This window comes from Oncorhynchus mykiss, chromosome 10 (genome assembly GCF_057628025.1).
Source record: "Oncorhynchus mykiss isolate SJ-2025 chromosome 10, ASM5762802v1, whole genome shotgun sequence".
Lineage (NCBI taxonomy): Eukaryota > Metazoa > Chordata > Actinopteri > Salmoniformes > Salmonidae > Oncorhynchus > Oncorhynchus mykiss.
This window is the reverse complement of record NC_143031.1, coordinates 61044293-61116381: the sequence shown is the minus strand read 5'-3', so window position 1 is coordinate 61116381 and position 72089 is coordinate 61044293. Positions and strand designations below refer to the sequence as shown.

At 42.0% G+C, this 72089-nt stretch overlaps 2 long non-coding RNA genes across 2 annotated transcripts; one reads left to right on the top strand and one right to left on the bottom strand.

The window, feature by feature from the left end:
* Positions 1-39112: 39112 nt before the first annotated feature.
* On the top strand, positions 39113-58556 carry LOC149980126 (uncharacterized). The gene is made up of 2 exons (XR_016483861.1): positions 39113-40770; positions 56269-58556. It is a non-coding gene; the product is annotated as an uncharacterized LOC149980126 (long non-coding RNA).
* A 6576-nt stretch (positions 58557-65132) lies between these two features.
* Positions 65133-66852, bottom strand: LOC149980125 (uncharacterized). The gene is made up of 3 exons (XR_016483860.1): positions 66740-66852; positions 66392-66614; positions 65133-65263 (listed from the first exon to the last, which is right to left on the bottom strand). It is a non-coding gene; the product is annotated as an uncharacterized LOC149980125 (long non-coding RNA).
* Between the last annotated feature and the right edge of the window lie 5237 nt (positions 66853-72089).

The window sequence follows — 72089 nt, the reverse complement described above, 5'->3', positions numbered from 1 at the left end:
TGTTTGACAAGAGAAAACTCTCTAATCCCAGAATGCCATTCACTATAAAATGCAAATAAACAAAGTCAAAGATGGCTGCAGCCATTGCCCGAATAAAATCAACTTACTTTGCAGCATATTACAAATCTTCAATGTGCTTGTTACAGTGTATACAAGAAACGGAGCACATGACTTGTCATTTACAGTTTTTGACAAATCACAAAGCAAATAAAATGTTATCACCTCACAGATGATCACCTCAAATCCAATCCAATGGCAAGAAAAAGTATGTGAACCCTTTGGGGTTATCTGGATTTCTGCATAAATTTGTCATACAATTATCCTGTCTGCTTAAACTAATAACACACAAATGAATGTATTTTTTTTTTGTCTATATTGAATACATCAATTAAACATTCACAGTGTAGGTTGGAAAAAGTGTGTAAACCTCTAGGCTAATGACTTCTCCAAAAGCTAATTGGAGTCAGGAGTCAGCTAACCTGGAGTACAGTCATTGAGACAAGATTGGAGATGTTGGTTAGGGCTGCGCTGCCCTATAAAAAACACTCACAAAATTTGAGTTTGCTATTCACAAGAAGCATTGCCTGATGTGAACCATGCCACTAAAAAAAGAGATCTCAGAAGACCCAAGATTAAGAATTGTTGACTTGCATAAAGCTGGAAAGGGTTACAAAAGTATCTTTAACAACCTGTTAAGGATATGGCAGACATATGCCCCCTTTGGAGAGATTGGGTACCCCTAGTAAACTGGAAAAAAAATCTGTCAAAAATTGCTAATATATGCAAATAAAAATTATTATTGGATAGAAAACACTCTAAAGATTCTAAAACCGTTGGAATTATGTCTGTAAGTATAGCAGAACTCACAGGGCAGGCATTCTTCCAAACTAGTTTTTGTGGCCATGAAAGTTGGAGCAACTTTGACGTCATGGCCCCCACCCTTCCCAACCAGTTATGATTCTGGGGACACTTTCTATCTCTAGATGTCCTCTTTCATTAGAGCTTTGAATCGTTCAAATCCCGCGAGAATTGACCCTATGGGAGTGAAATTAGTGCGTGCCACGAGAGAATAGGCTGTGCGTATGGGCGCGAATTGGTCCCAGCCATTCCTTTGTTCCAGCACTCAAGAGAAGGGCAGACGATGGCCGATTGAATTGAAGTTTGTTTTGCGTGTCTAAAACATCATAAAGCTTGCTTCTGCACTTAGTTTGACCTGTTTAGTCGACATATAATATGTAATTTTGAAGTTTTGATGCGCAACTTTTCCGGACCAGAGGACGTTTTGGGTGCATTTCAGCTGATGTTATTAGCAGTAGCTAATACAAAGACGCAAGACTTGAAACCAAACGATGTATTGGGTAAGTATGAAGCCTTCCAGAACATTCTGAACGAAGACCATCGAAGGTAAGGGAATATTTATGCTTAAATCTGTGTTTCTGTTGACTCCAACATTACGTGGAAATGTAGCTTGGAACTGAGCGCTGTCTCAGCATATGGAATAGTGTGCGATTTCTGTAACGTTAAAAATAAATCTAACACAGCGGTTGCATAAAGAAGCAGTGTATCTTTCTAACTATATGTAGAACATGTATATTTAGTCAAAGTTTATGATGTCTATTTACGTTATCTTGCCGCGCTACATAGATTTCCTGCGGGCATTTTTGAGTAATTTCTGAACGTGAACTCACTGTAAATGGACATTTATGGATATAAATGGCATATTATTGAAAAAAAAAATATGTACTGTGTAACATGTCATATTACTGTCATCTGATGAAGATTTTCAAAAGGTTAGTGAGCGATTTATTTTTTAATCCTGCGTTTGTTGATTGCATGTTTTGGCTATTGAAATGAGCTGTGTCTGGTGGTGGTTTTACATATATATGTGCTATGTTTTCGCCGTAAAACATTTTAGAAATCTGACTTGCTGGCTAGATGAACAAGGTGTTTATCTTTCATTTGAGCTATTGGACTTGTTAATGTGTGGAGGTTAAATATTTTTAAGAATATTTTTGCGTTCCATGCGCCACCGTTTCAGCTGAACGTGGGAGGGTTGATTCCCAATTGGGAACCAGTATCGTAGACAGGTTAAGTTCAGCACTGTTGCTACTCTCCCTAGGAGTGGCCATCCTGCAAAGATGACTGCAAGAGCACAACGCAGAATGCTCAATGAGGTTAAGAAGAATCTTTGTCATCTAAAGACTTACAGGATTCTCTGGAAAATGCTAATATATCTGCTGACAAGTATACGATACGTACAACATGAAACAAGAATGGTGTTCATGGGAGAACACCAAGGAAGAAGACAATGCTGTCCAAAAAAAACCATTGCTGCACGTCTGAAGTTAGCAAAAAGCATCTGGATGTTCCACAGCGCTACTGGCAAAATATTCTGTGGACAGATTAAACTAAAGTTGAGTTGTTTGGAAGGAACACACAACACTATGTGGAGAAATAAAGGCACAGCACAGCACACCAACATCAAAACCTCATCCCAACTGTAAAGTATGGTGGAGGGAGCATCATGGTTTGGAGCTGCTTTGCTGCCTCAGGGCCTGGACAGTTTGCTATCATAGATGGAAAAATGTATTCCCAAGTTTATCAAGACATTTTGCAGGAGAATGTAAGGCTATCAGTCCATCAATTGAAGCTCAACACAAGTTGGGTGTCCAACAGGACAACGACCCAAAACACAGAAGTAAATCAACAACAGAATGGCTTCAACAGAAGAAAATACGCCTTCTGGGGTGGCCCAGTCAGAGTCCTGACCTCAATCCGATAGAGATGCTGTGGCATGACCTCAAGAGAGCGATTCACACCAGGCATCCCAATAATATTGCTGAACTGAAACAGTTTTGTAAAGAGGAATGGTCTAAAATTCCTCCTGACCGTTGTGCAGGTCTGATCCGCAACTACAGAAAACGTTTAGTTGAGGTTATTGCTGCCAAAGTAGGGTCAACCAGTTATTAAAACCAAGGGTTCACGTACTTTTCCCACCCTGCACTACGAATGTTTACAAGGTGTGTTCAATAAAGACATGAGCATGTATAATTGTTTGTGTGTTATTGGTTGAAGCAGACTGTGCTTGTCTATTGTTGTGACTTAGATGAAGATCAGATCCAATTTTGTGAGCAATTTATGCAGAAGTCTGGGTAATTCCAAAGGGTTCACATACTTTTTCTTGCCACTGTATGTACAGTATGAATTAAAGGACCATTCCAACCTCATTTTCATTATGTCCAGGACAATACCACAATATCAGTGTCCACAAAAAAAAATATGAAAATGTGCCGTTTTCATATGTGAAATCCGCACATTTCTACAATTTGTAGAAACAAAAGAAAGTACAAAAAGCTCTAACCGATTCCATCAACAAAAGTCTAAACATTTTCCAACACTATGAGATTCGCGGTGACATTGGGAAGCAAGAAAATACCCTACCTCTGGCTAAAAACCAGTTGCAGATCTAGAAAATCACAGTTTTCCTTCCTTTTAATCCTACCCTTTGATGTCACGGAGAAGCTTTTTTTTTTTTTTACCTTTCTTCTTATCTTTTTAACCACGGATCATAGAAGAGAGACGTTTTCACATATCAAGACATTGGTATGAGGCTGGATATAATGAATATGAGGTTGAAAAGTAGAGGAATTGCCCTTTTAAACCCCTTCAATGGAGTAACCCTTTCCGTTTCACCAAATGGACAGGGCATGTTGATAGACCCTCTCTCCACCTCCGCTATGAAAGTTATTCATTCACCGCTACACTCTAATTCACTTTACTCCCAATTGTTCACTGTGAACAGGTAATGGCTCGGACTGTCCAAACAATTAGTCATGTCTTTTTCTCCATTAATGTGATTTGTAGTGGAGCCGTGACATGGTTGAATGGGGCGTCCTCCAAGTGGACTAATTTTACACACAATAAACCTCTGTCAAAGTGCTGCAACTCGAGGTCCTGTGTGGTTCAGTTGGTACGGCATGGTGCTTGCAACACAAGGGTTGTGGGTTCGATTCCCCCGTGGGGCCAGTATAAAAAGGTATGCACTCACTGCTCTGGATTAGCGCGTCTGCTAAAACGACAAAACTGTGGTGACAAACCGTGGATGTTTGTGGCCTATTAGTAGTTGTACAATACCTTTTTTTTATGCTGTTTTTTAAATTTGTATTGTTATTATTAAATCATTGTTACTATTATTAGACAGTAATTTACATATCATTCCTGTGTCTAAGTATTGTTTGTTTGTTGAGTATTTTTCATTTGGACAGTCTTGAAATGTCCTCCTGGAAAATGTCTAATAGATAGATACTGCATGTATAAGTCCTGCTACAAGTTGCTATAAAGTGGATGCTGGATACTCGAGCATGCTGGTATTTTATTCTTAGGCAGGTTTGTGTATGAAGGAGGGATTAAGGGTGTGAATAAGAAAGGGAATGTATGTGTGAATTTGCACCTGTCTCTCTGTTTCAGTGTGTATACAGCACAGGAGGCTGCTGAGGGGAGGACGGCTCGTAATAATGACCGGAATGTAGCTAATGGAATGGCATCAAACACACGGGAAACCATCTGTGTGATGGATTTGATACCATTCCACTAATTCTGCTCCAGCCATTACCACAAGTCCTTCCTCCACAATGAAGGTGCCACCAACCTCCTGTGGTACACAGTGTGTGTGTGATGTGTTTCCTACTACTGCAGTCTTCTTGGAGTCTGAGGAGCTCTGAGGAGCGGATCTCCATGAGCACGAACTCGGTCTGCTTCCTCCCTCTCTCCCTCACTCCCTCCCACTGCTGGAGGACAAGGGAAGAGTAATCGATCACCAACCAGGCCCCAGACCACAGTGTGAATCCTTGTCTGTCAATACAGGATTCTCAAACGCACACAGAGACAAGACACAGAGCGCCGATCCCTGTTTTACAGTCCAGCAGATGGATCGACCCACAATTTATATTGGGTGACGCAGCAGTACTCAGAAATGTGAGGAGTCACTACAAAATATAATCAAATCAAGTGTATTGATCACATACACATATTTAGCTATTGAGGGTGTAGTGAAGTGCTTGTGTTCCTAGCTCCAACAGTGCTGTAATATCTAACAATACGGTGGAAAATAAGGATTTAGAGAAAAATAATGGAAAAACGTCATAAGAGATTAGGCTGCTCATCTATTTTTACTCTGTGGGGATTTGTGACTGGGGAGATAATCTAATATAGGTAATTATTGTCAGTTGTCTGTTATGAAGATTCATGGAGATTTTTCCGCTGTGCTCTCGGCCCAAACTGCCTGTGAATGCCTTCGCACTCTGTTAAATAAATCAAAGCTATTCTGAAACAGAGGAACAGTAAGAGCTACATTCAATCAAACCAACATTGCATTAGTTTTAGGTAGTGGCATGTTAACATGGTAGTGTACTTATATTGACGATGCTGCAACAGCACCGGGAGATGCAGAGAGAGGGAGAACGTGTGTACGCAATGTGCACCGCTCTCAGTACACATTCATTTACCCATGTTTTATCTATTTCCAATATGTTGTCAACTAAGTTCTTTAGTAGAATGCAGTTAGAGTACTGGGTTTATTTGCAGTATTGACTGGTAAACACCAGTCTCATTTTGTGAGTGAATCCTTTTCAGAGAAGAAGCTGTGAGAAATACTCAAATGGCAAGGTATGTAATTACACCAAACTGACATCTCCAGAGGAGAGGAAGGAGAGCGTGTGTGTGTGTGTGGGGGGGGGGGGGGGGGGGGGGCAGTTATTAAGAGCGGAGGGCCAGTAACCGAGCCCTGAGCCAAATAGGTAAACAAATCTGTCGATGTGCCGTAGAGCTAGGCACTTAACCCCAATTGCTCCTGCAAGTTGATCTGGATAAGAGCGTCTGCTGAATTAAGAAAATGTAAATGTGTGTGTGCATCCGTAGTGCACGTGCATCAATGTCGGTCAATCTGCATAACAAACTTACTTGACTTCCTGGTGAACCTGTATAAACGCATCACGTCAAATATTACTTCCTGTCTCGACAATAGAAAATGAATGTGCTCATAGCCAGCCCTTGCCATTATGTCTGACGAATGTAACAATCATGCTACTTTGTTCGCCTAACAGGTAGGAAGAGAACACACAACAAAACATCACGTTAGCAGCCCCTCAATTAGCATGCATTACTCAAGCCCATTAAGATTACTTAACTAATTAATTATCTAATTGACCTATGCAAGCGACAGCCGTGCGCCAAGTTAAAATACCTCATTAAAATCGGGGAGAGGAATTATTAAATGATTAAATTTGTACCTTTTGGGAGTACAGCTTACGAAGAACCTCAGGAGAGGGAACGGTCGGGTACACGAAATCACATCCCCTCCTGAAATCACAACAAAAACACTGTCATTCATAACCATTCATTATACAGTGGGGAAGGGTATCGGTGGAGTTCAGCATTTTAAATGACGGCGGTGAGAACAAAAATGTCTTGGGTCTGGGTTGACAATGGCCTATTCTGTTGAGGCAGGGTTATGAATATGACATGAGAAAAGTTTACAATCTCAGTTTTTCTTCCACTTCCACTTTTCCGCTACTCCATACGTTAAATTAAAAATGAACCGCTACTGATTTCTGTAATGATGGTTTTGTGGCCTGGAAAAGTAACACACACACACACACACACACACACACAAAATGAAGCGCTTGAGTGAGACACCTTTCGTCTGCATGTTTATTCATGGAGAGAGAGAGAGAGAGAACGAGAGAACGAGAGAGCGCCACAGCATCTATCAGCACAAACACAGAAGAACAGAGGGGACCCAGATGTTAATATTTATTCAGCCATCAGATGAGACTCCCCCAGCCCTGTGGAGTTAGTCACTTCCAGGCCACGGGAGGGATATGTATGTGACTCTGATGTTCTTGAGCCTCCATGCAGGCTTCAGAGAACAGGAGTCAGTGAGGAGCAGCCAGAGTAGAGTAGCAGCAGTAGCAGTATGCAGGGAGAGAGAGCATCCTATGAATTATTCATCTAGTCCTCTCTCTCTGTCTGTCACTCTGACATTACCTGGGTGCCTCTGTTGCAGCCAACACATCCGCAACTGTGAGAAATGTTGTATGTTCTCCAGATGTTTTCCACTAAGTCAGTGTTATAGATTTGCAGAGCGTATTATATATACAGTGCCTTGCGAAAGTATTCGGCCCCCTTGACCTTTTGCCACATTTCAGGCTTCAAACATAAAGGTATAAAACTGTATATTTTGTGAAGAATCAACAACAAGTGGGACACAATCATGAAGTGGAACGACATTTATTGGATATTTCAAACTTTTTTAACAAATCAAAAACTGAAAAATTGGGCGTGCAAAATGATTCAGCCCCCTTAAGTTAATACTTTGTAGTGCCACCTTTTGCTGCGATTACAGCTGTAAGTTGCTTGGGGTATGTCTCTATCAGTTTTGCACATCGAGAGACTGACATTTTTTCCCATTCCTCCTTGCAAAACAGCTCGAGCTCAGTGAGGTTGGATGGAGAGCATTTGTGAACAGCAGTTTTCAGTTCTTTCCACAGATTCTTGATTGGATTCAGGTCTGGACTTTGACTTGGCCATTCTAACACCTGGATATGTTTATTTTTGAACCATTCCATTGTAGATTTTGCTTTATGTTTTGGATCATTGTCTTGTTGGAAGACAAATCTCCGTCCCAGTCTCAGGTCTTTTGCAGACTCCATCAGGTTTTCTTCCAGAATGGTCCTGTATTTGGCTCCATCCATCTTCCCATCAATTTTAACCATCTTCCCTGTCCCTGCTGAAGAAAAACAGGCCCAAACCATGATGCTGCCACCACCATGTTTGACAGTGGGGATGGTGTGAGCTGTGTTGCTTTTACGCCAAACATAACGTTTTGCATTGTTGCCAAAAAGTTCAATTTTGGTTTTATCTGACCAGAGCACCTTCTTCTACATGTTTGGTGTGTCTCCCAGGTGGCTTGTGGCAAACTTTAAACAACACTTTTTATGGATATCTTTAAGCAATGGCTTTCTTTTTGCCACTCTTCCATAAAGGCCAGATTTGTGCAATATACGACTGATTGTTGTCCTATGGACAGAGTCTCCCACCTCAGCTGTAGATCTCTGCAGTTCATCCAGAGTGACCATGGGCCTCTTGGCTGCATCTCTGATCAGTCTTCTCCTTGTATGAGCTGAAAGTTTAGAGGGACGGCCAGGTCTTGGTAGATTTGCAGTGGTCTGATACTCCTTCCATTTCAATATTATCGCTTGCACAGTGCTCCTTGGGATGTTTAAAGCTTGGGAAATCTTTTTGTATCCAAATCCGGCTTTAAACTTCTTCACAACAGTATCTCGGACCTGCCTGGTGTGTTCCTTGTTCTTCATGATGCTCTCTGCACTTTTAACGGACCTCTGAGACTATCACAGTGCAGGTGCATTTATACGGAGACTTGATTACACACAGGTGGATTGTATTTATCATCATTAGTCATTTAGGTAAACATTGGATCATTCAGAGATCCTCACTGAACTTCTGGAGAGAGTTTGCTGCACTGAAAGTAAAGGGGCTGAATAATTTTGCACGCCCAATTTTTCAGTTTTTGATTTGTTAAAAAAGTTTGAAATATCCAATAAATGTCGTTCCACTTCATGATTGTGTCCCACTTGTTGTTGATTCTTCACAAAAAAATACAGTTTTATATCTTTATGTTTGAAGCCTGAAATGTGGCAAAAGGTCGCCAAGTTCAAGGGGGCCGAATACTTTCGCAAGGCACTGTATATATACTGTATATATATATATATATATATATATATATATATATATATATATATATGAATGTATAAGTGAGTTTGTGAGAAGTTATTCAGACTGATGGCAACATGGTGCAAGGATAAAGTATTGGTTCAACTTTACTTTGAATTTTTGAATTATTATTGTACTCACAGTGACAAAAGTATTGGAATGACATGCTGTTACACTATAACACCAATTTTTCCAAATTCGGATCTCAAGGCCAGAAGCACTGCTGCTTTCCATCCTCAGCTTCTATTTTCTGATCAGGACCTGATTCAGACTTAGGACACCATGTGAGATACCTCTCTGGTCAATCAGTGACATTAATCAAGAAAACAGCAGCACCCCGGACCTCGAGGCTCAGATTTGAACACCCCTGCACAAAACTACACTTCCACTGCAAAATAAAGTGTTGCCACTGGCTTTCTTTGACATTGTCACCAAGGAAGTAGTCCAACATACAGGAAGAGGCCCAACATATGTAAGATGTATAGCATTATTAGGACAGCCTCAGTTTTGCTGAGATGAAATGGACTCTTGCTGACTGACATTGGATGTACTACATTAGGGTTATAATAACTTCACTGTTTAAAACCTCAAAATCTGAGAAATACAACACATAAACTGTTTGAAATGCAAACTACAACCTTCCCCTTCGAGGTTAATCTAACGTTTTATACAAGTACACTGTAAAACGCCATGTCAATCACCCACACATTGTTCTTGACAATCACTCACCGGAGAAACCAAGTGAATTTGATGTTGTAGTTCAGGGGCTTTATTGAAAATGGTATGAAGGAGCTCAACAGGCATACAAAGGATGAAAAAGTATCACAGTTTCGATTTCCCAACTCAATTAACATGAACGTATTTACTTTTCTTCTGGTCTCCTTCTGTCATCACGGAACGGTCACTAATCAACAAACATCAAACTCTTGAGATATAAGTGACTCGTTTTTAACAAACTATTTACAGTCAGAGCTGGGGGGGGGGGGGACAATCTCATTAAGTTGTGTTACCTTATTAGGAGCTGAGTAAAGAGAGAGAGAGAGGTAGAGAGAGAGAATGAGAAAGTGAGAGCAATGGGCTGACCTTTATACCAGACTCATTTCAGCTTTTCATCTACACTGAACAAAACTATAAATGCAACATGTAAAGTGTGGGTCCCATGTTTCATGAGCTGAAATAAAATATCCCATACATTTTCCATACACAAAAAGCTTATTTCTCTCAAATGTTGAGCAAAATTTGTTTACATCCCTGTTAGTGAGCATTTCTCCTTTGCCAAGATAATCCATCCACCTGACAGGTGTGTCATATTTCGTGGACATTCATACTGAGAGAGACTTTGTAATTTCTTCAAACAATCATCTTGTCGACCAGCCTCATTAATTATTGCAATAATGAGGCTGGTCGACCCCACACCCTTGAGTGTTGGACCGAGTAACCTAACCTTTACACAAATGCAGAGTACTATATATAGCTGACACTAAAAATGCTTAGTCATGGTTGGTTCAACCCCTCCCATGCAGACCAAGGAGCATCATAAACAACTCTCAAATCAAATTAAATTTTATTTGTCACATACACATGGTTAGCATATGTTAATGCAAGTGTAGCGAAATGCTTGTGCTTCTAGTTCCGACAATGCAGTTATAACCAACGAGTAATCTAACCTAACAATTCCACAACTACTACCTTATACACACAAGTGTAAAGGGATAAAGAATATGTACATAAAGATATATGAATGAGTGATGGGACAGAACGGCATTGGCAAGATGCAGTAGATGGTATCGAGTACAGTATATACATATATGAGTAATATACAGACTTCCGGCGCCGACAGAGATGGCCGCCTTGCTTCGCGTTCCTAGGAAACTATGCAGTATTTAGTTTTTTTACATGTTTTTTCTTACATTGGTACCCCAGGTAATCTTAGGTTTCATTAGATACAGTCGGGAGGAATTACTGAATATAAGAGCAACGTCAACTCACCATCATTACGGCCAGGAATATGACTTTCCCAAAGCGGATCCTGTGTTTTGCCTTCCACCCAGGACAATGGATCGGATCCCAGCCAGCGAACCTAAACAACGTCGACGTAAAAGTGGCAAACGAAGCGGTCTTCCGGTCAGGCTCCGGAGACGGGCACATCGCGCACCGCTCCCTAGCATACTACTCGCCAATGTCCAGTCTCTTGAAAACAAGGTTGAGGAAATCTGAGCAAGGGTAGCATCCCAGAGAGACACCAGAGACTGTAACGTTCTTTGCTTCACGGAAACATGGCTCCTAACTCTGGGTTTACCCTGTTGTTATCTACACAGGGTTGTTGTCTTAACCACCCTGGCTTAGTTTCCCAGTTGCAAGGATGATTTTGAGACAATGAGGGATTGTTCTACTCCTAAGCTATCTATAAACAAATGTCTATGTACTGCAGTCTTTAACTCATTTGTCAGCTCAAGCCATCTCTAGTGGCCATATGCCCAGATTAGCTGCAGGGAACTACAGTGCAGACTATAAAAACACAAACACTAGTAGGACAGAAATGTCTTAATATTTGTTAAATATGAACTGTTAACCATTCATTTCAAATAGATCACAAATATCAAGACGCTGATTAAATTGCATGATTATTACACATGTGTACCTACTGCTGAGGACAACAAAAAAAGGTCACAGAAATGTGCAGTTTTGTCACCCAACACAATGCCACAGATTAGCATGCTGACTGCAGGAATGTCCACCAGAGCTGTTCCCAGAGAATGTAATGTCAATTTATCTACCATAAGCCACCTCCATCATCGTTTTAGAGAATTTGGCAGTACGTCCAACCGGCCTCACAACCACAGACCACGTGTAACCACGCCAGATTGTATGAGACCAGTCAACCAGACAGCTGATGAAACTGTGGGTTTGCACAAACTGTCAGAAACCATCTCAGGGAAGCTCATCTGCGTGCTCGTCGTCCTCACCAGGGTCTTGAGCTAACTGCATTGTGGTGTCGTAACCGACTTTAGTCCGTAGCATAAGCTACGAACAACGAACACAATTGCATTTTATTGATGATAATTTGAATGGACAGAGATACCGTGATAAGATTCGGAGGCCCCTTGGCGTGCCAGTCATCCAAAGCCATCACCTCATGAAGATGCACAATCCCATGTGGGTAAGGATCTGTACACAATTCCTGAAAGCTGAACATTTTACAGTTCTTCCATGGCCTGCATACTCACCAGACATGTCACCCATTGAGCAACTTTGGGATGCTCTCGGTCGACTTGTATGACAGCGTGTTCCAGTTCCCGCCAATATCAAGGCAAATTTGCACAGCTATTGAAGAATGGGACAACATTCCACTGGCCACAAACAACAGCCTGATCCACTCTACGTGAAGGAGATCTGTCAAGCTGAACGGGGCAAATGGTACCTGATACTGACTGGTTTTCTGATCCACGCCCATACCTTTTTTTTCAAGGTATCTGTGACCAACAGCAGCATACCTGTATTCCCAGTCATGTGAAATCCATAGATTAGGGCCTAATTTATTTATTTCAATTGACTGATTTCCTTATATGAACTGTAACTCAGTAAAATCTTTGAAATTGTTGCATGTTCCATTTACATTTTAGTTCAGTATTGTACAATTTGCTGCACACTATTGAGGAAGACGATCATCTTTTAAGACCCACTCAACAACCGCAACAACATATGGTGACATGTTGTAAAAATGAACGAATGTCTGGAATAATTCCAATTGCGCATTTGATGAGGCATTCTGAGTGATCATGTTGATAGTTGTTGCCTACTGAGTTCTTCCTTGCTAAAAACGTATATGTAAGACAATTAGTACACAGTATGTAGTTTTAGTAAGTAGTAGAAAAGACAAATTTCAGAAACGGCCAGGGAGTACTGCTAGTCTGTAACCCCCTACAATCTGCCATGTGGAGCAAAGCCTAGATTCACATGTAGAGGAAGAAGATAATTATAGGCTCTCCAAATAGAAAACCTTTAATTTGAAAAACCACTTACAGAGAAAAGAGCAAGAGAGAGAGCGAGAGAGAGAGAGAGAAAGAGAGAGGGGAAGAGAGAGAGATGAAATAGAGTGAGTGACAAAGGGAGAGAGAACTATAATAGAGAGAATGTAGAAATAGAAAGAAAGAAACTAAAACTAAGAAAGAAAGATTGCTGAAACCATTTACGTAGATGCTACAGAATGTATATCGCTGCACCAAAACAGAACTAGGGAAAGGAATCATGACGTACTGACCATATAGTGTAGTAGCCACACCACAATTTTAATAATTCAGTGATTTTGTCCTCTTGTTTACCAAACAGCCTCTCCTATTGAGCTTAATCTTTGCAAGCATTCGAAATGGCACCCTATTCTCTCTATAGTACACTAGCTCTGACCTACCATTAATGAATCATTACTAGTACAGTACATTCTGTGTTTTACAGTATGATTAGTTTTCTCTTGTCATCAAAAGTTATGGTGAATCTCACTGAATAAAAGTATTTAAATTAAGGTATACATATTGGTATTATTATCTCAGAAAAGGTTATACCCTCCCAAAAAAAGGTGATTGCAATGTAATCGAGATGCAGTTTTGATACAATATATTGTTCCTAAATCCTAATAACAAATTTGTGGCTGATGTTACTGAGCTGCAATGCTTTAAGGCTGTTGGATCTAATAGTAGGCTACAGCTATGGTTGTTTTTCAAATGAGCTTTTCATCCAACTCAGTAACAGCTCCTGCTGACTACCTATACCACAGCTCCTGCTGAATAGTCCAGGAATACACCAATATCATCTTCTCATGACCAAAACAAATACACATATTTTTTTTACTTGTATATAGGAATGTCATTTCTCGAAAGACATTTTAGTTTGGGATAACAAAGTCTCTCTCCGGTTATATTCCTTTTACTGAACTTTGTGCGAAAGATGAAATGAGTTTGAGGCGATGCTCTCGAAGAAGCAGGAAGACACACGAAGCAAGACATTCAATTGATTTGTTTGTTATTTAAAATGCAACCCACGGTCATTGTATCTACTCACACTAGCGTCAAAATAAAGAAGAGCTGATAGCAATTTGCACTCTTGAATTTCAATTCCACTTCACTACCTCCAAAAAAAATCTATATTTTTATTCAGGGAGTGCATTCGCATGGACGACCATTGGAATTTCAAACGCCACTGTAGTTCAAGGAATTACAGTTGTTTAGGCCTATTCACTTACTTTCCCAAAGGGCTGGGTATATCAATGTCAAATGTTAATACTTAACATATACCTCCCAGATAGGTGAAATAAATAAAATTGCTATAATAATCAGGCAACACATGAACATTATTCGTTTTGTCACATTATATCAATACCCTGGAAGAGGCTGATTGGTCGGAGAGATTAACTTGCTCATGGCAACAAGCATGACTTGTAATGGTACAAATGAATTAGTTGAATGTAGCCTCGCGGAGGGAGAGTAAATGTAAACATTTGGAACGTGCCAACTGAAGTTAATGCCAGAGCTCAGCTAGATTTACTCAATTTGCACTGACCCACCGCTCGCCTTGAATCTCCTCCCTCATTTCCGCATTTGACTCAGTAATTCCACCAATCAAACGGAGCGGCTGACCTCTGACATCATGACTTGACAGCCTTAATCATAGGAAACGTTAAGCAATTCTCAGTCCATTCAGTGGGCTAATGTTGCCATTAGAAAGCCATTACTCACCAGTGAGACCCTGAGCTCTGCCACTCCAGACAGAAACTCCTGACTGGATAATTAGCATGCGTAGCTCCCATAGAATGGAACACAATTGGCCGATATTAATCACTGGGTGCAATGTACACAGAGACATAAGGTAACATGGGAACCATTAAGCATGTCATTCTGTATTGACCCTGTGTGTGTACGTGTGTGTGTGTGTGTGTGTGTGTGTGTGTGTGTGTGTGTGTGTGTGTGTGTGTGTGTGTGTGTGTGTGCGTGTGTGTGCGTTTGCGTGCGTGTGTGTGTGTGTGTGTACGAGTGTATGTACAAACATGTGGGCTAGTTGAGGTAATCTGTACATGTAGGTGGGAGCACAGTGACTATGCATAGATAACAAACAAACAAACAGCGAGTAGCAGCAGTGTAAAAAAGGGAGCGGCGATTGTATGAATTGTTCAGCAGTCTTATGTCTTGGGGGTAGAAGCTGTTGAGGAGCCTTTTGGTTCTAGACTTGGCACTCCGGAATCGCTTACCGTGCGGTAGCAGAGAAAACAGTCTATAACTTGGGTGACTGGCGTCTCTGACAATTTTATGGGCTTTCTTCTGACACCGCCTATTATATAGGTCCTGGATGGCAGGAAGCTTGGCCCCAGTGATGCACTGGGCCATTCGCACTACCCTCTGTAGCGCCATACTGTCAGATCCCGAGCAGTTGCCATACCAGGCGGTGATGCAACCAGCTCTCGATGGTGCAGCTGTAGAACCTTTTGAGGATCTGGGAACCCATGCCAAATCTTTTCAGTCTCCTGAGGGGGAAAAGGTTTTGTCGTGCCCTCTTCACGACTGTCTTGGTATGTTTGGATCATGATAGTTCGTTGGTGATGTGGACACCAAGGAACTTCAAACTCTCGACCTACTCTACTACAGCCCCGTCGATGTTAATAGGGGCCTATTCGGCCCACCTTTTCCTGTAGTGCAAAATCAGCTCCTGAATCAGATGCGTTCATAAGGTAATCACTTGCAGAGCTATTATTCTGCATATCCATTCATGTACTGTATTAGTCAACTGTGCTTGAAGCCGTCCTGTGAGTGATATCACTTCCAACAGGCTGTGCAGCTCAGAGATTTGCTGACTTCCTTCCTACACAGCAGGTGTTTCATAGAACCTCATAGAAGTACCTTTAAACATGTTTCACAAGAAATATCATAAAACTGCCCCTCCGAGAGTATGATTGATGTGAGTGTGTTCTGGCTGGCTGGAAGATAGATTATGTTTGTTTGTGAACCTTTTGTTGGTGAATTATGTTTGTTAAATTACGTTTGTGTTTGCTGATTTAAATAGAAGTGTACTGCATCACAGAATAAGTGTAAGGTTTTAGTTTAGGTAAATATATCTACTGAATTACCAAAAATATGAAAACAGAACGAAATATGAACTACTGAAATGGAGACATTTAAAAGAGAAATTTGTCAAATAGACTAATATGTAGATCGGTTCTAATGGTTATTTTGCGGTATAACATATAACTTATGCATGCTCGGCTTAGTCACGGAATGTATTCAACACCATACCCCATATGACAGAGAGGCTATATAAAATTAGAAGCATTAAGCATTATCCATCTTTGTGTCTGTACACTGTTACAGGATGATGCAATGGCACGAAATTTTACTCTGCAAACCAAATGAATACAAATGGAATTCTATTTCCAAAAACCTCTCTGCAGAAAAATATGGCTTCATCCCAAATGGCACCCTATTCCCTATAGTGCTCCAATTTTAACCAGAGACCATACAGTAGGGCTGTGGTCAAAAGTAGTGCACTAAATAGGGAATAGGGTGCCATTTGAAACTGAGGCAATTTAGAGTTTTTTTCTCTCCTTTTGAGTACCATAAAGATTACATGAGCAGTGTTTTGACCTTCCTGGCTGTGCTGTATGGACAACTAGTCAACAAGTCCACTCAGTAAGTCGCTGTTTGATTCCCAAGTGGATCAGTATATAACCTAAGTCGGTTGGAAAAGCAACATACTGTAGGTATTGTGCAGGTTGTACAACACGTATACTGTACTTGCAAGGTGTAGCATCCTTAATCGGGGATCCATTGGAGCCTAGCATGTCATTGTAGCTGAGTAAAGCTCTTGTTCTACGCAATAGCTAGTACTAACCCATGTATACTTGTCATTGAGGTGTCGTTGCTATTATAGAGAAACATCGCAGAAACCTCACGTCTGTGTGTTTATCAGAATCTAAAACAAAACCTTCTCCAAAAACAAACTCGGAGGCCATTTTCAGTCAAATTTCCTTTTCAACCAAAGCTGGAAACTATTATTTTCATATCTGCCTACATTGAATGATATGGAAATGTAGGTCACACGGACATGTCATATTTCATCTCATACAAGAACTCCATTTTACACCCCATTAGTGCAACATATGTCAAGTTTTACAACAAGCACTCTCAACAGAACGGACCTCTGTTCTGATATGGTCTGATGTATGAAGCTAAAAATGTAATGAAGGCTCTTACGGAATGTGGGGATGGTGTTCGCTGCTCTTCGCTGCACCGCAGAGTTGTTTCCCGCACGCACGCACGCATGCACACACGCACACGCACACACGCACACACGCACACACACACACACACACACACCTTGGGCCTAGCATTGTTATCCTGGTTCCATTACCATTCCCATCAGTCCCTACTCTACTCTCCTCTCTCTCACACACACACACACACACACACACACACACACACACACACACACACACACACACACACACACACTGCTCTGACAGGCAGAATAAAAAGATCCAGCACTCAGCCTGTGGCTCTGAGTGGGTCTGCTGGGGAGTGAGGGAAAGTCCACAGCCTGAAGTGCAGTGGGGGAGATGGGTCTGGGAATAAGGGACACAGGGTTAGATTTAGAGCCTGCACACCATCCTGTGTGTGTGGGGGATGATAGTGTGTGTGTGCATGTGCGTGTGAGTGTGCATGTGGATGTGTTTAACTATGCATGTAAGGAACAGAAGTCCCCACAAGAATAGAAAACTTTTTGTTGTTGACCAAATGGGCACAATCTGTTGGTCCCCACAATGTCAACTGCTATATCTAGGGGGTTTAGGTTTAAGAGGGTTTCTGCTAATGCTGGTATCAAATTGTGGGTTGCACGGGCCTATTGCAACTTCCTGCTTCTTTCTTTCTTTCTGTTCCTATATTCTACTGTACATCCGACCGGTCTGTAGAGGGTGGGAGAACATTGAAAGACCGAGAGCTCCCACAACAGTTCAACAACAGGAGAAATAAAATAAAGCGCTGAGGGTAAAAATGTTGAACTTCAAAACAAATTGTTTATAATGAAATCATAGAAAAACACGCAAACTGGATCAATGAAATAATTAAATAAAATCAGTGAATAAGTACATAATTGGAAGTCCCCCACAAGAGAGGAAGGGATTACGTGCTCCAAAGATGTGCTTACATTAAAGCAGTTGATATGTAAAAAAAAAAAAATATATATATATATATATATATATATATATAAAATCTAAAAAAGACAAAACCAGATCGAGCAAATAAATACATTCGTTTCCATTGAATTTCCTCCTTGTGTCGGTGGCCCGTCCAGCTGTCTTGATTAGGCCCTTACTCTCTCTCACTGTCCATGCTTTATACTCCTTTTAAACGTTCATACCAAGTGTCCAACAAGTTGATTGTATGTGGGTAGATGACGTATTTAACTGTCATGGTAGGATGATGGTTATTGAGTATTTCAACAAATGTTGTGAAATATACCAGATCACGTTCCCACACTCCGAAGATATCATCCAGGTATCGTCTATAAAACATGGGACGCAATGGGCATTTAGCCAAGGCTGTCAACTCCCAGTCCGCCGTATAAATATTACCATAAGTCGGGGCGAACTTTTTACCCATAACCGTCCCATGAATCTGTAGGTAGTGTTTATGATTACATGTGAAACCATTGTTTCTCAAGCCAGGTTCTGGAAGCTGTAGGAGGTGTGAGCCTGGTCTATCTGCATCTGGATATATCCGGAGTGCTAATTCCACTGCTGTTCAACCTGACAAGATGTCTATGTTGGTGTAGAGAGAATCTATATCTATGGTGAATAGGTTATGTATGTGCTGGGACTGGAATGGTTTTGAAATGTGTCTATGACATAGTATGTGTTCTTCGGGTAGAAAGGGTGCCTTTGTGAGATGGGACTGTATAAGTCAATGAATTGGGCCGCTGGCAAGGACTCACTCCCACAGTCTGACACAATAGGTCTTCCCTTCGGGACCTCAAAAAGGACTGTCCAGGCATCTGGTGCTTGACGGATCTTCGGGAGGAGATAGAAGAGTCTCTGTCTGGGTAGGTCTGGTCCGTCAAGAGATATGCCTTTTGTCTATCTGTAATGTATTTCTTTCTGATTTGTGTCTGGATCTGTGTAGAAGCAGGGATAGGAGTATAGTGTTGTGTATTAGAGAGTTGGCAGTGGACTGTTGGTTGTCCATAATAATTATCTTTGAGCCTTTGTCTGCTGATTTTATTGTTCTACGTTGGTCTTGCCTTAATTTAGCTATGTCTTTCTTCGAGTGTGATGCTCTGTTGTGAGGTTATGGGGGCAGTATGGAATTCTCTGATGATTTGGGTGTTGGTTTTAATGAGCTTCCTAACGGGTGCTGATATTGTCTGTGATTTGGGTTCCCATCTGGATGGAGCTGTGAATGGTAGGGTTCGGTAAACAGATGAATAGTCAAAGTGGTCCAATAGTTTCAGAGTTCTATACCTGTCAATGTATTTTTAGGGGTGTTAGGGTTAAGGTTAGAATCAGGTTTAGGGTTAAGAGCTAGGGTTAGTTTTAGGGTTAGGGTTAGGAGCTAGAGTTGGGTTTAGGGTTAAAGTTTCCGGGTTAAGGTTAGGGTTAAGGTTTTTGTGTTAGAGAACGGGCTAGGGTTAGGTTTATGGAAATGGGATGTTGAATGGGACTGATTTTGTGTCCCCCCACAAGGTTAGCTGTACACGAGTGCATGTGTGTGTGTTTCTGTATTCTCATCTTCACATCAAACATCAATCATGACCGGACTGGGAGAGGAGGCTCTTAATGCATTCTGACCCTCCTCCGCTTGTCCACTCTAGCACACCCAGTGGGGGAACAATATACAATTACATATGACATTTTGCAGATGCTTTTATCCAAAGTTTACAGTCATGTGTGCATACATTTTCCATGTGGGAGGTCCCAGGAATCAAACCCACTAGCGTGGCGTTGCAAGCGCCTTGCTTAAGGGGGAGGAGCCATCTCTCAAAAAGAGACACAATTTAAGGTGTCAGTGGGCTACTCTGTGCTGCACAGAGGTTTTAATGTAAAATAAGGCCATGAGATAGAAACATACCGTGATTGCATATTGGAGATACATTTAGGCAATGTTGCTAGTAGTTTTACATAATAGTGGTAGTAGCAGCGGGCAGTAGCAGAAGCAAATGTTCTTTATAACAGTGGCAAGCGAAGAGGAGGGGTACTGTAATCGTTGTAAAAGTGTCAGTAATAGCTAAGCTCTTACATAGGACTGTCACACTAAGAGTGGACACCGATGTAGTTACCATGACCAGCCGAGCCTTGTATTCCTCACTCTTCTAACTATGTGACTTAAATGAGGGCAAGTGAGGCGTTCAATGTGAACATTTTTAACTTCCTGGACAAGCATAAGCGACTGAGAAAAAAAGAGAAAAGCACTTATACTAGCTTGAATATACAGTTTTTGGGATCTATGAACTCTCAACCTCTTCTATTTCAATCAATCAAATGTATTTATAAAGCCCTTCTTACAGTGCCTTGCGAAAGTATTCGGCCCCCTTGAACTTTGCGACCTTTTGCCACATTTCAGGCTTCAAACATAAAGATATAAAACTGTATTTTTTTGTGAAGAATCAACAACAAGTGGGACACAATCATGAAGTGGAACGACATTTATTGGATATTTCAAACTTTTTTAACAAATCAAAAACTGAAAAATTGGGCGTGCAAAATTATTCAGCCCCTTTACTTTCAGTGCAGCAAACTCTCTCCAGAAGTTCAGTGAGGATCTCTGAATGTTCCAATGTTGACCTAAATGACTAATGATGATAAATACAATCCACCTGTGTGTAATCAAGTCTCCGTATAAATGCACCTGCACTGTGATAGTCTCAGAGGTCCGTCAAAAGCGCAGAGAGCATCATGAAGAACAAGGAACACACCAGGCAGGTCCGAGATACTGTTGTGAAGAAGTTTAAAGACAGATTTGGATACAAAAAGATTTCCCAAGCTTTAAACATCCCAAGGAGCACTGTGGAAGCGATAATATTGAAATGGAAGGAGTATCAGACCACTGCAAATCTACCAAGACCTGGCCGTCCCTCTAAACTTTCAGCTCATACAAGGAGAAGACTGATCAGAGATGCAGCCAAGAGGCCCATGATCACTCTGGATGAACTGCAGAGAAATACAGCTGAGGTGGGAGACACTGTCCATAGGACAACAATCAGTCGTATATTGCACAAATCTGGCCATTATGGAAGAGTGGCAAGAAGAAAGCCATTTCTTAAAGATATCCATAAAAAGTGTCGTTTAAAGTTTGCCACAAGCCACCTGGGAGACACACCAAACATGTGGAAGAAGGTGCTCTGGTCAGATGAAACCAAAATTGAACTTTTTGGCAACAATGCAAAACGTTATGTTTGGCGTAAAAGCAACACAGCTGAACACACCATCCCCACTGTCAAACATGGTGGTGGCAGCATCATGGTTTGGGCCTGCTTTTCTTCAGCAGGGACAGGGAAGATGGTTAAAATTGATGGGAAGATGGATGGAGCCAAATACAGGACCATTCTGGAAGAAAACCTGATGGAGTCTGCAAAAGACCTGAGACTGGGACGGAGATTTGTCTTCCAACAAGACAATGATCCAAAACATAAAGCAAAATCTACAATGGAATGGTTCAATAATAAACATATCCAGTTGTTAGAATGGCCAAGTCAAAGTCCAGACCTGAATCCAATCGAGAATCTGTGGAAAGAACTGAAAACTGCTGTTCACAAATGCTCTCCATCCAACCTCACTGAGCTCGAGCTGTTTTGCAAGGAGGAATGGGAAAAAATGTCAGTCTCTCGATGTGCAAAACTGATAGAGACATACCCCAAGTGACTTACAGCTGTAATCGCAGCAAAAGGTGGCGCTACAAACTATTAACTTAAGGGGGCTGAATAATTTTGCACGCCCAATTTTTCAGTTTTTGATTTGTTAAAAAAGTTTGAAATATCCAATAAATGTCGTTCCACTTCATGATTGTGTCCCACTTGTTGTTGATTCTTCACAAAAAAATACAGTTTTATATCTTTATGTTTGAAGCCTGAAATGTGGCAAAAGGTCGCAAAGTTCAAGGGGGCCGAATATTTTCGCAAGGCACTGTACATCAGCTGATGTCACAAAGTGCTGTACAGAAACCCAGCCTAAAACCCCAAACAGCAAGCAATGCAGGTGTAGAAGCACGGTGGCTAGGAAAAACTCCCTAGAAAGGCCGAAACCTAGGAAGAAACCTAGAGAGGAACCAGGCCATGTGGGGTGGCCAGTCCTCTTCTGGCTGTGCTGGGTGGAGATTATAACAGAACATGGCCAAGATGTTCAAATGTTCATAGATGACCAGCAGGGTCAAATAATACTGTTTGCCATAGAACCCTTGATGAAAAATAACATTATGGCCCTGAGAGTATGAAATAACAACATAAAAGCTATACCAGTAGAAATCCTTTCAGGCCCAAAAAGAAAGAAAAAATAAATTCATTAGATTTTAAATTATACAGCTATTTAAATGTCCACTTGTAGGTCCATTACACACCAGTTTGAGTTACTTCCCCTGAAAGCGAATATACCGCCGCTTCAGATAGCACAATTATTGTGAAGTGAGCCTATTAATCAATGCTATCCTTTCCAATAAGGGGGAAATTGCTCCTTTTTTTTACCAAGATAGCTAGCTAATTACCTCCTTTGGTTCACCCTACACCGTCTTATTTGCCTGCAAATTTAAAAACAAATAGGGAGGTGTTCATCATGGGAAGCCCCGATATTTGTCATTGAATTCGTGGCAGCCATTTTGAATAGGGAAAAATAGCCCCAGCCTACTATATTAACAGATTTTTTGTAGGTATAACCATGCTATTGCTAAGTGTAATTAGCAACAGAGAGTGGATGGAATCTATTTGGGATGTTGCTTGCAAAGAAGTGTTGGGTATGTGTACGTGGCTAGCCATAACCTCATCTGTTAGCCAAAGGTTATCTGTCTACTTGTCGACAGGGGAAGAGTGAAGGACGAGACTGTATGTGTGTGAGCCAATACTCAAGGGAGGTAGGAGAAAGACTCTGCCGTGTGGTCCAGTCAACATGTCTGCGTCAACTGGATAATCAATGTTGTCAGTGTCTTCTCCCTGTCTTCTTCACCGGTATCTGGAGGGATTGTTTGTCGTCGTGGGACACCCTGTCTCCCCTGACAACCATGTAATTTATGACCCGAGGAGGAGGCTGGTTGCTGGCGGGGACAACCTGGCCATCATCAGTCACCCACGGCAACAGCCACGACAACACAGCAAAGGTCATTGGTGTCATGTCTGTGTGGCAACGTCTAGCCACTCATTCCTAACAATATTAGCAGTGCCGAGGTCAATGACACACCCATAGGGCCAAATTGATGTAATGCTAAATCTTCTGGGTAATGGGGCTGGTGGTCAGTGAAAACTAAAATGTGTGTTTAGGGGACCAACTTTGCCTCTCTACTATACTGTATGTAGCCACATGCAGGCTGTTTGTTGACAGTCTTGACCATATTGACAGTATTCTTTTTTTTAAATTAAATATGATATTGTCAATTTCCAGTAGGCAGTGCTTTGCAGATATTGACATTGTCATATTATTCTCAGGAGAATTTGTTGAGAATTTGTTAAACACATTGATGGCCTAATCTTGAATCTAACATCTCACTTAACATTAGTGTGTCAATGACAAAAATTCCTATATTTTATGACATTTACCAAATTACATTTTTAATTTAACTAGACAAGTTAGTTGAGAACAAATTCTTACTTATAATGACGGCCTACAACGGCCAAACCGGATGACGCTGGGCCAGTTGTGTGCCGCCCTATGGGACTCCCAGTAACAGCCGGTTGTGGTACAGCCTGGATTCGAACCAGGGTGTCTGTAGTGGCACCTCAAGTACTGAGATGCAATGCATTAGACCGCTACACCACTCAAATAAAATAAAATAAAATGTTATTAGTCACATGCGCCGAATACAACAGGTGTTGTGGATCTTACAGTGAAATGCTTACTTAAGAGCCCCTAACCAACAATGCAGTTTAAAAAAATACAGATAAGAATACGAGATAAAAGTAACAAGTAATTAAAGAGGAGCAGTGAAATAACAATAGTGAGACTACATACAGGGGGTACCGATACAGAGTCAATGTGCGGGGGCACCGGTTATTTGAGGTACATGTAGGTAGTTATTAAAGTGACTATGCATAGATGACAAAAGATAGTAGCAGTGGTGTAAAGAGGGGGTGGGGGTTGGGGAGGCACTGTGAATAGTCTGGGTAGCCATTTGACTAGATGTTCAGAAGTCTTATGGCTTGGGGGTAGGAGCTGTTTAGAAGCCTCTTGGACCTAGACTTGGCACTCTGTTACCGATTGCCGTGCAGTAGCAGAGAGAACAATCTATGACTAGGGTGGCTGGAGTCTTTGACAATTTTTAGGGCCTTCCTCTGACACTGCCTGAACTAGAGGTCCTGGATGGCAGCAAGCTTGGCCCCAGTGATGTTTTGGGCCGTTTGCATTACCCTCTGTATTGCCTTGCGGTCGGAGGCCAAGCGGTTACCATACCAGGCAGTGATGCTCTCGATGGTGCAGCTGTAGAACCTTTTGATGATCTGAGGACCCATGCCATATCTTTTCAGTCTCCTAAGGGGGAATAGGTGTTGTTGTGCCCTCTTCACAATTGTCTTGGTGTGCTTGGACCATGTTAGTCTGCTGGAGAAGTGCACACCAAGGAACTTGAAGCACTCAACCTGCTCCACCACAGCCCTGTCGATGAGAATGGGGGAGTGCTCGGTCCTCTTTTTCCTGTAGTCCACAATTACAGTGCCTTGCGAAAGTATTCGGCCCCCTTGAACTTTGCGACCTTTTGCCACATTTCAGGCTTCAAACATAAAGATATAAAACTGTATTTTTTTGTGAAGAATGAACAACAAGTGGGACACAATCATGAAGTGGAACGACATTTATTGGATATTTAAAACTTTTTTAACAAATCAAAAACTGAAAAATTGGGCGTGCAAAATTATTCAGCCCCCTTAAGTTAATACTTTGTAGCGCCAACTTTTGCTGCGATTACAGCTGTAAGTCGCTTGGGGTATGTCTCTATCAGTTTTGCACATCGAGAGACTGACATTTTTTCCCATTCCTCCTTGCAAAACAGCTCGAGCTCAGTGAGGTTGGATGGAGAGCATTTGTGAACAGCAGTTTTCAGTTCTTTCCACAGATTCTCGATTGGATTCAGGTCTGGACTTTGACTTGGCCATTCTAACACCTGGATATGTTTGTTTTTGAACCATTCCATTGTAGATTTTGCTTTATGTTTTGGATCATTGTCTTGTTGGAAGACAAATCTCCGTCCCAGTCTCAGGTCTTTTGCAGACTCCATCAGGTTTTCTTCCAGAATGGTCCTGTATTTGGCTCCATCCATCTTCCCATCAATTTTAACCATCTTCCCTGTCCCTGCTGAAGAAAAGCAGGCCCAAACCATGATGCTGCCACCACCATGTTTGACAGTGGGGATGGTGTGTTCAGCTGTGTTGCTTTTACGCCAAACATAACGTTTTGCATTGTTGCCAAAAAGTTCAATTTTGGTTTCATCTGACCAGAGCACCTTCTTCCACATGTTTGGTGTGTCTCCCAGGTGGCTTGTGGCAAACTTTAACCAACACTTTTTATGGATATCTTTAAGAAATGGCTTTCTTCTTGCCACTTCCATAAAGGCCAGATTTGTGCAATATACGACTGATTGTTGTCCTATGGACAGTGTCTCCCACTTCATCTGTAGATCTCTGCAGTTCATCCAGAGTGATCATGGGCCTCTTGGCTGCATCTCTGATCAGTCTTCTCCTTGTATGAGCTGAAAGTTTAGAGGGACGGCCAGGTCTTGGTAGATTTGCAGTGGTCTGATACTCCTTCCATTTCAATATTATCGCTTGCACAGTGCTCCTTGGGATGTTTAAAGCTTGGGAAATATTTTTGTATCCAAATCCGTCTTTAAACTTCTTCACAACAGTATCTCGGACCTGCCTGGTGTGTTCCTTGTTCTTCATGATGCTCTCTGCGCTTTTGACGGACCTCTGAGACTATCACAGTGCAGGTGCATTTATGCGGAGACTTGATTACACACAGGTGGATTGTATTTATCATCATTAGTCATTTAGGTCAACATTGGATCATTCAGAGATCCTCACTGAACTTCTGGAGAGAGTTTGCTGCACTGAAAGTAAAGGGGCTGAATAATTTTGCACGCCCAATTTTTCAGTTTTTGATTTGTTAAAAAAGTTTGAAATATCCAATAAATGTCGAATACTTTCGCAAGGCACTGTATCTCCTTTGTCTTGATCACGTTGAGATAGAGGTTGTTGTCCTGACACCAAACGGCTAGGTCTCTGCCTTCCTCCATATAGGCTGATTTGCCGATTACACTGTTTAATTTAATGATGGTGTTGAAGTCGCGCCTGGCCGTGCAGTCATGAGTGAACAGGGAGTACAGGACTGGACAGAGCACGCACCCCTGAGGGGCCCCTGTGTTGAGGATCAGCGTGGCGGATATGTTGTTAACTCAGGGTTGGTAAGGGGGTGGCCCGACAGGAAGTCCAGGATCCAGTTGCGGAGGGAGGTGTTCAGTCCCAGGGTCCTTAGCTTATTGATGAGCTTTGAGGGCACTATGGTGTTGAACGCTGAGCTGTAGTCAATGAAAACCATTCTCACATACAGATGAAGTCAGAAGTTTACATACACCTTAGCCAAATACATTTAAACGCAGTTTCTCACAATTCCTGACATTTAATCCAAGTACAAATTCCCTGTCTTAGGTCAGTTAGGATCACCACTTTATTTCAAGAATGTGAAATGTCAGAATAATAATCGAGATAATTATTTATTTCAGATGTGTTTCTTTCATCACATTCCCAGTGGGTCAGAAGTTTACATACACTCAACTATTTGGTAGCATTGCCTTTAAATTGTTTAACTTGGGTCAAACGTTTTGGGTAGCCTTCCACAAGCTTCACACAATAAGTTGGGTGAGTTTTGGCCCATTCCTCCTGACAGAGCTGGTGTAACTGAGTCAGGTTTGTAGGCCTCATTGCTCACACACAATTTTTCAGTTCTGCCCACAATCTATGGGATTGAGGTCAAGGCATTGTGATGCCCACTCTAATAAATTACTTTGTTGTCCTTAGGCCATTTTGCCACAGCGTTGGAATTATGCTTGGGGTCATTGTTAATTTAAAGGACACATTTGCGACCAAGCTTGACTGATGTCTTGAGATGTTGCTTCAATATATCCACATAATTGTTCTACCTCATGATGCCATATATTTTGTGAAGGGCACCAGTCCCTCCTGCAGCAAAGCACCCCTGCGACATAATGCTGCCACCCCTGTGCTTCACTTTTGGGATGGTGTTCTTTGGCTTGCAAGCCTCCCCCTTAATCCTCCAAACATAACGATGGCCATTATGGCCAAACTATTCTATTTTTGTTTCATCAGACCAGAGGACATTTCTCCAAAAAGTATGCTCTTTGCCCCCATGTGCAGTTGCAAACCATAGTCAGGCTTTTTTTTGCGGTTTTGGAGCAGTGGCTTCTTCCTTGCTGAGCGACCTTTCAGGTTATGTTGACATAGGACTTGTTTTACTGTGGATATAGATACTTTTGTACCTGTTTCCTCCAGCGTCTTCACAAGGTCCTTTGCTGTTGTTCTGGGATTGATTAGCACTTTTTGCACCAAAGTACGTTCGTCTCTAGGAGACAGAACGCGTCTTCTTCCTGAGCGGTATGACAGCTGCGTGGTCTCATGGTGTTTATACTTGCGTGCTATTGTTTGTACAGATGAACGTGGTTCCTTCAGGCATTTGGAAATTGCCCCCAAGGATGAACCAGACTTGTGGAGGTCTACCATTTTTTTCTGGGGTCTTGGCTGATTTCTTTTGATGTTCCTATGATGTCAAGCAAAGAAGCACAGAGTTTGAAGGTAGGCCTTGAAATACATCCAGAGGTACACTTCCAATTGACTCAAATGATGTCATTTAGCCTATCAGAAGCTTCTAAAGCATGACATCATTTTTTGGAATTTTCCAAGCTGTTTAAAGGCACAGTCAATTTAGTCTATGTAAACTTTTGACCCACTAGAATTGTGATACAGTGAATTATAAGTGAAATAATCTGTCTGTAAACAATTGTTGGAAAAATGACTTGTGTCATGCACAAAGTAGATGTCCTAACCGACTTGCCAAAACTCTAGTTTGTTAACACGAAATGTGTGGAGTGGTTGAAAAACGAGTTTCAATGACTCCAATCTAAGTGTATGTAAACTTCCGACTTCAACTGTAGGTGTTCATTTTTTCCTGGTGGGAAAGGGCTGTGTGGATTGCAATGGAGATTGCATCATCTGTGGATCTGTTGGGGCGGTATGCATATTGGAGTGGGTCTAGGGTTTCTGGATGATGGTGTTGAGGCACTTCATGGCTACACACGTGAGTGCTATGGGTCGTTAGTCGTTTAGGCAGGATACCTTAGTGTTCTTGGGCACAGGGACTATGGTGGTCTGCTTAAAACATGTTGGTATTACAGACTCGGACAGGGAGAGGTTGAAAATGTCAGTGAAGACACTTGCCAGTTGGTCAGCGCATGCTCATAGTACACGTCCTGGTAATCTGTCTGGCCCTGTGCCCTTGTGAATGTTGACCTGTTTAAAGGTCTTACTCACATCGACTGCGGAGAGTGTGATTACACAGTCTTCCGGAACAGCTGGTGCTCTCATGCATGTTTCAGTGTTATTTGCCTTGAAGCGAGCATAGTAGTTTAGCTCGTCTGGTAGGCTCGTGTCACTGGGCAGCTCTCGGCTGTGCTTACACTTGTGGTTTTCAAGCCCTGCCACATCCAACGAGCGTCAGAGCCGATGTAGTAGGATTCGATATTAGTCCTGTATTGAAGCTTTGCCTGTTTGATGGTTCGTCGGAGGGCATAGTGGGGTTTCTTATAAGCTTCCGGGTTAGAGTGAAAGTGGCAGCTCTAGCCTTTAGCTGACTGCGGATGCTGCGTGTAATCAATGGCTTCTGATTGCGGTATGTACTGTACGCATGTTCACTGTGGGGACAACGTCATTGATTTACTTATTGATGTACTCCTCAATGCCATCGGAGGAATCCCGGAACATATTCCAGTCTGTGCTAGCAAAACAGTCCTGTAGCTTAGCATCTGCTTTATCTGACCCCTTTTTTATTGATCTCGTCACTGGTGCTTCCTGCTTTAACTTCTTATGGGCAGATGAGATGGTAGCGTAACACCTCGACAACATCCGGTGAATTGCAGAGCGCAAAATTCAAAATACAGTTTAAAGACTAACTTCTTGTTAATCCAGCCGCTGTATCAGATTTCGAAAAGGCTTTGCGGTGAAAGCATACCATGCAATTATCTGGGGACAGGGCCCCGCTTACAAAAGCATACAAACATTTTCCAGTAGATTAGTCACGAAAGTCAGAAATAGCTATAAAATGAGTCCCTTACCTTTGATGATCTTCATATTGCACTCACAAGACATGTTACACAATAAATGTTTGTTTTGTTCGATAAAGTCCCTCTTTATATCTAAAAAAACTCTGTTTTGTTGGCGCGTTTTGTTCAGTAATCCACTGGCTCAAAGGCGGTCACAACAGGGAGACGAATAGATTCAAATAGTGCCGGTAAAGTTTGTCGAAACATGCCAAACAATGTTTTTTATTAATCCTCAGGTTGTATACTGTCTTTATAATCAATCATATTTCAACCGGACAATAGCGTATTCAATACAAAGGAAAAAGAACGGAGGGTGCGCTCCTGGTCGTGCGCGCAAAAAGCTCTGGTTCATTCGACCGACCACTCAGCAAATGTTGTCATTCTTACTAATTTTTCAGAATAAAAGCCTGAAACAATGTCTAAAGACTATTGACATCTAGTGGAAACCATAGGAACTGCAATCTAGGTCCTGTCTATTTATATGGTTTCAATGGAAAAACACTAAATTCAAAAGAAAGACACTTCCTGGATGGATTTTCCTCAGGGTTTCGCCTGCCTTATCAGTTCTGTTATACTCACAGACATTATTGTAACAGTTTTGGAAACTTTAGAGTGTTTTCTATCCAATACTACCATGTATATGCATATTCTAGCTTCTGGGCCAGAGTAACAGGCAGTGTACATTTGGGCACCTCATTCATCCAAAATTCTAAATACTGCCCCCTATACAAAGTCCCCGGCTACTAGGAGCTTATGTTTGCTTATGGAATAATACAGCTTATTCAATGCTGTTTTTTTTGCCAGCATTTGACTGTGGTAGTATGTAAACAGCTACAAGATTACAGATGAAAACTCTCTCGGTAGGTAGTGTGGTCTACAGCTGATCATGAGGAACTCTACCTCAGGAGAGCAATAGCTCAAGACGTCTTTAGACATCGTGCACCAGCTGTTGTTTACAAAAAATATATAGACCGCAGACCTTTGTCTTACCAGACGCCGCTGTTCTATCCTGCCGGTACATCATAGAACCAGCCAGCTGTAAGTTGATGTTCTCATCGTTCAGCCAGGACTCTGTTAAGCACAAGATGTTGCAGTTTTTAATGTCCCATTGGCAGGTTAATCTTCCAAGTAACACTTCGATTTTATTGTCCAAAGATTCCACGTTTGCTTGCAGAATGGAGGGAAGTGGGGGTTTATTCAATCGTCTGCAAATTCTCAGAAGGCAGCCAGAACTTCGGCCCCTCTTTCTCTGCCTCCTCTTGATGCAGATCACGGGGATCGGGGCCTGTTCCCGAGGAATCAGCATATGGAATTAGAATACGTGGATAACTACAAATACCTAGGTGTCTGGCTAGACTGTAAACTCTCCTTCCAGACTCACATTAAGCATCTCCAATTAAAAATTAAATCTAGAATCGGCTTCCTATTTAGCAACAAAACTTCCTTCACTCATGCTGCCAAACATACCCTCGTAAAACTGACCATCCTACCGATCCTTGACTTCGGCGATGTCATCTATAAAATAGCCTCCAACACTCTACTCAGCAAACTGGATGTAGTCTATCACAGTGCCATCCGTTTTGTCACCAAAGCCCCATATACTACCCACCACTGCGACCTGTGCGCTCTCGTTGGCTGGCCCTCGGTTCAAATTCATCGCCAAACCCACTGGCTACAGGTTATCTACAAGTCTCTGCTAGGAAAAGCCCCGCCCTCTCTCAGCTCACTGGTCACCATAGCAGCACCAACTCGTAGCACACGCTCCAGCAGATATATCTCACTGGTCACCCCCAAAGCCAATTCCTCGTTTGGTCGCCTTTCCTTCCAGTTCTCTGCTGCCATTGACTGGAACGAACTGCAAAAATCACTGAAGCTGGAGATTCCCATCTTCCTCACTAGCTTTAAGAACCAGCTGTCAGAGCAGCTCACAGATCACTGCACCTGTTCATAGCCCATCTGTATACAGCCCATCTATCTACCTCATTCCCATACTGTATTTATTTATTTTGCTCCTTTTTCACCACAGTATCTCTACTTGCACATCCGTCTTTTGCACATCTACCATTCCAGTGTTTAATTGCCATATTGTAATTACTACGCCACCATGTCCTATTTATTGCCTTAACTCCCTTATTTGACCTTATTTGCACTCACTGTATGTAGACTTTTTTTTCTAATGTATTATTGACTGTATGTTTTGTTCATTCTATGTGTAACTCTGTGTTGTTGTATGTGTCGAACTGCTATGCTTTATCTTGGCCAGGTCGCAGTTGCAAATGAGAACTTATTCTCAACTAGCTTACCTGGTTAAATAAAGGTGAAATTATTCTATATTTTTTTTTAATTCAAAAAATATCCTTCCGCCGTCGTGAAAGGAAAAAGAGGATTCTGCTAGTCCGTGGTGAGTAATCGCAGTGCTGATGTCTAGAAGTTATTTTTGGCCATAAGAGACTGTAGCGGAAAAATCATGTACAAAATAAGTTAAATAAGTTACAAACAACGCAAATAAGCGAACAAAAAAACACAATCGGCTGGGGGCACGTTCTCCGGCGGCATTTTACTCCCTACTCCGGAGCCCAAATGGATACATGGATAGAATTTATTCAGTTATGGAAAATTCATCAGGATTGTCCAAGTATCTTAGTAGTAGTGACAGATTGCTGGGTTCCCTGGTTAATATGCTAATTATCATGTTAATGCCATCTGGAGAGAAAGGCAAGGTTAACTGAATACAACACCATGATAATGACTATTTCCAGGACAAGCCAAATGCAAACGCTTTCCATGAGCACAGTTTCACCTGTCATCTGTCAACACATAAACACTCTTTAAAACAAGAAAACATGTCTGCCTGTGTGCACTGGAGGGAGAGAAAATGGACGGTTTATAGGTTTAATTAGAAGTCGACATAGGAGAACACCATATGTTCCTAGGGTGCATCCCAAATGGTACCCTATTCCTAATGGGGTTCTGGTCAAAAGTAGTGCACTATAGGGAATAGGGTTCTACTTGAAGTGGGTGATATGTCATTAAAGAGAGTCTCACTACGAAAATGTACGGAGTACTGAGGATGTCCTAATATGGACACCGTATAAAAAGCGTTGGTTTCACACTTTGAAATATTGTCGTATAGAAAATGCATTAGGTTGTTATAACGATTACAGGTCTCAAGGTTTATTGAACTGGCAGACGCCTGGCTGTGTGGTGTTGTTGTTTCCAGCCCCATTCCGCGCCATGATTCATCCATCTTGCTGCTCCTCACGCCTGTACTGTATTCGATAAAGCTATAATTTCCCCTTAAACAGAGTGGATATTACAGGGTATTCCTGCAACAGCCACCAGTTCAAATTGGACCAACTTAGAAAGGCTGCTCCTAATAGCACAGGGTGAATGGATTCTGTACACAAATAGAAGCTAGCAGCAGGCTTGAAATTGATAAATCAGTTTGACAAGAACGAATCAGGCCGGTGACCTTGGGGAGCCAAATCTAGAAAGGAGAAATCGACAAAACAGAGTAATTTTACTCATTTTGTCTCTTTTTATTGGGCGGATCTGGTATATTGATGTCTCAGGGGTGATATGTGTTTTTCTTTGCATATGAAAATGTACTATATTAAATACATGGAACATATCTATCAAACATTCCTCTTAGGGCTAGCTTTGTTGGCTTTTGGTAATGGTCTTCATGGATATAGCTGCTCTAAGCCTGTTTGATTTATGTATGTTTTGTATGAACATTCTTACTGATTTGTTTTTACACAAATAAGAACACGCACCATACCGGTTTGATTAGTTTTGAGGGAATATATTAAGAAGAGGACAGAGTGTAGAAATCATATCAGACAACATAGTGTAGCACCTGCGCTCATGAATCACCCTGCAAGAGAAGTCTAATAAAATGAGATGCTTGGTCCTGTATCGTATTATTGGACACAGCAGAACTTTGGATACTGGCAATAACCAAAATCTATTTGCAATCTGAGTCCTGCAGCATTGGTATTAACTAGGATTCACTGTCTGTTTAAATGTCCCTTCTGTCTCTTGCAAATACACTATTATTTCTAACATTACTCATATAACATGGTCTCAGCTACAAGAAAATGTGTGCCCTTTGCACTGCATTAGTACCACTAGCATCACATCAAATATCCCTTGTGCCTACTGCCTTGGCTTTGCAAAGATGCTGCATTGGACGTAACTTTTATAATGCACTTGTTTTTGAAGGTCTGACCTTCTGACCTTCCCCATATGGTCAGGGAGTGTTAAATGTTGGCCATGTAAATATATGATGCCGCGCACTTCCTCATCAAGGGCAGCTGTGTTTAATCCCACCACACTGTTCTATCATACTGATTGATTTACAGTAGCAGCCCGCCTCCAAGTGATGTCTTCATGTTATCTAACGCAGGACAAGCTGATGGCTGATGGGAAAGAAGGTCCTTGGTGAAACCGCAGAGCGCTATGTCCAATGACACCTCTGTCATGCATGGCCATTTTTATACAATTTTCACACAACAGTGCCAAGCTGAGCTATACTAGGCTGGCATGGTAACAAATCCTGGAAAGGACAATGTGAAAATAAATATCTGAGCTAGCACAGTACGGTTTGGGTCAGCAATATAGTGTGAAACAGGCATGAGAAGGTAAAACAATGCCATTCCTCTGACAGACACTTATCAATGCGATAATGCTAGTTACCCGCGCTTAATTTAAGCCGAGGTAGGACACACATGTATTCCATTGTTCGTGGTTGATATTATCATTTTTTTAAACTTGTTTTGTTGATTACATTCCCAGAATTCATAAGTGCCTGATGAGGATTATGGTTGAGCATAATTGGACAGCCCACTCAAGCTCTTGAACCTGATAGGTTGGTTTTCCAGTGCCAAGTTCCATCATAAACACAACACTCAGATGTGTCCATCATTAGAAGTTTATTCAAAAGAGTTATGCCTATATATTTTCTCATGCATTTTCATATTTTCCAAGATCACAAAACGCAATTAAAACATCCTGTTGGACAATAAACACAGTTTCTCAACTAAATAATCTCTGAGTTGTAAAAGTCTCTAAGTCTCTATTCCTGCCGTTGTATTTGTCACTGAAGAACACACATTTTCCGTTGTGTTTCTGGACTTGGATTTGGTTCCACTCTGTATTCTCTTCACAAATGTGGAGATGAAGGTGTTACTGTGCTTTATCAATATTTCTCATGATGCGTGTTGAGAGAATTCAGAGATAAGGATTAAGTTAATATTTTCAGGAAGTGTTTAACCGGAGAGAATGGAGACAGAAAGCCACAACAAATGCAGAATACTTTATTACACTGTTATTAATGAGTTAATTACTCAACCTGATGACTGTCATTAATCTCCTGTCGTCTAGGTGATTTAGAGTAAGCATGGACACAGCTGTGGTAAGGCATCACTGTCTCCTTATTTTTGGAGGGAATGTCACTTCTTATAAACAGGAAGTAGAAGAACTCTGAGGGGAGAATCCAACACATCAGCAAGTCTGAATGAATGAACCAGTACACCAGGTCAGAAAGGTTATACAGAAACAGCTAACAAAATCATATGAAATACCACATTTTGTCTTCCAATTCAAAAATAAGGTATGTTGTGTCACACCCTGATGTGTTTCACCTGTCTTTGTGATTGTCTCCACCCCTCTCCAGGTGTCGCCCATCTTCCCCATTATTCCATGTGTATTTTACCTGTGTTCCTCTGTTTGTCTGTTGCCAGTTAGTTTTGTTTCATCAAGCCTACCAGCGGTTTTCCCTCTGTTCCTGTCTCTCATTTGTTCCTGTTTTAAAATGTTCCCGGTTTTTACCTTTTCTGTACTGTCAATTCGACATTGTCTGCATCTGGGTCTTACCTTGAAACCTGATATGTTGGGAGGTTGAGAATGCTGGCTTGGCAATGACCGTCTGGTAGCAGATGGTTTCGAAACACTTCATGTCTGTTTGGTCTGGACATTGTCAGGATTGATGACTGGACTGATGACTGTTATGACTGTTGACTTGTCAGGTTCCTAAAATTTCTCAGCAGCTGCTGTCTGCTCTGCAGAGGGAGGATTTGTCAAGGGTAATTAGATCAGTGGCAGTATTAGCAGGCACTAGCATTAGCATTGCCCCTCATCAAGACTTCCTCTGATCCAAATATTTTCCACGCAGCGGATCTCTAGATTCTCTAACACTTATGCATCTCTCTACCTTTCAGCCTGAGGGATTTCCTCTTCCCTAGAGAGACTTAATCCAGTTGGGAGAGTGGAGGGTTTTATAAGTGAGTATAGCCACATGGAGACAGGGAGTGAGGCTTCTTCTCCACAGCCCAGATAATGTGCAGTCTGTCGACATGGATCAAGGTAACAACACTGGTTACTTCTATTTCAGATATTCAGGCTCCTTTTTCATTTTTCATTTCAGAAAGTGGATTGAATTGAATCCATGGACTGAAAATTGCCCATCGATTTTCTTTGAATTGACTCCCTGAATTGAAAACTAAATTGACCCCTACCCTGAACCTTGTATATTAAATTGTTGAAGAATATATACAGTACACACAGTACCTTCTACTAATCCCTTCAAGGTCCATTTTAATTGGTGACTGCCTAGCACAATACATTGACCCTACCTTCCCAAAGTGTCTCATGTCCTGAAGAACTGTTCGCATAATCCAGCATTAACAAACAGATTCAGAATGTTCCTAAAGAGTGTTTATAGCCCTGGTCTAATTAGTGAAGTGTTGAGCGGCGTATTAAAAGTTAATTGAGTTGATGTCTCTCTGCATGAGGAACTTTGATCTGCTCTGACTCCTGGGGTTCTCTTTTCGGATGGCGTGAATGCAGCGCTAGTGTCAAACACATGTTAGTTTGCAATTTAGTCACGTAAAAACTGGCATACTGCCATTTTAGAGCCCAAATGCCAGGTTAGGCAATTTACCTGTTTTGTATCAGCTAGCTTGCGCTCAGATGGGCGGGATGGACATTTTTGAGGTGTGTCCTTAAAAAGAGTTTCCAAAGTGCTAATTTCAGGCAGCACTGATAGGGATATTTAAGACCAAACAAAAGCTTGTGTTAGAGGTACTGTAAATCAGTTGGTTATGGCATGAATTTTGCCTCAGCCAATCCAGCTGTGATGCACACTGCCCATATGCGCATGGAACAAAAGTAGCAGTAGTAGTAGCGTATTTGATTAAAAACCAAGCATAGCCTCCCCTCCTCTCAATTAAAGCTTATTTTTGTCTGCCCAATGCAATCGCGAAGTAGTCAAGACTGTCGATAAGGGTTTGGCTCCGGAGACCGCTTGGAAATAAATCTTAATCACCAAATCTTTATTAAAATATCAGGTTTGAGAGGAGTAAAACAGTGTGCTGACATTCCCTTTTCATCTATGCATCGTAGGCAGGCTGACATTATTTTAGCCATGCAGGATACGTACTCATGCCGATCATGCAATGAGAGATACCGTTTCACCTCTCCAACCTGTAAAAATTGCCTGTTTTCCATTTTATATTTTCAAAACCCTAGCCCTCTCTTAAGCTTATTATAAGGACAGCTGGTTCAACAGCCTCATCCTGCCGATTTTATGATATCCTTCATTGTATTTTGCATTTATTTTATGTTGTTGTTTGAAAAAAAAACAGATTGCTTGTTTTTCGTTTCATTATATTACAACCAAAGGTTAGCATGATCCACCTTCCTGGTTTTTATAGTGACAGCGTCTGTGGCGCGCTTGAAATGCAACTTCTGGAGATGTGTGAATGCCGTCTGTAAGGTGGTGCCGATTATGTTCATAAAACATAGGCCTATTTGGGAGCAGTATAATGGTGAGTGGACATTCTCCCTTTCTATTTCTATTGGATCTTTGTCCAGCTACTGTGAAATGTTTGTATGTGCGTAAAACCCTACATAGACTGCGTTGTTTTAATATATACCAACGGCCACGGAGAGAAATGATGGTGCGTGTAAGTGTGACATAGCCTATTTTAAACAAGATGTTGTTACATTTTGTTCATACTTTGATAACAATTATTTGTTATATTTTTAGGCCTTATCAATAGTTAATTTAATATTGCTTATTGGCAATGTTTGGCATTTCCATGCTCAGCCATCATGCAATTTACAGTAGACGTATCCCCTATAGCAGTGTGAATGCTTTTGAAGCCATGCAATTACTTGGAACAATGTGGGCTGCAAATGGGTTCAAGTTAAGCTATTTAGCAGGTCTACATTTTGTTATTTCGTCTTCCATTGATTAGATATCTCTCTGTACGTGCCCTTCAGGGACAAGTCAGTTAAAATTATACATATCCGAGGCCAGTGACAATCAGATCCAACCCAGACCCGTGACATTATTTAGAATTCTGGATCCAGACTGACTCAGGTCCCGGATCAGGTCTCGGGTATTTGGCTACGAGTGAATCCATGAAGACCTCTAGTGTGGATACCTTCTGAAGGCATTGTATGTGTCACACCCTGATCTGTTTCACCTGTCTTGAGCTTGTATCCACTCTCACCAGGTGTCTCCCAATTTTTCCCATTATCCCCTGTGTATTTATACCAGTGGTTTCTCAGTGGTTTGTCTGTTGCCATTTCGTCTTGTCTCGTCAAGCCTACCATCGTGGTTTTCCATATTCCTGTTTTTCTAGTCCTCCCGGTTATGACCTTTTCAGCATGCCCTGACCCTGAGCCTGCTTGCTGTCCTGTACCCATCTGACTCTGACCTGGTTTACGAACTTCTGCCTGTCCTCGACCTGCCTCTTGCCTGCCCCTTGTCTATTAATGAATATCAGAGACTCGAACAATCCACCTCCTGTGTCGACATTTGGTTCTCGTCCAGTACGAACTGGCCATGACTGACCCAGCAGACTCGGACCAGCTCCACAACACTGTCTCCCTGCATGGAGACACCATTGGAAGACATGAGGAGATACTCCAGAACCTTATGGAAGGACTCTATACTTTGGTGGAACGCCATGACCAGGGTTTCAAAGCATTACTGGAGCAATTCCGTGGACTATCTATCAGGCAGCATGCCTTGACGGATACCTCCAGAACACTCAGTAATTCTCCTCACCAGTGGTGATTTTGTCCAGTCTACCACGGCTTCCTGAGAACCCCACTTACCTCCTTAGGAGTGCCTGGAACCCAGAGTCCCTGTTCGACACCTCCCCTCATGGATTATCAGAAGAGATTAAAGACGAGCTCGTAGCTCGGGAGTTACCCTTGGACCTAGACTCCCTCATAGCTTTATCCATGAGGATCAATGGGCCCTACGGGAACACAGTAGGGAGAAGTCTGTTCTTGGCCACACTCGTTCTTCCATGGTCGCTTTCTCACCTCCGAAGAACCCTTTAACTTTTTATGGCTGCAGGGGCAGTATTGACAAGCTTGGATGAAAGGTGCCCATATCAAATGGCCTGCTCCTCAGTCATAGTTGCTAATATTTGCATAGTATTATTAGTATTGGATGGAAAACACTTTGAAGTTTCTAAAACTGTTTGAATTATGTCTATGAGTATAACAGAACTCATATAGCAGGCAAAAACCTGAGAAATTCCACTTCTTGTTTTTTTCTGGAGGTGGCAGATTTTCAACCAAGGTCTCATTGAAATTACAGCGAGATATGAATGAGTTTTCACTTCCTACGCCTTCCACTAGATGTCAGCAGTCAATAGAACTTTGTCTGATGACTAATGTGAAGGGGGGTTGATTTACACAGGAAATAGTCACCACAGCCATAAGTGGACCATGCTTTTACCAGGCGCGTTCACAGGGGAAGGACTTGCGTTCCACCGCTCATCTGAAGTCATTCTAATTCTCCGGTTGGAACATTATTCAAGATATATGCAAACAACATTCTAAAGATTGCTTCAGTACATCGTTTGACATGTTTCTACTGACTGTTACGGAACTTTTGGACATTTCGTCACGTTGTATTGGATGCGCTTTGTGACTTTGGAATTGTTTACCAACGCGCTAACCAAAGTAGCTTATTGGACATAAATAACGGACATTTTCGAACAAATCAAGCATTTATTGTGGACCTGGGATTTCTATGTGATGAAGTTCATCAAAGGTACGGAAACATTTATCATGTATTTTCTGGTTTCTGTTGAGTCCAACATGGAGGCTAATTTGGCTACTGTTCTGAGCTCCGTCTCAGATTATTTTCCGTACACTTTTTTTGAAATCTGACACAGCGGTTGCATTAAGGAGAGGTATATCTATAATTCCATGTGTATAACTTGTATTATCATCTACATTTATGATGTGTATTCTGTTGAAACGATGTGGCTATGCAAAATCACTTGATGTTTTTGGAACTAGTGAATCTAAATAGCCAATGTAAACTCAGATTATTTTATATAAATATGAACTTTATCAAACAAAACATGCATGTATTGTGTAACAGGAAGTCCTATGAGAGTCATCTGATGAAGATAATTCAAGGTTAGTGATTCATTTTATCTTTATTTATGCTTTTTATGAATGCTATATTTTGCTGGAAAATGGCTGTGCTTATTGTGGTTTGGTGGAGAATCGTTTGTAGTGCTTTCGCTGAAAAGCCTATTTGAAATCGAACACTTTGGTGGGATTAACAATGAGAATAGCTTTAAAATTATATAAGACACATGTCTGTTTTAGGAATTGTAATTATGAGATTTCTGTGGTTTGAATTTGGCGCCCTCTATTTTCACTGGTAGTTGTCATATCAATCCCGATATCGGATTGCAGCCATAACAGGTTCATTTCCTGATGCCTACATTCCCGAGAGTATCTGAAGTCACCCGAGCCCCCTAGGGAATCATTGGGGACGGGCGACCCATTTACTTCAGAGCCTATGCAACTGGGCAGGGCTAGAATGATTATGCAGGCTGAGCTCCAACTGTTGGCTGTATTGTGGCGCTACAGGGAATTACACATCCACCTGTCCTGTTCAGTAGGTACGAGTATGCCTGGTGTCTTCTAATTCCTATTACTCATAGCCCTTTTCATGTTATCCTGCTATGGGGTGATTGGTCTAAATCTCTCCGGATGATCATTGACTCTGGGGCTGACAAGAGCTTTGTGGAAGCAACTCTAGTTTCTGAGCTGGGTAGCTCCACACATTATCTCTAAAATCCTTAGTCCCACTGCTGTGTGTCTTCTGTTTCCCGCAGCCTCCGTATCCATCCCACGTTTCATGTGTATAAGATTAAACCTTTGTCTCACAGCCCTTTGTCTCCTGTTTCAAGGCCCACCCTCCCCGTCTCATCGATGACCATCCGGCATACAAAGTGAGACGCCTCCTGAGTGTTCGACCTCGGGGCAGGGATTTCCAGTACCTGGTTACTGGGAGGGTTATGGTAGGAGGAGAGGTGCTGGGTCCCTGCTAAGGACATTCTGGACCCGGTCAACTGCCAGCATCCCGGTCAACCAGGTAGGATGCCAGGTGGTACCCCTAGAGGGGGGGTAATGTTTCACCTGTCTTGTGCTTGTCTCCACCCCCCACCATGTGTCTCCCATTTGTTCCCATTATCCCCTGTGTATTTATACCCGTGGTTTATGTTTGTCTGTTGCGAATTCGTCTTGTCTCGTCAAGCCTACCAGCATGATTTGTTGTACTCCTGTTTCTCTAGTTCTCCCAGTTCCGACCGTTTCTGCCTGCCTGCCGTCCTGTATCCATTTGACTCTGACCTGGTTACGAACTTCTGCCTGTCCTCAACCTGTGTCTTGCCTGCCCCTTGTCTATTAATAAATATCAGAGACTCAAATCATCTGCCTCCTGTGACTGTATTTGGGTCTCGTCCTGTGTCGCTATAGTAGGTGTCATGTCATGGTAACCAATTACACAAATATAGTTTAATAGATTTTTTGGTTTCCACCAGTCACCAGGCAAACTAATGCTATTTGTTTCATGAACTCCATTGTGCACAGTAATATTTAGAACTGGATCAGAGCCCAGTAATACAATATATCAGACTTATGCTTTTGAGCATATTAGTCGCCAATGTCCAGTCTCTAGACAACAAGATGGATGAAATTAGGACATGAGTTGTCTTCCAGAGAGACATCAGAGATTGTAAGAGTCTAGGAGTTAGGAAAGTTGTTTGAAATGTTTGGACAAAGACTACAGGTAACTTATTAGATATTTTGTGGTCATGTTGTGCGAGTTGGAACCGGTGTTTTTCTGGATCAAACGTGCCAAATAAATGGACATTTTGGATATATAACGACGGAATTAATTGAACAAAAGGACCATTTGTGATGTTTATGGGACATACTGGAGTGCCAACAGAAGAAGCTCGTCAAAGGTAAGGCATGAATTATATAGTTATATCTGAGTTTCATGTCGTGCCTGGCAGGTTTTTTTTACATTTATTTTTATTTAACTAGGTAAGTCAGTTAAGAACAAATTCTTATTTTCAATGACGGCCTAGGAACAGTGGGTTAACTGCCTGTTCAGGGTCAGAACAGCTCGGGGGTTTGAACTTGCAACCTTCCGGTTACTAGTCCAACACTCTACCCACTAGGCTACCCTGCCGCCCCGGGTTGAATTATGAGGGTTGAATTATGATTGTCCGTGTTTGTTTGATGGGGTGCTGTCCTCAGACTGTTTGCTTTTGCCGTAAAGCCTTTTTGAAATCTGACACGTTGGCTGGATTAACAACAAGCGTACCTTTAATTTGGTGTATTGCATGTGTGATTTCATGAAAGTTTAATATTTATAGTAATTTAATTTGAATTTGGCCCAAACAAAGGTCACTAAATCAAGGTCAGACTCAAAAGTCAATGTGTATGTGACAAATAAAAATGGATTGGATTTGATATACCTCTTCAAAATGTTTATTGCCATCTACAAAATTGTATTACTTGCTGATTCACTTTGAGAGACTAAGTGAATCTGGCCCATTGACAGGTAGATGGTTATGTAGAAATGTGACCCTTTTCACTGAGCTGTGGTGCTTCCCTGGTGTGCTCCTCCTCTCCAGGGGCAGTCTCTGTGTCTGCTGCTCTGTGGGTGAACAGGCGGCCAGGCTCCAGCCCTATCAATCAGTCCAGCCTCTCTCTCATTGGTGGAGGTCAGACATCTCCATGGCTGGCATATGCTATGTCATAACAGTTAGCTTCTTTGTCAACTGAAGTGATTGCAATTGAACTGTTTGCCCACGAGTGTTGCTGTCATGGTAGAATGAACTAGAATGAACTGGAACTGTACATGAAGCAAGGTCAGTCTAATGTTTCTCATTTCCACTTCATAAGTGACCTAAAAAGTATTCTTCAACCCCCTTACCTTCACCATTAATAATGTTGTCTTTGGCTATGCCGGATTAATGATATGACATGCTATTCTATAAAATAATTTCTCCGTAATTTATATTACCTGATTGAGGTAATCATGTAAATGTAATTAACTAGAGAGTCGGGCACCACAAAATAATATTTATAGAGCTGTTATATTCCGAATAAACTCTTAAAGACCTAGTAATATTTTGCAGCAATAGCAGTCAATATTAATCGTCATCTTAATTCAGTCTCATCTGAAAGTTGTAAATTCTTGGTTATCTGCACGAACCCTGGCTCACAAGTTGAATCAGCAATGCAAAATTGGGTTTAATTATTTATATACTAAATACCTAACTAATCACACAGAATTACACATACACATAACTAAATCATAACTTGATTACAAATTACGCCATAAAGGAAAATGTCCCTAGCGGGCGGAACAGATATGACCGCTGGTTACACAAAAGAAAAGGGGATGGGTTTGAGTGAAAGAGCGGGAAGAGGAACAAAGGGCGAAGCTGTGCTATCATAAATACAGTATCTTATGCATTCTAAATTACCGCCCATTTGGAAAAGGAAAATGCAATAAATATTTACTCTGAGCTGCGCTTCGGTAGGTTGGTGGTAGATGGAAGTCCGTGTTGCCCAAACGAGTCCTATGTCCCTTGAAGAATGTCTCTGCTGGTAAATTGAATACGTTGTAGTAACGTCATTGTGTGGTAGACGGGATACTCTGTCTGTTCCTTCCTAACCCTCGTTTGCTTCTGCTGTTGCTAACTCAACGGCCAGGAGGTATCACTTCTGTAGTGAATAAGAGTTCAAAGTTCATACCATTCGCAACAAAAGCTCACGCTGATGTTGGCTTCCTTCTGTAGTTAATATCTGAACCATTCTGACATCGGACAGTTGTCCTCACGTCCTCGGAACAGGAGGTTATATTGTCGTCAAGGGCTTATATAGGAAGGGAGAGGAGGGCGTGTTTGAAAAGTTTTATAGCCCATGTCCATTCACAGGGGCGGGCCACTGATTGAGCAGAGCCCTATCTTATGAAAACCCAAATCTCACATTTTAGAAGCTAAAATCACATTTCATCCCATCACAAATAATTTCATATTCAAACATTTAAATTGAACAACAATTCCATGTGAATCTGATAACTCTGATGTGTAGACTTTCCACTGTAGAGTTTGTCATCTTATCATTGATGAGAATGTCTCAGATGACAACCGAACTGACGTCATATTCATTAAGTACCATCGCATATGTTCAGTTGTTCGGATTACCAGAATATAGTTAATTTCCCCCCACCTTCTGATGTTCCCAGAATCTCTATGTTAACCAAGGGTTTTGCAAATGTAACATCAGTAGGGTAGAGAGAGGAAAAAGGGGGGAAGAGGTATTTATGACTGTCATAAACCTATCCCCCAGGCCAACATCATGACAATACTTTGGACTGCTACATTGGTTTCGAGTACATTGGGAATCACCCAAATTTGAGTTTGTTCATGTGATAACACATACTCTGACACCATTTTGATTTAGGTCCCATGTTCAGTTTCAGAGCACTTCTTTCTGCTCCGGGGAGGTAAAGTCACCTTCCTCCAGGGTTTTGCTGAATAAGCACCTTGTGTGTGTGTTGGTGAGTAACAACTCTGAAATGTAATTAGGGTCTACCCTAAATGCCAAATTGCCTGTAAATACTCGGCTGTCATGGTCTAGTGGGGTGCACCCAGACTACTTAAATACTGTGAGTATATTCACTTTGAATCCTTGGTTTTTCATCAAAATATCATCAACCGCAACAAATATGTTGAATTAAGCTTAGAAGGCTTGCATGCCGACCACACCGGTCGCGTTGCGTGCACGAGCGTTACAAAATAAATGTACACATACATGTTATTGCACCCCCACTTCTCCATGCGCCAACGAGCGTCTGTGTTGCCAGGCGCTAAAATAGAAGTTTATTCTATTTGTGGTGTTGCAAGTCCTGCCTCTCCCATCTCCTCATTGGCTTTTAGAAGCATATACCCATTTGCCATCTCCTCATTGGTTATACCCACGTGGGTGATTGAAAGACGAACTGAGGTCAGTTATGGTAATACACCTTATTATGCAAGTTAGTTGCCAATCACCATATAAAGTCTAAAGAAGAAAAAGCCTGGAGGAGAGATGACTAGAAACAATTCAGTTGACCGTTTTATGTATGGATTAATACTCGGAGTAGATGACCTTGTGTATTTCAGGTAAAATAATAAGTCAATGTGTATGTCCCAGAACAAATTAGCTAGTAGCAGCAAGCTAGCTATCTAAATAGGACAAATTAGCTAGCAACTGCAAGCTAGCTAAATTGCCATACAAGTTTAATGTTTTTCGACCTGTCCCTAAATTAATGTAATTGGTTCAGTTTGTTTTGATATTTTAACATGCATGTCGTGATCGCATTTGGTATGGGGGGGACAAACTCAATTTGCGCAGGATGGCACACGCGGACAGCATGGTGTTAGTGGGTTTTTCACCATGCTAACAATAAATGTTAGTGGGGCATTTTCTAAATGTCTGCCAAGTTTGGGCAACAGCTTATCTTTCTCTTCAGTCAATTGGACCCAAACAAAGGTCACTAAATCAAGGTCAGACTCAAAAGTCAATCTGTTTTTCTGGAGGGTTTTCAGTTTAGTCGAGCTCAAGTGGAAACGGTGAGTCTCCACCCCCCCCCCCCCCCCCCCCCACACACACACACACACACACACACACACAGCCATAGCCAGACAGCTCATGCTCAGCAGAACTTTGAATGGAGGAAAGTTCACTTGAGGAGCTGAGTTTAAGACTTTCAGACTCTGTAAGAACACCCCTAAAGACAGAAAATTGTATAATCTAAAATTCATTGAGCATTACATTCATTGAACGTAAAGAGTGGCCAGAAAAAGTTATGACTACTACAAGAAATGTCATATGAGTCATTTATCCTTATATTGCGAACAAAAACTTTGCAAGCAATCCAACCGATGCACTTTGTTAATCTACCATGAAACTGTGACTGGCTCAGACATAACACAAAAAAGCAAACAAAGATGATCATTATTATTTCATGACACACGGCTGGAGCATCTCTATCTCTCCAGGTGCAGTCGTAATGACACGCTCAGATGACAAGCGCTTTGTAGGCTTAGTTGGAGCCGCAGCAAAAACAAGACGCCATTAAAAGGCAATCGAGCTGAGGCATCTCTTCGCCGAGGCGGACATTTTAGAAAACAGGTTGTTAGGGAACACTCTGTGGAAGAGACAACAGCTTAATGGCAATCCAGGAGCTTTTATGTTGCGCTGATACAGTGTGTTTGACATTTCAGTGGCGGTGATGCGTTTTTGTTTGTTTGTCTTTGTCCAATTCTTGTATTCATTATTCGTCAAGGATAAGACTGCCGCTGTGAAAATAGAGCACCGTGTGTTGATGGTGGGGAAACACTCCAGGGTAATTTAGCTGACACTGAAACGGGGGCTAAAAGCAGGCACCAATTTGACACAATGTTTCCACAGCGCTTTTTTTTCTCTTCATGACAATATTCCACCTTTCAACATAATAACACCGGTGAAAAGCTTGTGCTGATCCCACACATTGATCATGTGCCTTTTTCGCTTATGTAGATACCCGTTTGAATCTCGTATTTAAATCATACCTTTATCCTCCAAAGTTTCATAAATCAATAAAAGTGGCATAACATGTATTGTACCACACTGAGCTTTGCAGAGATACCTCACGTTGTGTTTTCTGGAGCAGAAATTATAATGATGTTATAGCTACATCCTGGAGTAATGGGTAGATAAATGTTGTGTCCTACAGAGAAAGTAGAGAGCAAAGCGGGATGGAATTTAGCACCCATTCATTTGGATGATTTATGAGAACTGAGTTTTCTGGTTGTTGTGTGGCCCTAAGAGAAGAAACCTTATTTTAGACTCCAGACTGGCTGTTTACAAAACAGTTTTTATGTATTCTACACAGTCTTTTGGAGAGGACACATTTTCTGTATTGGTGTCCCACAAAATGAACTTTAATCTGTTACTTTACCAGCATAAATATTGTAATCAGATTACAGATACTTTTGAAAAACTAGATGATTACTTTTATGATTATTTTCAAATTCATTAAGGATGTTTTCTGTTTCTCAATGACATTCAAATCAGTACTGAAAAAAGGCACAAGTAAAACACTTTTTTTTTTGACTGAGCGAGTCTGACCACAAGTCAGAGACCACTATGATGACACCAAATACAATTGATAGAGCGTGGGAAAGGAGCAGAAATATGTGTTTAATAGACTCAGTAATATCTTCCAATATCTTCCAATCTTCCTTGTCAACTGCTGTCGACATCAAAGATTATACGACCAACTTGAAAAAAATGCACAGAGGTGAGGATGACATTAGTGATGTAGGCTACAGGTGATTCAGATATCAATTAGCCCAATTATTGATATCTATATAGAAATGATGTGAATCACACTGCTGCTCTCTTAATTATTCTCATCTTCCGGATTGTAGTTGTTATGGATGGCTGTTCACAAATGTATAGGTGTATTTTATCCCATTAATGGTTGAATTGAAGTTGTGTAGACTTAGCTGCCTATCAAACATTGTTAATGCGACCCGTTGACAGCCAGTGAAAAATGTGCTCTTGCAACAGCTGCATGGTGCGGATCCGAGCCTGTGGAATACAAATGTAAGATCCTACCTTATAATATCCTCTGTGGTATTGTGCTCCACACATACTGTAAAAAACAAGTTTGATTTAACCTCTACAGGATCGGATTCAGCGTAAGCTAATGTGATTAGCATGAGGTTGTAAGTAACATGAACATTTCCCAGGACATAGACATATCTGATATGGGCGAAAGCTTAACTTCTTGTTAATCTAACTGCACTGTCCAATTTAGAGTAGCTGTTACAGTGAAATAATACCATGCTATTGTTTGAGGAGAGTGCACAATTATGAACTTGACAGTGTATTAATGAACCAATTAGGCACATTTGGGCAGTCTTGTTACAACATTTTGAACAGATATGCAATGGTTAATTGGATTCGTCTAAAACTGTGCACATATGCTGCTGCCATCTAGTGGCCAAAATCTAAATTGCGCTTGGGTTGGAATATTACATTATGACCTTTCTCTTGCATTTCAAAGATGATGGTATTATCTTTTACCATATTTCATGTGTTGTATTCTCCTACATTAATTTCACAACACTTCAAAGTGTTTCCTTTCAAATGGTATCAAGAATATGCATATCCATGGTTCAGGTCCTGAGCTATAGACAGTTAGATTTGGGTATGTCATTTTAGGCAAAAAAAAATGTTTAAAAGGGGCGGATCCTTAAGAGGTTTTACAAAGACTGCAAGTAGGGCTTTTAATCTCATTTGTGCTGATTCACAAAAAATATCCAAAGGCATAATGGACATCAACTCTAAAACTTTTGATGTGCTTCAACTCACACACTTTTAATATACTTCAAGAGCTGCAAATTATCGAGATATCAATGTCACCCATACAGATCCTATTAAATTATTTAGCTATTCTAATTCCTAATTCTGTCACCAACCAAACATTTAACAATAGGCATTTTGCAAATGCAACATATGGCATACGTTTTTCTTCGGTAGTGCTCAAAGCATGCCATTCCGTGACAGCAGCATTTCAATTGAGTACAGGCTTAACTGAATGACCATTAGAGACGCAATATGGAATTGTATGAACTAGTTTAGGCTATGGCCTCATCTCCGAGGATGATGCTGATGACTCCAGAGTGGCGCAGCAGTCTGAGGCTCTGCATCTCAGTGCTAGATGCGTCACCACAGACCCTGGTTTGATTCCAGGCTGTATCACAACCGGCCGTGATTGGGAGTGCCATAGGACGTTGCACAATTGGCACAGAGTCATCCAGGTTAGGGTTTGGCCGTGGTAGGCTGTCATTGTAAATAAGAATTTGTTTTTAACTGACATAGTTAAATGCCTAGTTAAATAAAGGTTAAATAAAATAAGGTATATATAAAAAATGACTGTTAGGCCTTTGCTGGGCTGCTGGCATCAACCCCCCCCCCCCCCCCCCCAAAAAAAAAAAAAAACTCACCAGGGAGAGTGGACGCAACAGTTGGTGAAAACAGTGATCATTAGATGTAACAGAGATGCATGCGAGGAATAGAACAAAAGTGCAATTGTGCCGCAATGTAAAAATATTATTTAAAATAATTATTGATGCAAGGTGTGCTGAGCGCAAGATTCAACATCATTTAATGTGTTTGGTTGAAAATTGATGCCTGCCTGTATCTGTACCCAAACACGCATGCCATAATGAGACACGTTTGATTAACATGAAAACCTAGCTGAGCGTTGAACCCAATAGTGCATGCCATAATACAATATGTATAATTACGTGATTACGTGCTGAAACATGGGAAGGTAGGCGCACCTTCCGAAAGTGACCTGCTGAGTGCCTCGCAACCTTACAATATGATCAAGTGTAATCATGACCAAACGCCGCGTGAAATAATGAATGCCACCATAGGGTGAGTATAATTGGACACTCGCCAACTAATGTATCTATTGATAGACATGGTAAAAGGGCCATTGGTGAAAGGATGGTCAATAGATTGGGCCTAACATAGGGGCGTCGGCAGAGCGTGACCAGCAACCTAGTTGATCGCAGCTCCAGTTCAGAATGAGTGAGCAGTTTAGCATTGAGGTGAAAGATAACACCTGTATGTTACTTGAGAAAGGAGAGAAGGGAAACAGATCGAAGGGAATGGATAAAAAAGAGAATGAGGAGCAGAGTGGGGTCGAGGGTGAAGACACAGTATATTAGCATAATAATGGAGTGTAAGTGTGAGCTATTATAATAGTACTCCAGGAACACAATTTAGAAGGCTTAAGTGTCAGGCTATAGTGATTAGGGTGAAAAGACCAGATCAGAAACACCTAGGTCACGTGAAAGAATGAAAGTGATAGATGGAGTTGTGAACTTGCCTTAGAAGGAAGCCGTAGAAAACCAGTAAGAAGGCAGCCTCGCAAAACATCAACGAGGAAGAAGACTGCCTTGTCTGAGGGCTGCGAGCATCTGCTGTCGAATAGGAAGTAGCAGGTAGCTTAGTAGAAAATAAAACTGCTGTGTTGAGATGAAGAGTCGTGCTGGTTGGATATGACAAACAAGGCTTAATAGTTGCCTGAAATAATGTGAATCGTCTAGTCGCTAGGTCTAAGAGTTTAACCTAGCTTTGCCAAGTGTGTGCAAAGCTGTCATCAAGGCAAAGGGGTGGCGACTTTGAAGAATCTAAAATCCAAAATATATTTAGATTTATTTAACACTTTTTTTTGTTACAACATGATTCCAATTGTATTATTTCATATTTTTGAAATCTTTACTATTATTCTACAATGTAGAAAATAGTACAAATAAAGAAAAACTCTGGAATGAGTACTGTAGGTGTGTACACACTTTTGACTGGTACTGTATATACACACAAACTATATATACCAAGTATGTGAACAAACCTTCAATTTAGTGGATTTGGCTATTTCAGCCACACTCGTAAAATGGAGCACACGGCAATGCAATTTCCATACACAAACATTGTCAGTAGAATAGCCTTAATGAAGAGCTCAGTGACTTTCAATGCGGCACCACCTTTCCAACAAGTCAGTTCATCAAATTTCTGCCCTGCTAGAACTGCCTCGGTCAACTGTAAGTGCTGTTATTGTGAAGTGGAAACGTCTAGGAGCATCAACGGCTCAGCCACGAAGTGGTAGGCCACACAAGCTCACAGAACCTGACCGGTGAATGCTGAAGCGCCTAGCATGTAAAAATCGTCTGTCCTCGGTTGCAACACTCACTACCGAGTTCCAAACTGCCGCTGGAAGCAACGTCAGCACAGAACTGTTCGTCGGGGGCTTCATAAAATGGCTGAGCAGCCGCACACAAGCCTAAGCGCAAGCGCAAGCGTCAGCTGGAGTGGTGTAAAGCTCGCCGCCATTGGACTCTGGAGCAGTGGAAACACATTCTCTGGAGTGATGAATCACGCTTCACCATCTGGCAGTCCAGAGGATGAATCTGGGTTTGGCGGATGCCAGGAGAAAGCTACCTGCCCCAATGCATAGTGACAACTGTAATGTTTGGTGGATGAGGAATAATGGTCTGGGGCTGTTTGTCATGGTTCAGGCCCCTTAGTTCCAGTGAAGGACAATGACATTCTAGATGATTTTTTGCTTCCAACTTCGTGGCAACAGTTTGGGGAAGGCCCTTTCCTGTTTCAGCATGACAATCCCCCCGTGCACAAAGCGAGGTCCATACAGAAATGGTTTGTTGAGATCAGTGTGGAAGAACTTGGCTAATAAGTCCTTTTTTTTGGGGTTAAGGTAAAACAATTCGACTGATCTATATTTCAATATTACCAATTCCTATTCTTGAAGATCAAGGGGCATTTAATTAAATGAAATGACTGGAAATTTGACAGACCTTGGTGTTTATTGTACATATATTGCCTAATCGTTTATTATCTTTTTTGAAGTAGAAAGCAATGAGTTAGAAGCCTACATAACCCATTAAGTAAAATGCAACAGCCATTTATGGCCAGCTATGTAAACTCTAACATTGATTTATCTTGCAATGGTTGTTTTTTTAATTGGTGATGTTCATTGTTGTCTTCTTCTGATGCCTCTTAAGGAGAAAGTAATCTAAAAGTAACAGATTACTTTACTGAGTTTGGGTAATCCAAAAATTACGTTATTTATTACAGTTTTGGACTGGTAACTAGTAACTGAAATTGATTACATTTAGAGAGTACCCAACCCTGGTGTCCCAAAGTTCTCCACCCTGAAACAGTTGCTGCAGTATCATTAGAATTGCTTAAATTGCTTATTCTTCGTTCCCTCCGTTGACATGGATTATTGATTTCCAGATCCAGGTGTCTGGAACACTATCCTGTGGTGTACCATTATTTCACCCCCGCAGAAGTCAAACGTTGGTCATTACAAAACTGCACGAGGAGTTGTGTTACTAGATAGAGTTGGTAGAAAGGTCAGTCCATTTATTCCATACAGATTTCCTTTTTTCAAACCGTTTTTTATTACTCCCTTTCTTTTTGCCTCTCTCAGCTGGACTGCGCCACACACAGTCACGTAAACACACACTCTCTCAACACACACTCAGACTCCACTCCGCTTGAACTGTCTGCACACTGTTTAGCTCACTCCCTTTCTTTTTGCCCCTCTCGCTCTCTTTCTCTCTTTCTCTCTCTCTCTCTCTCTCTCTCTCTGTCTGTCTAAAGTTTGGTAGAACTTTCCTCTGCTTTCAGGGACTTGCTCCCATGCATCGAAGGCAATTATCAAGAGACAGAAAGGCATATGAACTGCGAGTGAACTGTCTCTTAATCTTTTAAAGGGAAACTTCACTGCTAGATACCATTCTCTCTCGATTTTCTCGCCAGGAGAGATCAATCAATGACATCACAGTTTGATTGAGCCTGCTGTCTGATCAAAAATTGTATGGAGTCATGTTTTGAAGCAATTATTGTGGCCTTTGTGTTTTGCAGATTTCACGATTGCAGTAGTAGAGGGTAAATATGGTTGCCCTTGTTCAATAGCCATTGGATTTGTCTAAACGATGTTCCTATCTGCCACGACATTGCAGGATATCTAGTTTTACTCATTTACTCTGGCTTTATAAATAATGCAGTCTGACAGAAACCCTACTTCCTTGTCCAGTTGTGTTCCCACCCTCAAAAGTGGGCTTTTCAAAACAGGCGCTTTACTAGTTTATACAGGTTCACGAAAGTTATGTTACTGTGCACTGTCTATCCGAGATCGCTAAATAATTACAATGGCCTCTTCTGATGATTCCTCTTTTCAGTATATATATATATTTTTTTACATAGGAATACACTGCAGAGGAGTTGGGACAGTGAGAACAAGAATTGCGAGACCAGCAAGCAGCGGCCGCTGCAGCCGCTACCGCCATGCCAACAGAGGAGGAATGTCTGTGCTGCAACAAATTAGATTGTGGACAGTTCTTACTGGAGAGGCTCAATGCAGACCCCATGGATCATGTGTATGTGACATACCATTGGTGTTACATATGGATACAGGGGTGCTGGAGATGTTCTTCAGAACCTCCCATATCAACTGGCAGCGGCAGCCTAGACAAGCTGGACCAGGAGGGCATATGATTAACAAGTACGTTGATTTGCTGTCGGTAGTTAGCTAGCAATATAAGCTGTATTTTTCCACGAGGCAGTGTTGTTCAGTACAGTAGAATTTCGTAATTGATTCAGACACAATGAGGCTTGCTAGTACAACTACAAGCCAAGCTAGCCAAGTTGACCTAGCTAGCTTTGTTTGCTATAAGGTTACCCAAAATGTACTGTATTCTAACGTCAAAGCTAGCCTCAGTGCATCTCATTAGTACCAAAACTGGCGAAAGGTTTTGATGATAATGAGTAACTATATACTCTTGGAGTAACTATACCTGTATGTTGTAGCTGGCTAGCTAGCGAACTTGTGTCTGTGTCATATTATGTATCATGCTGTTACAGTAGGAATACAGACAGTACACAACGATTGCCCATAAAAGTCTAATAGCGTTTTTGTTCTTTTCTAACAGACAATAACGGTTGGTGGCCTACAGATTATTTTTGGAGTTAGTTCTACTTGGGGAAAAGCTAGCTTGGACAGTATGTTGGATAAAAATGTAATTGATGACTCTCAAAAAGAGATGTGAAAGGTCGCATAACAACAATCTCTCCTTGTATCAAAGTGACTCCGAATACCTCACTTCACCCCACAAACACACCATATGCAAAATGTTCCTTTTGTAGAGCTGTTGTATTTATTATAGGCGTTAGTAGTATATTATTCTTCTACTGTACATACAGTAGGTCATACGTTGCTGCATAACTGCATACTGCTGTGTAAAATCACCTTGGTCTCCAGAGCAAATCAACTTTGTCTTGAATACAAGCTTATTTGCTATATCTACTGTTTTAATGAAACATGTTTACTTGCCAACATATGAAAGTAGAAATTATACACCAACTCCCTGCATTTTTTGTTTTAGCAACAAGATTCTAGCTATTTACTTCCAAATACATTTCATAAATGAATTGATCCAGAAGTTGAAGTCAACACTTTACTGGTTTCTGATGCAGTTGGAATAATTGAGTTACTTTTCAGTACACTTGTGAAAAACATTATATAAAACATTTTATCAAACATTTGTTTACAATAGCTAGCAATATCTATTGTTCAGTCTAGCTTAATATGTCACTGACCGGCTAAATTCGGTTTTATGTAGCAACATTTGAAATAGTGTTTTTTACATTGGATAAAAGTAGAGACTCAGAGGTAGAAAATGGTATATTAAACACTGCAGTTGAGGAACAATGAGAAAGTAATTCTGCTTTGAAAGTTGATAAACTTGTAACCCCACTTTTGAGAAAATGGTCCTGGAATGTTTTGGTACACCTACTGGAGAGCTCTGCTTTGTCTATACCCATTCAGCATTGTTCACACCCTCTTAAGCCTTAGCCCCACCCATCTCTTTAAGGATCCACATGTGAGGCCATGAGCTAAACAGTGAGTACAGTAGTGTACTGTACAACCAGACTAAAGGCAGGTTTATACGACGTCAATTGACATATCTGTATACAGTTACCGCAGTGACATCATTAACATTCTATTGTCATCCGACATCAAACTTGTCATTGTCGTTATGAAAAAGTATTGTAGTGTACCGCAGACATGCCACCGGCGCGAGACTCGTGGAGGCATAGGTGACAGACGGAGTCTACATCACGCGGCGGTGGCACCCTCTGCTGGACATGCCAGGTCTCGACGGGTCCTCCGGCCAGGACTAATTGGGGCTGGTTGAGGCTGGTGAATAATCAAGGTGCTGATTGCTCACCAACCATACGGGGCCCATAAAGCTGCCAGGAGGACACCAAACAGGAGAGTTTGGAGGTTGTGAGAGGTTGCAACTGGATAGACGTCCTCACAGTCTGCTAGAACCAAGGGGCTCTGTGTTCAACCTCAGAGAAGACAGCATTTCCCGGAGCCCAGATGGCGGTAACCCGGAAGAGGTCTCCTGTAGGAGACCAGTTTCTTTCTTTCTTTTTTCTTTCTTTATTGTTTTAAATAAACACCCTTGAAACTGAGGTATCACACTTGTGTCCGTGTCTGACCTGTGTAAACATTTGGATCAAACCCCCTGGTCTGCGAGGGTATAAACACAAAAATGACAGGCTGCATGACATATGCAGCCTGATGGTTCAAAATAGCGTAACTGGTGTATTTGAACACCAATAAACCCACCGGGTTAAAAAATGAAATTAGTATATGTCAATCTAGCAAACTAGGCAACTAAAAGGAACTTTCTAAACAATGTTTTGATTTGTTTCTAGATTTTTTGCTAGCTAATGTTAATTTAGCTGGCTAGCCAGTTCAAATAATGACCATATCATATAGCTGACAACGTCTTAACTTTAGCTAATTTGTATTAATTACTACAGGGAAATAAATTCACAAGATCATTATTTACAAGTTATTGGCAAGCTAATTACAGAAAATAGCTTACGGTTGTGATTGTGACGAAAAAAAAGCAGGGCATTCTACCAGAGAATTGTAGAACTTGGACACTGTCTCGTTGGCCAAACTTTATATCCTAATTTGACTTTGGTGCAGGTCATGTTGTTTTTCACATTACAATCTCCGTAAACACACACTATATCCAATAAAATCTATGTTTATTTGTCTCATGCACAGCAATGGATACTTACATGGTGTTTAGACATGTAACTAGTTAGCTAGCTAAACAATGAACCATAATCGTAACCCTGCATGAGTCTGGTAGCTAAAGTTAACCAACTAGCAAGGTTCAATGGTAGCTAGCTAGCTACCATTAGGCTAAAATTAGCAATGCCAATGGCTCTGAGATACAGGTAATATTACTACACAGATCATACACATAACGTTAGCTAGTGAGCCAGCCAGCAACATTAGCTAGCTAGCTAACAGTATGATTTTGCAATCAAAGCAACTTCCTTACAAAATTAGAAGCGTAAAACATCTGATAATGTAGCTAGCTAGACTCTCTTACCCGTGGTTACATGGTTCAACACTTTTGCAGTTCTTTGTGATATAATTTTAAAAAATGCTTTAGAAAGGATTAGCTACACATACTAAGCAGCTCCTGTTATAGACAGAAGCGTGCTACACATGGCAGACCAATCTGTACTCATCTCTCGGCAGGTCCAGCTCATCCATTATCTCAGCCAATCATGGCTAGCGGGAAGGTTCATGTTTTTTTTCAATGGTTAAACCAACTAGGCTCATAATTTAACAATTGCCTTCATATTTACAGATGGCATACAAGTGTGTTATTAAGGCACATAAAAGTTAACTTGTTCCAGAAGGCATCTCTGCCAACTGTCATGCCCTGATCTGTTTCACCTGTCTTTGTGATTGTCTCCACCCACCTCCAGGTGTCACCTGTTTTCCTCATTAATCCCTGGGTACTTATTCCTGTGTTCCCTGCTTATCTGTTGTCAGTTCGTCTTGTTTGTCAAGTCAACCAGTGTGTTTTTTCCCATTCTCCTGTTCTCTCTGTTTTGCTAGTCCTCCCAGTTGTGACCCTTGCCTGTCTGGACTCTGAACCTGCCTGCCTGACCAATCTGCCTGCCCTGACCTCGAGCCTGCCTACCACTCTGTACCTTCTGGACTCTGACCTGGTTTTGATCTTTTTCCTGTCCACGACCATTCTCTTGCCTACCCCTTGGATTATAATACATATCAGAGACTCAAACTATCTGCCTCCCGTGTCTGCATCTGGATCTCGCCTTGTGCCCTTATACCAACGTACATTTCCCAATGATCTCAAAACAGTCCAGGTGGTTCTTCTCCACAAGAAGAGCAGTAAAACAAATATAGGAAACTACAGGCCTGTGTCGATCCTCAGCATCTTATCCAAAGTTGTTGAGAGATTCGTTTTTAATCAACTTGAGAGATACCTTTCGCAAGTGCGAACTTCTTTATGAACTACAATCTGGCTTTAGAACAGCTCAATCCACTGATACTTGCCTTATGTACCTTTTCTACCACATTAAGCAGGAACGTGAGAAGGGGAACTATACAGGTATGGTCAATTTAGACTTGCAGAAAGCTTTTGACACTGTGGACCATGATATTCTCCTGATGAAACTGAAATGCATGGGTCTAAAGTACCGCAGGGATCAATTTTAGGGCCTCTCTTATTTCTTATATACATTAATGATATGCCAGATACAGTAAAGTGAAAACTCCTGCTTTATGATGATGATTCAGCTATACTGGTATCAAGAAAGAATACAGTTTACATAAAGGAGACCCTGAGTAAGGAAATGCATTTTATTAGAGAATGCAGGTCTTGCAAAATAATGTTATCAGGTATATGCATCTCAGTGCTAGAGGTGTCACTACAGACCCGGGCTTTTTGATTGAAAATATAAAAATATACTGAGAGCCATTTTTGCCATTTTCAGCTCTGTGTTGTTCTTCTAAACTAAACTCTTGTTCTGGTATGTCCTCTCCCGGGGTAATGGAATGGTGACCACAGATGGTATCTAGACGCATTGAAGATAATTCGGCCAAGAACAGTGTGAACCTCTACACCCCCTCTAACTAGCTGAAAATGGCAAAAATGGCATTCAGTATGGTCGTTCACTACTTCTACCGTGAGACCTGAGTCCGAGCCAGAAACCTGTACACAGCAGTCGAAGCTATCAACTGCCTTTTCTCTCATGCTTTTCTCTCAGGAGCGACATGGGGTGCTTATGGAGTGAGCATGGAGAGAGATCCAGTCCAAACTTCTCCCATGTTCCTGGTGTACTGGTAGGAAAATGGACAAAGACATAATGGCTGTAAAGAACAGCAGGCGGCTCAGTTGCGAGACATTATCAAGGGTCATCCACTTTGAACATGTGGCATTAAAAGGACAAACTGAAACACTATCTGAAGAAGAGCATGAAGAAACGGCAGGAAGAATGAGTGACGTGAAGGGGGGTGGTCAACCATGCCAGTAATTGATTTAGGCTTGTCCAAAATTGTTCATTTGGGGTATCAGGTTGATTGTGGAGGTCTGCACACTGCAAAATGTGTAGTAATGTAGACTAAGAATGCATTGAAATACCAATCTGTCATTATCACAGGTGATGAGAAAAGTGAGGGTCTTAAATTAAAGTGATAGATCCAACGTGAAGCACCAAGGTCTGCCATTCTAAATTTGGGTTGGATGATGTATCAATAATTATAATTATGATTTGGAAAGACAAGGCTTCTAGAGGCAGAGCTGTGCCCTAAAAAAAAGGAGGAGAGCCTAGATTGTAGCTTGGGCAAACCTTGCCCCAATCTCATTCTTATCAAGTTTGGTGTGAAACTGTTATTACGTGTTCTCTTTCTCTTCTCTGTGAAATGTTATTAAAAACATGCTGTAAGGCGATGTTCCTCTCTGGCTGATAAGATTTCAGTAGCTCTCTTGTTTTCTACTCCTATAGAGGATAGCAACTCTGGATGAGCTCCAATTTCCCCCTGTTCTTTTCCATTAACAAGTTGAGGGTAAGGACATCTAAACCCTTTAACCTGTTTACATTAAGTGGAACACTGATCTGATGAGCCAGCACCAACCTTTTGAAAGTGTTAGCAGAATTGTATTTTGACTGGGTGTATGTCACAAGGACAGGTCAATGCATCCCGATTGTGGTAAGAAATATGGAAACAATGGTTAACATCGAGAGATTTATTCACCTCTGAATCTACAGATCCGTTATGTATTTTTTAATACTCACTCCCATTAATAAAGTATAACCTTCATTATGATTCCAGTATTACCATACTAAGTGGATCATAAAACCCAGAATAAAGGATTGAAATTATGACGTGTCTGGGGGGTTTTCTGTGTTGATTTCCCTTACTTTAATAGAGTGTAGAATATTTTAATATAGAAGCTAAAATCTAAATGCTTACATTAAAATGTAATGATTATGATCACACACAGTGATAAGAGGATGGAATGTAATGGGAATTTAAATTTTTGTGCTTTTCTTATAACTAATTTCTGTGTTAAATTCATATGCTGTTCTATAAACCAATTTCTGTGTTCATGCAAGTGGCTGACGGTACAAATCACCTATCAATAGCTGCAATTTGGCAAAACACCCAGACCGTGTTTTGAGAACATAAAAAAGATATCTCAGTTTCAAGGTCTCAGCTTAGAGATAAAGAAGCATTGTGAGTATTTGTATTTCACATTTTATGAAACTATTGGTCGGTCACATGACTGAAACGACACGGTAATGATTAATGAACTATGCTAAATCATGCAAATATAACTTGTCTGTGTATAGCCGTGTATAAGACAACTGCTGGGTCTGCCCAGGGAGAACTCCTGATTGACATGTGTACTATGGTGCATTGAGTTGGTTGGAACCTCTCCAGCGCACTGACAATAACCAATGATTCACAGAAGATTGACTTTGAGTGTCCCTGTGTAAGAATCTTTCCACAACAACCTCCAGGTGCTGCAGCGTACGGTATTATGGCAAACCCCAATTTAAAGAAGAGAAGAGGAATATTCCCTCTACTGAGTCTGTTTGTTCTATCCTAACACTACCATTAGTATTGTTATTGGTGTGTTTTTGTCCCCATGGTGATCTCATACATTATTCAAGGTTTCTCAGCATATGAAAGCTGGGTAATGAAGTGAATTTCTGGTTCTTTGTAAATATCCCTAATGTCTCCCCAGATTTACTGTATATGGGCTCACGTGACCTTTTAGTTTATCCTTGGACCTAATTTGCAAAACCTAGGGAAAGGTCCAACTTCAATTAGACTACCAGGCATGCAGGGAGGGGTGTGTGTTATATAAATAAGCAAGACACACACACATACTATAAACACACGTACACACGTGTGTGTGTGTGTGTGTGTGTGTGTGTGTGTGTGTGTGTGTGTGTGTGTGTGTGTGTGTGTGTGTGTGTGTGTGTGTGTGTAAACTGAGCTCCTTCATTCAGTTCCTCTGCAGAGTTAAAGACAGCAGCAGCACCAGCGTCTGAACTGAGGTCAGCTCTATTTAAGGAGCAGACAGCCAGACTCCTGGAGCCAGAAGACTGAGGGGATGATGGACCAAGAGAGAAGACATGAAAAGATTAAAGGAGAAGGGGGGAATTTTAGCCTCTGTTGTCATGGAAGTCCTGCTGAAACAGAATTCAGACACTCACAGAGTCTACCAATATGAGAGAGAGAGAGAGAGAGACAGAGAGAGAGAGAGAGAGAGAGAGAGAGAAAAAAAAAATGTACAGAAAGACTGAGAAAGTATCGACCTCATCCCGGGGAGTGGAGTCTCTGAGTGTGTGTCAGAGTGTTTGTGTTTACATGTGTGTTCTACAGACCAGCTGTGAGACAGAGATGAGGTGGTCAAAATTAGGTTATGATATGATATCGCCATGACAATGAGGAGTTTACTACTGGGCGTCTGTGGTCTACTCTAGGCAAGCCCTGACATCTGTCTACAGGGAACTGAATATCTCATAGTTCCAAGGATAAACCGAAAGGCCATGTGAGTCCATTACGTTTGTACTGTAGTTTAGTGTAGAGCATGGGGAGACATTGGGGAGATTCACATTGAACCACAAATTGACTTCATTACCCATTATGCCGAGAAGACTTCAATAATGTATGAGTTTATACAGCCAGGATTTTGTTTTCTTTCTAAATGGTACATTTCAGTGTGAAGTTATTTGAGGTTATCTGCCAGTGTCGTGTGTCAATTCCATCTCAATTCACTCAATTTAGGAGGTAAGTTGAAATGAATATCACTAGTTGAAAATTCCTCATAGAAACTAATGGGCACATTTTGAATCAATTCAGTCCATTTCCAATTCATCCTCTGAATTGACTCATTAGAGGTGAATCGGACCCCAATCCATGACCATAACTTCACATGACTTTACACTGATGACGTTTTCCCTGATGGTCAATCAAGTAATGGATGCTATTCCAAAGAGACCCTGTCAGTAGAGAATCATGTGTGGTCTCTAACAAGCCTCTCTTTGTTCCTTTTACTCTCCTCTGTTTCCTCTCCTCTTTCTCATCTCCTCTCTAAACAAGAACTTTGTGAAACCAGTCCAGAGTCGCTACAGGAATCAATTGAACGAAGTCCAAACAAAGAGGCCCATACAGTAGAGACACTCGGGGACGTTCTCACAGTCCAACACAGGGGTATCAAACATGCAGCCCGTGGTGGGAACAAACTCAATATACTTTAAAATCACTAAAAAACAATTTAAAACTGTGTAGATATGATAATGGACCTATATTCATGCAGCTTTTTGACTGTTAAGCTTGCTAATAGTCACTAGAAACTCAGGGAGCATTTAAAATTCCAAAATCAAACCAACGCAGCCCCCGGGGCCAAATGTGTTCAATTGTTTTCTTTATGGTTCTTACATAAAGAAGACAATTAATGGAGCGCTGGTCTTTGTGAACAGTGCTACAGAAGGCTGGTGTGTTTATTTTGTACATATTTTTTTGTCAATTTAAATCGCCGCCAACACCATCACACCACAGTAATGGACCCCCCTAGAGAAGAAACTCATGTTGAGAGACTTCTGTCATAACGAAACTTAACCAACCCGCTAGAGTCGATGTAACATAATTTAAAAAAATCCCCATCAAAATCTGTCAGTTTAAGCTATTGATATCTGTTTTTTTTTGCATCAACCGCATCCGCCTTTGTCGCACTTCTACATGTGCGGTGAAAGGTGGCAGAGCTAGAGCGGTGTTTGTCAGACCATGAGACATCCTGAAAATGGGAAGTCAGCGGTACCAGTTATAAAATGTTTATATGTATATATATATAGAGAGAGAGTACCAGTCAAAAGTTTGGGCACACCTACTCATTCAAGGGTTTTTCTTAATGTTTTACTATTTTCTTTCATTGTAGAATAATGGTGATGACATCAAAACTATGAAATAACACATATGGAATCATGTAGTAACCTAAAAAGTGTTAAACAAATCAGAATATATTGTAGATTTTAGAATCTTCAAAGTAGCCACCCTTTGCCTTGTTGACAGCTTTGCACACTCTTGGCATTGTCTCAACCAGCTTCACCTGGAATGCTTTTCCAACAGTCTTGAAGGAGTTCCCACATATGCTGAGCACTTGTTGGCTGCTTTTCATTCACTCTGCGGTCCAACTCATCCATCTCTGTGACACCCTGGTCAAAGTATTTTGTGTTTATCTTTATTTATTTGGTCAGGCCAGGGTGTGGCATGGGTTTTTGTATGTGGTGTGTATGTATGGGGATTGTAGCTAGTGGGGTGTTCTAGCTAAGTCTATGGCTGTCTGAAGTGGTTCTCAATCAGAGGCAGGTGTTTATCGTTGTCTCTGATTGGGAACCATATTTAGGCAGCCATATTCTTTGAGTTTGTCGTGGGTGATTGTCCTTAGTGTCCTGATGTCATTGTTCTGTGTTAGGTTACACAAGTATAGGCTGTTTCGGTTTTCGTTAAGTTTATTGTTTTGATAGTGTTTGTGTTTAGTGTGTTACTTCATTAAACATGGATTGCAATAGACACGCCGCATTTTGGTCCGACTCTCCTTCTCACCAAGAAAACCGTTACAGAATCACCCACCACAAAAGGACCAAGCAGCGTGTCAACAGGCAGGAGCAGCGCGAGGAGATGCGCAATAAGGATTTCTGGACATGGGAGGAAATCCTCGACGGGAGAGGACCCTGGGCTAAACCAGGGGAGTGTAGCCGCCCAAAGGTGCAGCGGGAGAAGAAACAACAGGAGCAGCCCAAAGAGGAGTACAGTATGGAGTATACGACTTGGGAGGAGATCGACAGGTGGGCGGCCGACCCAGGGAGAGTGCCGGAGCCCGCCTGGGATTCGATGGAGCAGTGCGCGGAAGGTTATCAGAGAATGGAGTTGGCGAAGCAGGCACGGCGGCGTAGAAGGAAGCCCGAGAGGCAGCCCCAAAAATTTATTGGGGGGGGGCTAACAGGGAGTATGGCTACGCCAGGTAGGAGACCTGGGCAGACTCCCTGTGCTTACCGGGGGGCTAGAGAGACCGGACAGGCACCGTGTTATGCAGTGGTGCGCACGGTGTCTCCAGTGCGGGTGCATAGCCCTGTGCGGTATATTCCAGCTCCGCGTGTCGGCCGGGCTAGATTGAGCATCGAGCCTAATGCCATGAAGCCGGCTCTACGCAGCTGGTCCCCAGTGCGTCTCCTTGGGCCGGCTTACATGGCACCAGCCTTGCGCTCGGTGTCTCCGGTTCGCCTGCATAGCCCAGTGCGGGCTATTCCACCTCGCCGCACTGGCAGGGTGACCGTGAGCATTCAACCAGGTAAGGTTGGGCAGGCTCGGTGCTCAAGAGCTCCAGTGCGCCTGCACGGTCCGGTTTTTCCAGTACCACCGCCACACCCCAGCCCTCTGGTAGCAGCTCCCCGCACCAGGCTTCCTGTGCGTGTCCTCGGCCCAGTACCACCAGTGCCAGCACCACGCATCAGGCCTACAGTGCGCCTCTCCTGTCCAGCGCTGTCGGAGCCCTCCTCCTCTCCAGCGCTGTCGGAGTCTCCCGCCTGTTTAGCGCTGTTAGAGCCTTCCTTCTCTACAGCGCTGCCGGAGTCTCCCGCCTGTTCAGAACTGCCAGTCTGCATGGAGCTGCCAGTCTGCATGGAGCTGCCAGTCTGCATAGAGCTGCCAGTCTGCATAGAGCTGCCAGTCTGCATAGAGCTGCCAGTCTGCAAGGAGCTGCCAGTCTGCAAGGAGCTGCCAGTCTGCAAGGAGCTGCCAGTCTGCAAGGAGCTGCCAGTCTGCAAGGAGCCGCCAGAGCTGCCTGTCTGCAGGATGCCGCCAAAGCTGCCAGTCTGCAAGGAGCCGCCAGAGCTGCCAGTCTGCAAGGAGCCGCCTGAGCTGCCAGTCTGCATGGAGCAGCCAGGGCCGCCAGTCAGCATGGAGCAGCCAGGGCCGCCAGTCAGCATGGAGCAGCCAGGGCCGCCAGTCAGCATGGAGCAGCCAGGGCCGCCAGTCAGCATGGAGCAGCCAGTCAGCATGGAGCAGCCAGTCAGCATGGAGCAGCCAGAGCAGCCAGTCAGCATGGAGCAGCCAGAGCTGCCAGTCAGCATGGAGCAGCCAGTCAGCATGGAGCAGCCAGTCAGCATGGAGCAGCCAGAGCTGCCAGTCAGCATGGAGCAGCCAGAGCTGTCAGTCAGCATGGAGCAGCCAGTCAGCATGGAGCAGCCATAGCTGCCAGTCGACCAGACTCTTCCAGAGCTGCCAGTCGACCAGACTCTTCCAGATCTGCCAGTCGACCAGACTCTTCCAGATCTGCCAGTCGACCAGACTCTTCCAGATCTGCCAGTCGACCAGACTCTTCCAGATCTGCCAGTCGACCAGACTCTTCCAGATCTGCCTGTCGACCAGACTCTTCCAGATCTGCCAGTCGACCAGACTCTTCCAGATCTGCCAGTCGACCAGACTCTTCCAGATCTGCCAGTCGACCAGACTCTTCCAGATCTGCCAGTCAGCCAGACTCTTCCAGATCTGCCAGTCGACCAGACTCTTCCAGATCTGCCAGTCGACCAGACTCTTCCAGATCTGCCAGTCGACCAGACTCTTCCAGATCTGCCAGTCAGCCAGGATCTGCCAGATCTGCCAGTCAGCCAGGATCTGGTAGATTCATCAACCTGCCTGAGCTTCCTCTCACTCCTGAGCTTCCTCTCACTCCTGAGCTTCCTCTCACTCCTGAGCTTCCTCTCACTCCTGAGCTTCTGCCTCAGTCCCGAGCTGCCCCTCAGTCCCGAGCTGCCCCTCAGTCCAGTGGGGTTCTGGGTGAGGACTACTAGGCCATGGTCGGCGGCGAGGGTGGACTATCCAGGGACGCGAGGAGAAGGGACTAAGACATTGATTGAGTGGGGTCCACGTCCCGCGCCGGAGCCGCCACCATGGACAGACGCCCACCCGGACCCTCCCTATTGTTTTGAGGTGCGTTCGGGAGTCCGCACCTTAGGGGGGGGGGTTCTGTCACACCCTGGTCAAAGTATTTTGTGTTTATCTTTATTTATTTGGTCAGGCCAGGGTGTGGCATGGGTTTTTGTATGTGGTGTGTATGTATGGGGATTGTAGCTAGTGGGGTGTTCTAGCTAAGTCTATGGCTGTCTGAAGTGGTTCTCAATCAGAGGCAGGTGTTTATCGTTGTCTCTGATTGGGAACCATATTTAGGCAGCCATATTCTTTGAGTTTGTCGTGGGTGATTGTCCTTAGTGTCCTGATGTCATTGTTCTGTGTTAGGTTACACAAGTATAGGCTGTTTCGGTTTTCGTTAAGTTTATTGTTTTGATAGTGTTTGTGTTTAGTGTGTTACTTCATTAAACATGGATTGCAATAGACACGCCGCATTTTGGTCCGACTCTCCTTCTCACCAAGAAAACCGTTACAATCTCAAACCATCTCAATTGGGTTGAGGTCGGGTGATTGTTGAGGCCAGGTCATCTGATGCAGCTCTCCATCACTCTCCTTCTTGGTAAAATAGCACTTACACAGCCTGGAGGAGTGTTGGGTCATTGTCCTGTTGAAAAACAAATGATAGTCCCACTAAGCCCAAACCAGATGGGATGGCGTATCGCTGCACAATGCTGTGGTAGCTATGCTGGTTAAGTGTGCCGTGAATTCTAAATAACAGACAGCAAAGCACCCCATACCATCACACCTCCTCTGTGCTTCACGGTGGGAACCACACATGCGGAGATAATCTGTTTACCTACTCTGCATCTCACAAAGACACGGCGGTTGGAACCAAAAATCTCAAATTTGGACTCATGGACTCATCAGACCAAAGGAAATATTTCCACTGGTCTAATGTCCATTGCTGGTGTTTCTTGGCCCAAGCAAGTCTCTTCTTCTCATTGGTGTCCTTTAGTAGTGGTTTCTTTGCAGCAATCCCCTGAACAGTTGATGTTGAGATGTGTCTGTTACTTGAACCCTTTTGCAGGGTCATTTCCCACAATCACTACTATGATATAGGGTCCTAACCTAACGAAACCAGTACAATGCACAGTCAAGTCACATTAAAGCCAGTACTATGCAGGATTCTAACCTACTGAAACTCTAGTACATGACCAACTGAACCTTCAGTACATAGTTCCTAGCCCACTGTAACCCACCAGTCTTATGTACAGTCCTGTCCCCTTTCAGCACTATCGTAATGGCGATAGTGCAGATATACTTAGGTCACAGTCACCAGAAAGCCCCAAACCAGTCACACAGAGCCATCAGTGATCTGACAGTCTGGACAAGTACAGCTCCATTAATCTCTTCATTTCTTTTCTCCTCCCCAATCACAGCGTTTCCACTTCCTCAATCCCCTCATTCATTACCATTCTGTTGTTCAAAGTCTTTGTCTGGGATCAGTGTGCTATTTACTTGCTAATGAAAGGCTGCAGTGGTCCCAAATGAAGATGGAGAAGTACTGCATGAATTTACATGCTTTCCTTTCATCTGTGTTATTCAGGAACATAACTGATATTTATCGGTCTAATTGTCTCACTGTCAGTGCAGAGCGAACGTATCTTTTGGGCTGTTTCTTTGTTGTGGCATAAAGTGGGGACAGACAGGCTATTTAACAATACTTAGACAGTAAATACATCTGTTTGATGTTCCATGTCCTTATGTCCATATAATAAGCTCCTCTCTGCACCTTGCTGCCCATAAATCCATGAATTAGAATGGGTAATGTTGATTGGAGAAGAGAGATGGCACGCCTCGACCTAATCAGATGTCCTGAGGGCATAACAGGTTGGCTGGTTGGCTAGAGCTCCACTCCCATTGTGATGAGTCAGATGTATCAGACAGTTGTCCCCGTTGTGTCTCAGCCTTTCTGCACCTGGGTTCTGCCTGTGTTCCATGTGTTACTGCTGGAACTGGAACAATAAGCCCACAACACACACACACACACACACAGAAAAAATGCACACACACACACACACACTGTGTCATCACCAGGAATCACACACATTAATCAAACATTAGAGCAACGCTACCCTACCTCACCAGAAGACACCAGCGCAGAGCTGTCATTCAGAAGACATCTCTATTTCACTGTCTCTCCTCAAACCCCAACATGAGATAGAAGTGAGTCTATGTAATATAAGAAATTAATAAAAATATCAAAGATATGTTATCCAGAGTTGCTTATCTTCCCCTCTGGTTAAGCTCTTTGTCTGTTAGCTGCCCTCTAGCTAGCTGTCTGTCTGTCTGTCTGTCTGTCTGTCTGCCCATCTAGCTGTCTGTCTGTCTGTCTGTCTGTCTGTCTGTCTGTCTGTCTGTCTGTCTCTGTTTGTCTGTCCGTCTAGCTGTCTGCCTGTCTGTCCGTCTGTCTCTGTTTGTCTGTCCGTCTAGCTGTCTGCCTGTCTGTCTGTCTGTGTTTGTCTGTCCATGTAGCTGCCTGCCTCTCTGTCTAGCTGTCTGTCTGTCTGTGCTTGTCTGTCCGTCTGTCTGTCTGTGTTTGTCTGTCCGTCTAGCTGTCTGTCTGTGTTTGTCTGTCCGTCTAGCTGTCTGTCTATCTGTGTTTGTCGGTCCGTCCAGCTGTCTGTCTGTCTCTGTTTGTCCGTCTAGCTGTCTGTCTCTGTTTGTATGTCTGTCTAACTTTCTGTCTATGTGTCTGTCTCTGTTTGTCTTACTGCCTGCCTGTCTGTCTGTCGAATGATGTCTTGCAGCTTGGAGTCTAAGAACACCTCTAAAGCAAGAGGTCTCAATCTTTGGACAGGAGATTCATTTAGTTTGGCCAGATTACAACGCCTTAGAGCAAGGTTCCCCAACTGGCGGGCCAAGATTTTATTTGGCTCCCCAAGGTTTATTTTTTTATTGTTGTACATAAAAGACGGTACAAACACCAGCAAATCAGCTCCAAGTGATTTGGATTTTGGAAGTCTGTTGGAAGTTTTCCCACGCATAATAGAGTACAGTATACAGTATGTGATAGTATACAAATGTAAGCAAGGTTTGAAATTATTATGTTTTAGTCAAATGATTGGGCTTTTTGTGGTCAATTTGCAGTCCCCCGACCATCCGCTTCAGAAAAACATTGGCCTGCAGTTGAATCTACTTTCGCTGATTATCCCTGACCTAGAGAGTACATATGCAGCACTTTGTGACCAAAATTAAAGACACGGCAGATTTTGGTGTGTGTGTCGGCATGTGTGTCGTGTGTATGTGCATGAGCGGGACAATGTTTGAAGGCTTTGGAATTTTGTGTTTTTACCGGTGGCTTGGTTTTTATCTTTGCCCAACGTTTTTCGTTACATTTTTCGCTTCGGATGCTTTTATCTGCTCCACCAGAACTCACCTATCTGGTAAGGTTGAACACCTCCTCTCCTACAGCCTCCCGACTAAAGCTTCTCCCAAGCGGGTGTGAAACCTACTCCCGTTGCCTGCTGCACTGCTGCTTGGATCCCACCGGGAGATCTGCTCCCCTCTTGCCCTGGCCTATCTTGCCCTGGCCTATCTGCCCCCTATCTGCCCACACACGCACGTACACACACACACACACACACACACACACACACACACACACACACACACACACACACACACACACACACACACACACACACACACACACACTGAAAGTAAAACTACATCAATCTTAGCCCCAGACTTTGGACTGATCTGAATTTTATGTAGGCTAATTAACTTGTGAAGCTTATTATTACTCAGAAACACTATAATTGAATATCATAGTCTACAATTTATTTCTTTATCTTAGAATTTTATAGCCTATTTTGTTGGGGCGAGAGACTCTTTCAAGGTTTGTTTTACTTGTGCTATATGCTATTTGCTCTTTGACTCGTGCGTGTTCTGTTGACTATGAACTGGCTCATTTACCCGACCGTGGGACATACACTTTTTGTTCCCACACTGGGGACTCTGCCTCTCTATTGGTTACACAGTCTCTTGGCCTCACATGTAAGCGAATGAAATTTCTGCACAATATGATCTTGTTGCCATCTGATGCACATTCAAATGTCATGCTCTCCGTGTTTTCTGCCATGCCCTGATTGTCTTACTGCTGATGATGTCTGGAAATATGTATTTACACCCTGGCTCGTATACTGTTGCTAGCCCCAATTCTAACTTGTGCTCTGATTTAACACTAGAAGCTTAATACCAAGCATTGAGCAATTGAGCAACATCTTTACTGAGATGTGGTTATGAAAGAATGTTCTGAACACTGATGTGAACCTTTCTAGTTATAACCTTTTTTACAAGACATATCTTCCAAAGGTGGTGGAGTGGCAATCTTTACCAAGGAACACCATCAATGCTCTGTTGTCACCATCTGTCCCCAAACAATTTGATTTGCTGGTTTTAAGCATTCATGTTTTCGATAGGTCTTTGTTTACAGTTGCTGAGTGTTATCGTCCACCATCAGCACCGGCCTGTACCCTACCTGCCCTAAACTCTCTCCTGGCCCATTACATTAAATCTGAATTTGTCCTGCAAGGGGACCTAAAACTGCGAAATGACCAAGTCTTAAACAATGAACAAGTCTTAAACAATGGGACTCCCTAAACCTCTCTCAGATTATTACTAATCCCACAAGGTATGATTCCAAACACCCAGAAAAGGCTACTCTCCTTGATGTTACAAATAATCCTGATAGGTATCAGTCTGGGGTTTTCTATAATGACCATAGTGATCACTGTTTTACAGCCTGTGTTCTTCATGGCTGCTCAGTCAAACGACCTGTCCTGATTTGTCATAGACGGTTGCTGAAAAACTATAATGAGCAAGTATATAGAGTTTATGGTACATGCTATATAGAATTAATTATGCTCAAATTGAAAAATCATTAAACGAAATAATCCTAATCGAGGAGTAGATTGCATCAGATTCCAGTGTTCGAACTTGTAAACAAGAATGCATGGGATTTCTGTTAATGCGACTCTGTGCGGCCAATGGCAATGTCCGCTTTAGGTATAACGCAGGTGGATTTGACAACTCTAACACAGATCCACCTCCAACACTGTCAAAACAACCGCTATGCGGAAGTCGGCTAAAGTGGATCTGATTGAATAGAGCCCTAAGTGCCCCTTAGCCTTGTAAATTGCCATTTGTAAGTTAAGGTTTGTCTGTATGCTTAAAAAAAAAAAAAAATGCCCGGAACCCTGTAGCAAAATGTGTGTCCCCCAATGTCAGAGACACCATTATGCCCCCTGTGCGCGTGTGTGTGTGTGTGTGTGTGTGTGTGTGTGTGTGTGTGTGTGTGTGTGTGTGTGTGTGTGTGTGTGTGTGTGTGTGTGTGTGTGTGTTAACTTATCTAGTGGACTAATGTATTATTTAAGTGACGGAAGGAAGATTCATATACACAGATTGAGATGTGTTGATTTGTCGACACAATTTGATTAGATATAACATATAAATAGAACCACGGCAGAAAACATATGGTAGATTAATCTGATCGATCTATGAGTATACTTGCTAATGCTGAGTAAACAGGTGCTGAAAGGAAATGAAGGTGATTTAAGGTCCAGATGTCCAACATGAGTGTCACATTTAAACTAGAACTATTCATTCATTTTAAAGTGAAGCTGCGTCTCTGATCAGAGCTGATGTCATTACATGTCTATTTGTGTCATGGGGTGTGCTGAGTAGAGATACAGATACATTACTAATTTAATTCCGGGATGTGCCGATCATATTACAAGCCCAATTTAGCGGTGTACTTGCAAATCTTGCATAACCAACACATTATTCAAATGTTTTGTTTGTCTGTTTGTTTCCGAATATTTGCGACCGGCTCCATTCAGTCTTATGTAGCAAAATTTGACATTGGATAAAAGTAGAGACTCAGAGCTATAAATTGGTATATCATCCACTACATTTGAGGAACAATGGGAAAGTAATCCCCCTTTTAAGAAATGGGCCTTGAATGTTTTGGTACACATACTGGAAAGCTCCTCCTTGTCTACACCCATTTAGCATTGTTCACACCCGCTTAAAAGCAACTTTCTAAACAATGTTTAGATTTTTTCCCAGCTTGTAAGCTATCTAGCTAACGTTAAGTTAGCTGACTAGCCAGTTCAAATAATGACCCTATCATATACAGTACCTGGCAACGTCTTAACTTTAGCTAATTTGTATTCATTATTACATGAAAATAAACTCACTACACAATCATTATTTAGAAATGAATGGCAAGCTAATGACAGAAAATAGCTTTAATGTTATATCCTAATTTGACTTTGGTACAGGTCATGTTGTTCTTCACATGTTCTTCTTCATGTTGTTCTTTACCGTCTCTGGTAAACACACACTATATCAAATCAAATAAATGTTTATTTGTCACATGCACAGGATACTGAAGGTGTAAACGGTACAGTGAAATGGTTACTTGCATAGTTGAGTCTTTTGTTGAGTCATTTAGCTAGCTAGCAAAACAACAAACCATAATCCCAACTCATAATGTTACTATGCTGCATGAATCTGCTGGTAGCTAAAGCTAACCAACTAGGTAGGATCAATGTTAGCTAGCTAGCGACCATTAGGCTATAACTAGCGATGAAAATGGATCTGAGAAATAATATAATAATATAAATAATATTACCACACAGGTCATACACGTAACATTATTTAGCGAGCCAGATGGCTAACGTTAGCTAGATAGCTAACCATATGCTTTGACTTGCAAAGAAAATTACTTTTTGACAAAATTTGAAATGTATAATATCTGAAAATGTAGCTATCTAGACTCGCTTGCGCATATACATGGATGAAGGCTTCTCCCTCTCTGTCACAGATGCCATGGTTGCCCTTAGTTTGAAGATGTAATCCGGAGAGAGGTGTTTTATACAACAGCCTTCTTCTGTGTGTTCTCTTTTCGACTCTCTCCACAAAATATTTGAAATCGAACACCAGAATTTTCTCCATCTCCTTAGCTATCATACTCGACTTCCACTGGGCATTCCACTGATTTCAAAAGTCGGTCCTCCAGAAAGTGGAGAGCACTAGCAACACTTATGCAGTTCTGATATCATTCAAAAAATCCCAGTTAGAAAGGATTACCTAGCTAGACATACACCTCCCGCTACATGGCAGACCATATCCGAACTCTCGGCTATCTCGGATGTCCAGGCCATCCATTATCTTTTAAGCTCGCAATTTAACAATTGTATTCGTATTAACAGATGGCATACACATTTGCTATTAACCTCTAGTAACTCCCCATCCCGCATGCGGGAGTGTAATCATCGACTAAAACTAATTAGCATAACACAACGGACATAAATATTCCTAGAAAATATTCCTATTCATGAAAATCACAAATGAAATATATTGAGACACAGCTTAACCTTTTGTTAATCACCCTGTCTTCTCAGATTTTCAAAATATGCTTT